At 36.7% G+C, this 60948-nt stretch overlaps 2 protein-coding genes across 2 annotated transcripts; both read left to right on the forward strand.

Moving 5' to 3' along the window:
• The first annotated feature begins 5732 nt into the window (after window positions 1–5732).
• Window positions 5733–51303, forward strand: LOC113239319 (ecdysone 20-monooxygenase). Its single transcript, XM_026476249.1, has 9 exons — window positions 5733–5934; window positions 29071–29263; window positions 29782–29980; window positions 30988–31178; window positions 44424–44619; window positions 44960–45122; window positions 45411–45644; window positions 47036–47233; window positions 50939–51303. The coding sequence occupies exons 1-9, from the start codon at window positions 5884–5886 to the stop codon at window positions 51041–51043; spliced, it is 1530 nt and encodes a 509-aa protein (XP_026332034.1). The 5' UTR covers window positions 5733–5883; the 3' UTR covers window positions 51044–51303.
• A 3642-nt stretch (window positions 51304–54945) lies between these two features.
• On the forward strand, window positions 54946–60428 carry LOC113239441 (putative hydroxypyruvate isomerase). The gene is made up of 4 exons (XM_026476452.1): window positions 54946–55423; window positions 55928–56212; window positions 56824–56954; window positions 59758–60428. The coding sequence occupies exons 1-4, from the start codon at window positions 55234–55236 to the stop codon at window positions 59932–59934; spliced, it is 783 nt and encodes a 260-aa protein (XP_026332237.1). The 5' UTR covers window positions 54946–55233; the 3' UTR covers window positions 59935–60428.
• Window positions 60429–60948: the final 520 nt, after the last annotated feature.

The following is a 60948-nucleotide window of genomic DNA, read 5'->3' on the forward strand; positions in this document are numbered from 1 at the left end:
TTAAACATTCTTAAATACTATTTGCCCTCCATGATTTACTTGCATACATTAAGTCGAGGAGTATGTCACTTTATCGACAACTTACAGACAGTAAGCAAAATCTCGTACGACATACATCATACTTGCGAATATAAATCGTTCATGTATTTTGTGTACCAACGCGTAGCTAGCACGAATTATTAGTGATAATAAATAAAGTATAATCAACACAGACGGAATCATCTTACTTCTTTTATCGAAGACAGCGAAGGAAACGGCGGCTTAGGAAGGAAAAAGGTGTATTATTAAAGAGGAAACAGACAGTAAAGAAAAACAGAAGAAAAAGCAAGCACAGAGTAAAAAAAGGACAGAGACAAAGAGCTAAACATAGACTAATTACTAAAAACTATAAAGAGGGTCTGTCCTTGACATCGCCCTCCTCGTAAGCTAGCAGTTTACCTTAAGTAGCAGGCCGGGACAGACCCTAATACTATGCTACAACTATATAATGCAAAAAAAAACCAAATAACTTAGTCACTAAAATTAACGTCCAGGTTTGCGAGCTTCCTGCCTGGACGTCTTAAAATCCCACCAGTCGTACTCACGTCCGGTACCCTGACAATGTGGTCTCTTCCGGGGTGGACCTTGACAATCCTGCCTTTAGGCCACACTCCTCGCGGTAGGTTACCATCGCATATCACGACGACATCGCCGACCTCTAAATTTTTGAGGGGTGTATTGTGTCCTCTTCTTGGGTTCAACAGCGGTAAATACTCCCGCACCCATCGATTCCAGAAATGATCTGTGAGTCTCACGGCATTTTTCCAATTAGACCGTGTACTAGGTCGTTGTCCGTGAGATCTACTGGTCCGGGGAGTGGAGACGATTGGCCCAAGAGGAAGTGATTAGGCGTTAGTGCTGTAGCATCCCGTGGCTCAACAGACACATGCGTCAGCGGTCGTGAATTTACTACGCCTTCCGCCTCGAGTAGTAGTGTGTACAGGACCTCCTCCCGAGGTGCTCTCTTCTTTAGCGTTGCTGCAAGGGTTCGTTTGACGCATCCGACCAAACGCTCCCAAACTCCACCTATAGAGGGCGCTGACGGAGGTAGGAAGTGCCACTCGATCTGTCTGCCAGCTGCAAAGTCTGCGATAGTCGGGTGATGCGACTTCCACTCCTTCTGAATCTCGTGACTGGCGCCAACAAAGGCGGTCCCATTGTCGGAATAAATCTGCTTCGGACATCCTCGTCTGGACATAAAACGACGTAGAGCCATTATCGCAGAATCTGCTGTCAAACTTCCCACAACCTCCAAATGGACAGCTCTCGTGGAGAAGCAGGTGAATAGGGTGATCCAACGCTTCTCTCCACGACGTCCACAGGGCCGAATTAGTCTAAACCGGAAATGGAAAAGGGACGGATGAATGAGGCGTTCAGCAGGCAAGTCTCCAGTCGGTGAAACGGATGGCTTGGCTTTCCTGTTCTTGCAGATCTGGTAATCTGCGAGCTACTGCTCTGACCGTGGGACGTAGATGAATGACCCAGTAGCGCTGCCGAAGTTCATTGACAATTATCTCGCCAGCCCATACGTGATAGTAGCTCACAATGTGCCGAGCTATGTAATTGCGTCCGTTCAAAACTACGGGTTGCTTCACATCATTCGCGACGTCGCTGACTGTAGAGATTCGACCATCCAGGCGGTACAGGCCATCGTCGTCCAGCTTCACTCGTAAGCGCTCCAAATGGCTCTCGCTTAGACTCTCTAATTGACTTTGGCGCAGCAGGTGCAATTCAGCGTTATTAACGTCTCGGGCGAGCGGACGCGGCCCTCCGTCTTACGCGAGGACGTTTACTAAAACCTTTTTCTCTAATGAGGCGTAAAAACTGGTGGGCTCGGGCTGTGGCACGGAGATGTCGATACCAAGAAACAAAATCCTGAGATTTTGGATATACAATGTTGAAGGGCCTGGAAGGAGCTAACGTTAAAAATGCTTTGACATTGTGATCACTGACTAGAGTACACGGTTCAGCGGCGAACTCTATTTGTCCCGACAATATGATGTCGGGGCCCCGTAGCCATCTGCCTAGCGAATCCATACCACCTGTCACGACTCGAGTGGCATCATCAGCCACATTAAGCTCGGATGGAATCCAAAACCACTCGTGAGGTTGAGTAAGCTCGGAGATTTTGCCAATACGATTTCTCACGAAGGTGTTGGGATCACCAGCAGGTCTCCGGATCCAAGCGAGGACGGTCTGTGAATCGCACCAGAAATATCGCTTAGTGGGCTTAATTCGGTGCTGCTCGCAGATCGTCGTTGCTAACCTAGCCCCTAACATCGCGGCTTGCAATTCAAGTCGAGGCACTGAAATTGGCTTCAATGGCGCGACTCTGGATTTGCTCATAATAAAGGCAACTCTGGCGGAGCCGTCGGCGTAAACGAAGCGCCAGTAAGAAACACAAGCATAAGCTTGATTACTTGCGTCTGTGAAGGAGTGCAACTCTCCATCAACAGGACCAACAAAGTCGGAATAGCAACGTGGTATCGTTACAAACTTTACAGACTCCACGTTGCGGTATCATTCCCCCCAAAACTCGCGTTCAGCAGAGGGTAATACATCGTCCCACTCCTTCACTCGAACTGCGAAGTCTTTTGAAAAATAATTTTTCCCGAAGTAATGACGGGACATAAAAACCCTACAGGATCGAAAACCTTCATCAGATCTCGTAGCGCGATAGGTTCGCAACCTCCTTGGTCTGTTACGCTACGATTAAAAATGTTGTCGTTGACGTTGACATTTTGTAACACTAAAGTACTGTTGACAGCTGACATAGAAAAAAATTTTAACCGACTTCAAAAAAAGGTTGGAAGGAGGAGGTTCTCAATTCGACTATATGTTCTTTTTGTTTGTTTTTTTTTTTTGTATGTATGTTACGCGATAACTCCGGTATTTGTGCCCCGATTTTCATGATTCTTTTTTTGTTGGAAAGAGGGTAATTCCATAGTGGTCCCATTTTATTTTGAAGAAAATCAACCACCTCAAAGGGTGGCTGTTCACGCATGAAAATTCATTTTTATAAATAGCGCCTGACTTTAATTTAGGAGCAATTACTTTTAACAATATTTAGTTGATTTTGCTATTACTCTGATTCAAGGCGTTTTTCTCTCTATATACTTTGAGTAGTGTGGTGTAGTGAGGACCTATTTTTATTATCTCCAGTATCAAGTCCTGTATAGTGGCGAACTAGGGGATATTTCAATAAAACTTAGCAAACAGATGTAATTCCACGTACTTTTGAGGTCGGTTTTTTTAGTACTCTGTACTGAGATTATATGCAGTTGAATTTCCGTGAAATTATTATTGGGATGAGACGAATCTAAATGCAATAAATGGTGATGATTCGAACGACAAATGTTGCATGAATTGGCTTTGCATGTTCGCCAATTGTGCTTGCCTTTGCGAATGCACTTCGGACAGACTTTCGTCTGGCGAACCCACGACAAACGCTCGTCAATGGAGAGTGAAATGAATTTGGGACATGATTTTATTGTGTGGTCGGATGATTAAGACAAGCAAGTTAATTTGTTTGTTGTGGTGTGAGCGTGCACCCAGTGAAACGCCGCCGGCGGCTGCGTCTTCGGCTTGTCGAAGTGAGGAGTAGAGCTGCACAACAAAGGACTGGGGCTAAAACGAGCCCGCTTGCTAGCTTCTTGCTCCAGAAATGTTGCCAACAACTCCAGCATCGGCATCTCAAGGTCGAAGTGATGATCCGCAAAATCCAACCACATGTCCTGTAAATTTAATGTTAATTTAGCCAGAAGTGTGTGTACCAGTTCCGGTGAATAAATATATTCGTGCCTGTTTAATTCTTTCACTATGCACAAACATGTTTGTACTCGAGCTGAAAATGTGAAAATGTCGTAGTTTCGAGTTATCTTAGGCAGGGCGCGTATTGCAGCTATTTCGTAGAGAACGATCTGCTCTGGGCGCGCAAAGTTGAGCTCTAAAGCCCTTATTACCAATTCAGGGTCATCTGTTGTTAGGAGCAAGCATTTGACGGTCTCGCTCGCTGCACCACATAAAGCCTTACGCAGGCGCGCCATATTTTTCCTATTCGAAAACGCAGCCTTGGTACCATCAAAACTCTTTTTGAACAAAGACCAATCCGAAATATTCCCTGAAAAACTGATTCGATCTATAATTACTGATTTAGGTCTATCGCTATTTTGTGCGAGTAAAGTAATAGCGTTAGTCAGACGACAAACTTCGTATCTTGAGATTCGTGACGTGCCTTCGCAGGTGACGCGGCACCTGCCCCGAAAGGTAAGTGGACGGCCATCTCCCGCATGGTGCGTTGCACATCCTCACATAATAAATTAGATCGTGGTACCTTAATAACGCATGGTGACCGTTGTGGTTCGCACAAGGCGTGATGGCGATCTCGCGGTGCTGCGGGTGTCATTTACCCATTGCGCCGTCCGCTTCATGGAAGCTGTCGTTGAGCAACTAGCAGTCTTTTCTGCCTCGATCGCAGCGCTCTCAGCCTCGAACTCTGCACGTGCTGCTTCCTCTTCAGCCTTCGCAACTTGATGCGCGAGCTCGGCAACCTTGCGCTTTAATTTGGCTTCGGCTAAACATGCTTTTTGAAGAGCCCCAAGTCATAGCGCAAAGGAAATACTTCAGGAGGAAGATCATTCACATTTTCCAGATTCGAGGAAGGACAACGAACTACAATGCATCTAAGATGCGTCTAAGATTTGAGGGTGGACTGTACTCCTTTGGCGGGAGGTGTGATGGTAGAAACGAGACGGTGGCACCAGTTCGAAAATTTCCTCAGAGCACTCCCCATTTTTATTTCAACCATAATCAAAATTTAATTAAAATTACTTTGTTTGATATTAAGTCCATTCATGAGACAAGGACAATAAAATGTATAATAAACATATAATAAAATAAACTTTGACAAGAGTTCGATTTCAAAGTGATTTTAATTTTGTTTTTAATAATTTGGCTTTGATGGTGATCTCAATAAAATTATTACAATCTAAGTTGTATCCTGTTTATAAGTATAAAATGCACCTATTTCAATGTTGCGTAGCTTTTACAAAGTCATTATTTGTTTAAACTGATACAACATCACGTTCGCGTGCGTTTAACCCCCGATGGCATTAATTTGTTAGATTTGAAATGCAACGCTTTTGGTATTGATTAACTATATCATATACCTAAGTATAACGAATTAAACGCGTTTATTATATGCACAGACCCTGCATTGATCTGACCATTATAATAAATCCATTGTATTCATACATATGATTTATTATTTCACAATAAGTAATAATTTAATATTGAGCGTAAAAAGCAGTCTTTTTTATTGCAACACGTATAACCCAATTAAGTGATGGTATTTTGTAACTGAGTGCAATTATTCAAATCTTTTATAAATATTGTAATGAGGTCGGATGGCCTTGAACTGATTTCTAATTTTTCATAGCCATACGTTTATCGGCCACATTATTGAGGTCGATCAAAGCCAAGAGCTAAACAGGTCGAGAAGAAAGTCGGGCGCCGCCATCTATTCGTATTCAATACATGATGTACTGCACTAGTTGGTGCTCGACATTCAAGATGCATATTTAATAATTCGTGGCTATAGAGCGTGAAATGAAGCGTTCAGCAAAGCAAGAATTAAACAGGCATATAGGGGCGCAACGTATTGGCAGTTTCGCAGTCGCTAGTGACGAGGGCCTGTGAGGCGCACGGCTCCCTTGTGCGGCGTTACACTTATATCGAGACAGATAAAAGTCACTCCTGTGTGATGTTAGTAAATAAAAAAGTGAATGAATAAAAAGCGCGTCGTGTTCCGTTTGTCAGTCTTGTCGTGAACTTTAGCCGGCAATCATGTCTCTTCCGGGAGTTTTATTGTTTTCACACTACATGGCCAGCTTTTGGGTATGTTTAAAATTGGTTTATTTTTTATTAATTCGGTTTTGTATATTTGGCTATTTATGGAGCGTAAATAATTATGAGTATTTCTTATTTATAAGACTTGCGGCTTTTGTATTTTAAAGTTTTGCTTTGAAGTGTAATTATTATTATTCGAAGCCTTTCGTTGTGTTGAACCGGACTGTGGGGTGTGAAATACGTTTCTTTTTCATTACGTCTCGTTTGGGACAACATTATGCAGATGGTGAATGTTTTTTTCTAATTATCTGTACTGTTTGTCAGAAAAATGTTTCACAAGATATAATGATTTGTACAAGATAAATAAAATACATAATACCCATTTAAGATTCATGTTACATGTTTATTAAACACATACAAAATGAAATTCAGATTTAAAAAATGTAATTGCATCTATTTAAGTGTTTTATATTTTAATTACTTATATGTTTTTGAAAATTTTCTATACTATATAAATCACTCTATTGAAAACCAAGTAAAAGTGTTAAATGAATAAATACAATTATTATAATCAAAATATTAAATTACCAAAAGAGGATGTAAAAGACTTTTTGACCCAAGTATTTTTAGTGACTTTTTTATATGTTTTTGCGAGTAAAGTTATTTATCCACCTCAGCCCAGTGATCGCTTACAGGCGACATAGGGTGGCAGCCAAAAATGTTAGATATTGAATTGTTAGTAGGTTTCATATGAATTTTGAGAACCCAGAGATATGGCATTATCACTAACTTTGTTTCTTAGTCACAGTCAGTATTTATAACGGAAGAAAAAAAAACAATGGAAGTGCCTTATCTTGTCTTACTTTCGGAACCGCTGTCACCAAAACGCACACAAACACGACGAAATCTTTATAATGATTGATTATAGTTTCTAATTTTAAAAAATGTAACAAATTCGAGATTGTCTATTTAATTTAAACTTTACTCAGTCGCTATACCGTTGAAAGTTCAATATTTTTATTGCAAGTTGCGACGTTGATTTTATATTGAATTTTTATTCAATGTGCTGCTTTCTTGCAACCAGTAGTTGGACTACGACGAACGTCGACGACGAATTCGTAATCAGAAAATTGAAAATTTATTAAAATAAGACTAACCGATGTTATGAAATACTACTACGGGTAGGTAATATTTTTGGTGACCCAACCATACCATACAAAGCGAAAATGGCGGACTGAGCTGGAGTAGGACTTTCGGGACCTAATGATGGCATGCGTCACACGCCAACTAACCACTTCTACCGTATTTATTGTTCTCTGGTATTTATTACCTTCCACGTCAGGAAGTTCTTTCGAACGTTGTATTTACTGGAAAATATTTAACCACTAAAAGTTTCTGAGATCAGTTTCAGTATCAGTTTACGAATGACCTAAGCAGCCCACAGTTAATTTTACTAGAAAATTACTGTTCAAAATACCTTTTCATTGATATTTTCGCGAAATTCGCTTTTACGGAAATTAAATTTAAAGAATACATGCAAATGTCTGTCATGTGAAGTGATTTAACATTCGAAACTGCTCAAAGTGCCTCACGATTTTTAGTAATATCAAAATATAAACACATAATTTCTTTGAAATACGTATATGGAGTTTTATGTATTTTTAGTTAGAATGGAATCCACTGTCTCCAGCAGAGAGCAAAGTATTTTTCTGAATATTTGTCAACATTGACCGCAACTTAAAATGTGTTTAAAATTTGATATTATTAATATTGGTGAATTTCTTTGGTGGTCCTAACGAATATTGAGGTCAAAACCTTAGGTCAGCTCTTCTGCACTCTCACCATTGTAAAAGTACTGCGCAATAAATTGGAGAATAAAGCTACATTTAAGTCAATTTACAACATTTGGTGTATACCTAATATAATATTGTAGCTTTTGCTTTTACTTTTAACTTATTGCTAGTATTACAATTTGTACAGTTTTTTTCTCTGGTCCGAATTCAGAAAGAGACGTTGTCTTTTCAAATCGTAGCCATGAAAGGCAAACGGCTCGAAACGATGTAAGACCCTTGGTATGTTATATACCTTCCTACGCTTTTTAATTTCAATTTATTAAGTTGCGTTTCTTTATGGACAATTTGCATTGTAATTTATCTGCCATAAAAATCGAAGCTAAGCATAAAGTGTAACAAGTTATGGCAACAGATGGAAAATATGCATTATTCAGACATTTTTCTTGTGAATTATGAAGCGATACAGCCAGCTTGCGTGTTTCAGACAAGATGTAAACTTTTTGTTTTCGGAATAAAGATTTAATTTATCTTGATGATTAGACACTTAAGGATTTTTCTATTTACAATAGAATTTTATAAACGTCTGAAAATACATATATGACACATACATAAGAAACAACGACATACACATTAATTATGTAGTCACAAGTACAGGGTGGATCACCGGAACCAAGAGATCTTGAAAAAGTCACGAAAAGGAAAGTTTCTACGTAAAGAATATTTAACTATTACTAGAATAACATTATAAGGTATGTCATGCTCATGTACGGAAAAATATATCTGGCATATGCGAGCGATTATCGTTAGCACATTATTTTTACTTAGTGTAAATGTTGCATATTAAGAAACCCTCTTTAGTTAACAAGAAAACCGATTGGGAAGTCTTCAAACGGGATGTAGATGACTTTCTAACACCTGAACAGCTTGTTATGGATGTGGAAAATATTTAATGCTTATTCACGTAGCAACGTCTCGACAGGCATGGAAAAGCTGCAAGGGAAAGGTGTGATTGATGAATATAGGAAGAAATTAAGAGATAGATTCGATAAGTGATGGTGAGTTGTGGCAGTGGGAATGAAGGAATTTTAAGACTTATGGAAGTTGATAAAAGAAAAGCCGACGAATTTGACCATCCAGGTGTCGTGTGTCTAACAACACGAACGTATGGTTTGATAGTGAAGTATGGAAGGCTATGATGTATGATAAGAAAAAACGGGCCAAGTTGGTTATTTCCTAAAGGTAACCACAGGATGTGTGGAACGATCGGTACTAGGGAATTAGAAGCGGAGTATAAAATTTGTAAAATAATAATAATAATAATCGCCTCTCCCATTTAAAAATTCAAAAATAATCTTTTAGGCCTTTGGAGAGGCGAGAATCTAAAATAGGTGTAATAATAATAATAATGATCATGATGACGATGACGATGACGATGACGATGACGATGACGATGACGATGACGATGACGATGACGATGACGATTACGATTACGATAACGATGATGATGATAATAATAATAATAAGCAATGATAATTTTATTGCACACCCACCACATACTCGTAGATACACGCCATACTGCATACTTCGGTCCGTAAATTCGTTTCAAACCAGCTAACAAGCCGAGAAGGATGAAGCAAATAATAATAATAATGTGTGTATGTTTTCTCCACAAACATAACAACTGAATATGAACCAAAGTAAGATAGACAAAAATTGTTTTTATATTATGTTTGCAAAAGACTGATACTTAAACTAAGCAGGAGCTTGTAATATAGGATACCAGGTCTCCCACCACAGACAACTTTCTCTTTCTCTTAATACTATGATTGCAGAGGTTAAAATTAAGTTTAAGGTTAAGGTTATAAAATAATGAAAAAGAAAACAAATTTTAAATGTGAACTAACTAAATTAACAATACAATTTGAATGCTTATAAACCATGCGTGTTTTTTTTTAAATGTATAAGTGTGCATTTGACCTCCATCTCACCTGATGGAAAGTGACGATGAGGTCGACGATGGAGCATGCACACCTAAATAATGCCTATTCACTCTCGCCTTGAAAAGGCAAGTTATATATAACGTCCAGGGAACAAGTCTGCGGGCAGGGAATTCCACTCCATAGCCATTCGCCATATAAATGTGGAAGCATAACGCTTCGTGCCAATCTTTGGAATATCCAGAACACAGGCAAGCCTACGCCTAGTCCCCCGATGATGGAAAGGGGAAGGCGGAATTAAATCGTGTTAATCCATGCCATGCAAACCCATAGATACAATAAAAAAGTGCAAACCATGCAAAGTAATATCGTTGTTTATGAGTGTGTTTACGCGTGTCTGTGTGTGTGGGTGTGTAGGTGGGTGGGTGGGTGTGGGTGTGCGGGTGTGGGTGTGTGTGTGTGTGGGTGTGTGTATGTGTATGTGTGCGTGGGAGTGTGTGTGTGTGTGTGTGTGTGTGTGTGTGTGTGGGTGTGGGTGTGTGTGTGTGTGTGTTGTGTGTGTGTGTGTGTGTGTGTGTGTGTGTGTGGGTGTGTGTGTGTGTGTGTGTGTGTGTGTGTGTGGCAAATGTTTGTTTGTACTAATAACTTAGGCTTTAATTATAAGAAGTTCCTCAACTTCATCGTAACTGCGTCCAACCATTTAGTGATTAACGCTCTTGATTCATGTTTAGTGAGGAGTAAAATGTTTAGTTTATTATTAAAGAAATTATAAAGACAAAAGAGAGTGAAAGAACTAGAAGCTCAAAAGATGATGAACAAAAGGACCCATTGGATAAAAGACTATCTGATAACCTCCAGGCTAACGTAAAACGCCTATCCCAATGGAAGACCGGCGTAGTGATATGTATGTTTGTGTACTCGTATATGATGTTTTTACCACAATGGTATTCATATATTTTTTTGTAAAAATATCCCGCTAGTTTGTTATTATTAGTGACACAAAGATCTTACAACGCAAACAAAATTCTTTATGGAATCGAACCAGCAGCGTCTGTTGTCACACCCGGGGCCACCACCGTTCTTAAGTATATTATACGTACGTACGCTTATTTCATATATTTATTACATGTACATATACATAATAATATGTGTTAAAGTAGCTATCAGCGGTAATCTACTTATTTTTATTATTTAAATAGGTATTAAGACAGGAAGTATGACGTATAATTTTTTTAATTGAAAAAGTGATAGTTCAAATTACGTTCGGTACATTTTAATCAACATCTAGTGTAACGATATAATATGTATAAACTGTCTGTATTAAAACAAAGATACGAGTGCCACGAAGTTTTTATCACTTATCAGTTCTCTCCAAGAAACATCGCCTTTTTTGAAAGTAGATCTCAAGATAATGTTTGCCAGTGCCATGTGGCAGACATTATCTTAGAATCCACTCACAGACATTTTGTTTGGTATTAACGATGCGTCTCTCAGGTTGTTTCTTTTTTAAATTAAATAGGATAATTGTTGATATAATATTCTGATCTAAAAATGTATCAACGCCAAGTAACAGGAAGTTATGTACTAGTCAGCAGTACGCGACAAATTATACGATTCGATGTTGATCATGCCGCTCGCTCTAGCCATATACATAGACTTAGGGTCGTATTCCAGAAGTCTACTCAATGCTCAAGTTAGGATTTGAGCAGATTTGAGTTTGATTTCAAGCACCGAAAATACGACCCTAATGGCAAGGACTTGAGTATGATTTTCAGTGCTCACTGCAATACTCAAGTCCTGACTTGAGTATTGAGTAGAGTTCTGGAATACCACCCTTAGTCCACAACACAGGTGCAATACACGTTGTACATTTTAGTTAACCCTAATTTGATTTGAAGGTTTTAATGTGTTTTCCTTATATATTCTTTGTGGGGAGCTAAACGTATTTTGATCATGGTTAAAGGTAAATTGAAACCAAATAAAGTTAGTTATTCATCCGTAACTGAAGTTTATGGTTGAAGTAGTTTGTTAAAGTTCACTGTTTCTTATCTAGCAGGTAGTTATTTCGTACGCTTGGTTTTAGTCTGAATACACCGGAAACAATAGGATAATCATATTCTTCAGTTTCTAAATAAATTGCGTTGTGTCGTTTGTATCTTCAAGATAATAAATGTTTGGATGTTTTCTGTGAAATTATTTTGCGAAGTCAGATTTTATTTATCTATGTCAAACGACATGCAGATATTTCTCAATGTAGCTTCTTTAACAGTTTATTATAAAAAGAGGATGGTTAATTAACTTTAAGTTCGTTCATGCACAGAACACGCGACGATTGGTCTCATTGCATCTTTTATTTGATGCATTTTAAGATTTATGGCACGTGTATTATCAACAATGCATCTTAGTCGATGCGAGAAGGTGGCAACTGTGCGACTGTCTACCTCTAGTAGCTACTTGACCGCAACGTTGAATATTCAGTAATTGTTCACTCATCGCGATACATTAATATTAAACGGTCGCTAACTCCCACGTCTGATTCAAGGTTTATTTTTTGTTACATGTAAGTAATTAAGAATAATTGCGAAAGGCTGAATATGCGATCCTAAGCAAAAAAGTGCTCTAGAAAATAGTTGATTCTCGTAATTTACAATTCATTCAATAGTTTACCGTGTTACGTCAGTAATCGTAAAACATTTCTTTTATTTATCCTTAGGACGGTGTAAAAACTACATACTAAATTTTCTCCACATGTTAATGTTTCTTCAATAAGTCATTAAGTATGTTTTATCATATCATATATATATACAGCCATTTACAAAAATGCAAATTAATTCAAAAGTAAGTATAAATTTTATACCGCAAATTCTGCTGTGACTGCATATTGCTGTAGGCTTCTAAATATCGATTAGGAATTGTACCGTTGTGTGTATCATAGTATAATAAATCAAGTATAGTAACTTCATACAAACCTAGCAACGTCGTGTACGAACGCACAGTTTCGCATAATCTCGCGGTGTACTCGCGTTGCGTAGCACGAGCCATCGCACGCGCTATTCATTATAGAATTCAGCCGTCTCTCGGTGTTTAAAAAATGATATCAAACAGTAGTTTTCTTGTTGTGTTTATTTGTGGTAGTTTGAATAAAAGTGTCTCAAATTCGGTATTGTTCAGCATTTAATTTCTATTTCATAATCATACTCCATAATCTAGATACCAAATCCGTGATGCTGGTATAAAAATATCGATACGTCTTAGGTACTGCATTTAACAAAGGTTATTAAATTTCAATATAGCACGAGAAATCGAGAACGCTGTGATGAACACCTTAATTTTTTTTTTCAAATTATGTGCAACTAAAATAATAATGTGTTTGCATTGGTATAAAAATATCGAGACGTCTTAGGTACTGCATTTAACAAAGGTTATTAAATTTCAATATTGCACGAGAAATCGAAAACACTGTGATGAACACCTTATTTTTTTCAAATTATGTGCAACTAAAATAATAATGTAAATAACCTTACCAACCCTACGCTCCAAGGGAAGAGTAGGCATCTACGCACAGAACCGCGCCTGCCATTATTTGGCAGCGAAACTTTGTTTGGTATGAAAACTAACTATAAGTCAGTTTATAATAAATTTACTGGACACACTTTGAGAGAGGTACCATATATACTAATTGAATTAATACTTTGTATAAAACGATTTTCTTTGACTACAATAATTTCTTGGTTACGTGATGAACAAAATATAGCTCCTTGGAATGGATTTCATCTTGATGTAACGATCCTCATAAGCCGTTGGAAAGGTAGTAAGTAACAGCCCTATTAGTATGATAATGGGTTACCAAACCGACGATGCGGTAAAGTAAAACCTTTGTGACGATGCGTCGTCGTTGACGATACAAGTTTTGGAGCCATGGCGATTTTTTATTTTGCCTTGAACGTGTATCGAGGACAATTAATATTTTTTATTGTTATAGGAGGCAATTTACGAAACTTACCTTGTGATGTAGGTGCAAATATAAAAACGAAACTAAAAATTGTCGATCAATGATCGGTTAAAATATAAGTAAAACTAAATACTAAAGTACTTTAAGTCAGGTGGTATTGTATATACGTCAATTAATATTAAACATACCGATTAGGTACATTTATTATCTTAATCATTTTCAACAGGTACTAACATGTGTCGCATTTTTGTAAATACCTAGTTAAAAATATAATGAATTATTGAGAATTGTTATCATAAAAAAATAAATTTATCAACACTATGATTGTTCAGAGAATTATCGAAATCATGCACCTACTTTTATATTTACATTACAAAAGGGGTTTATACGCGATGATATAATGTATTACGTATGACTAGAGCTAGTGCATCCTGCCCGAAAAGTCGGGACAATAAGTGTGCAAATACTTGTTTTTGTTTGAAAGTGTATATGTTTATGGGAAATGAAACTATTTTTCCGGATTTAAATCGCGTATATTTATTTTTCAAACAAACCGACGTTTCGGGCACTTTACAGGTTCCACGGTAACGGTTGACGGTTTATTTGAATGAACAAATATACGAGATTTAAATCCGGAAAAATAGTTTCACTTCCTATGTGTAACAATCGCGAAAACCTAACTAAAACCTAACCTAACTCGATATGTATATACTTATTTTATCACGAATAATTATAAAATCCCTGTTCAGGGTACAAAACAACAACAAAGTCACATAAGGTCTTATAACGTGACTATCCCAAACTGTGTTGTTTCGAAAACAAATCACTGTAATTAAATCGTACAAAGACGATTTAATTACAGTGATTTGATAGTAAAATAAAGTATATCTATATGTAGATATACTTTATATTACTATCAAGTAGAAAATAAAATACACACACAAACACACACATGTTATATTTCTCGATTCTTTGGTCGTAATTGAAGTCATCTTCATGTAAGCGGTACGCATTTTTTATAAAATATTTGATTCTCATTGACGACCTCGGTGGACTCTGGTACTCCCAGTACTGGCACTTTCCTGGTTTGAGACTAAGTAATTTGTATTGGTTGGCATTATTATTATTATTCTCATTCAAATGCGCAAATCTGCTTGTAGAATCGATCGAATTACATTACAGAAAACCTTTTGACTTTCGAGAGCGTTTGGAGAAAAGGTAAGAAAGTAGTAGTAGCAAGTGGCGATGTTGTATAGTGCATGTTTAAAGCGACTGCAGGCCGGGCAGGCGGGTAGGATTGAATGTGGGATGGATACGGCCTCTGGCCGCTGCCCAACAATGTTGTATACGTTAGTGCAAGATTTTTTTTATTTACGAACATTTTGGGGATATGAGAATTTATTATGTGATGCTAAGCGACGTTGTGGTCGAAGATATTGTGTATTTATCTAATAAATGCCTATTCACTCTAGCCTTAAATAGCCCTAAACTGTAGTTATGTTTTACTATTTGAGATAATGTCTAAAAAATTCAGGTCACATACAGGCACGCAACAATTTACGATATGGGCGGGTTAAGTGAGCTTAGTATTTGTTTTAGGGAGTGAGCTCCAAAATGTTAGGCTTACGTAACATAATATTATATACTGTTATGGATGAATGTCCTAAATAAAAATTTTTGATTTGATTTGACATTTTTTCAATTTTTTTATCAGTCGTAGAGGTTATTTTGAATTGTAATTTGGCGGTATTCGTTATTATTCATTTTCCAAATTACATCTATCAGATAGCTCGCCGCCCTCCTATCGCTGCTGCATTAGATCGGGCGCTACACGAAGGATTTCATTCGCTATAAATATAATATTTATCAGTTTAAAATCAATTTTGTTTTGATAGAACTTGATAAACAACACGAACGGATTAGTTTAATCTATGGACGTATTGTTAGAGCACGTGAAAAACTTTTTGTAGAAAGGAATTCCACGTGCTAAGCACGTCTAATGCATCATAACTTAAAGGACCAGAAAACGTAACGTAGAAAGCCTGTTAATAGGGTTCAAATAGTAAAGGAGCAATCAGTTAAAGTTGAGTTGAACTTGCTTGAACTGGCCCCGATAAATGCGGAAGAATAGACGTCGTCCGCGTAGCTCTCCACCGTTAATAGAGGGTCCATCATGACAAAGTCCACATATTCGCATGAGAACATAAGTCAAAAGAGTAGGGTAGTAAACAAGATAAGAGTCTATTATGATTTGAGATCTTTGAATAATAACAAATGTCTCACAAAAACCACAACACCTAGTGAAATTCCGTGTCAAAATTAAGAAAGCGTTCGTATAAAGCAAATTTGACATAGAATTTGGCGAATGAAAAGTGACATATAGAAAAAAAAATTTTTGGACAACCATAGGGCTCAATATTGTACTATATTAGAGAGATTGATGACACCGTTTGTAATTAGGTAGGTAATTGTGGTATTGTTACCCTCGTGTCGAATTTATCTCGCTTATTCAGACACACGTTCTCTAAATGTGATGTCATTGAAGTAAAGTTGGTATTATTCATTGTAGAGATGTAATTGGACATGAATACGATCCAAATTGTTATTGTGTAGTATGACTTATTGAGAACTGATTCTAATGACCCTATTCTTCTCTATTAAATTGAACAACGCTTAAATTCTGAAGCGATAAATGTTTTTTAGACAATAATTAAAAAAATAGTTTTTAACTGGGCTGTTTTAAATCGAATAACTTTTGCCATTAAGTATACTATAAAAAATAAAAATAAGCTTATATGTAACTATAAAAATAAAATTCTCACAGGATCTAATAAAAGGTTCTAATAAAGGATCTAATAAAAGATCATTTGAAATTTTCGTTATACTATACCGATTAAACTGTCATCTCAGTCTTCCTTAAGCATGTAGTAGCTTTTTAAGCACGCAACAGCAGCATTTTATTAGAACGAATACAATTTTAAAAAGTATTGAGGTAAATTAGTATGGTTAACTTGGGTAAATTAGATCATGAAAGATAAAGCATCATAAATTGGTCTGGATAATAAAGGTTTCATTAACGGTTAGGTAACACTTATTTTAAGCTGAATCTCTGCAAGGAAGTCTATGGAATTACCTCTATAGTAAAGATCTAGTCTCTATGGTATCTTTTGTCTTCTCAGTTTTCGCTGGTAAAATAACCCATGAGTGCACTTGAGAGGTTTTAAAATTGTTTATTCAGTGCTGTTTATACGAAGTCGTTCATTAACCGATTCAAATAAAACACGATTAACTTCGTGAACTGACTTTGATGACTGTTTATTTTGTTGGAAAGAGGGTACCTCGGTATTGATTTAATTTTTTTTTATTAATGTTGCGATTCGCTACACCACCACCCTTACAGGTCCACCTCTGATGGTGGTGCAGCAAATCACTACAAATATCTTTTATATAGTATTTTTAGGTTTACTTTTGTATTTAAATTCTAAATTTAAATGTGATTGTTTTTGGCGCCTTTTCTTCACTTTTGTTTGCTGTTTTGCTTTGATAGCTTCGTGTTTTCTAATAAATTAATAAGCTGTAAATACGCTTGCTTTGGTCTTGCTCACTGTTAGCACCTACCCTTTAACCCATAGATACAATCCGCTACAGGTGGCAAACTAGGGAACGAATCTTGAAACTTGGCAAATAGATGTAATTCCTTTTTTTTATTTGTGGTTTTAGTACTCTGCACTGAGATTATTTTATAAACCTATTTAATCCCCGACGCAAAAAGTGAGGAGGTATGAATTTGAAGCATCTGTCTGCGTATCTGTGTGGTGTCTCTTTGCGGCGTTGTAGTTTCTGAACGGCTGAACCGATTTTAAAGTGTATTTATTTATTTATTCGGGATGACTCTTAGCTATTTTTGATGAACGTGTGTTCAGGTGTTTAAGGATTAACAGCTTTCTCCCAATTAATGTAGGGATCTCAGTCATGAAATGAATATTTATTTTGTTTCCACTTGTCCGATCGACTTCAAATTCGGAAAACTATGGAAACTCGATGTAATTAAATAAGTCTGCAGAATACTCATCTACTCCCAGCCAGCCACAGCAGAACAATCGTGTTTGAGCTCATAGATATATTCTCATCGAGTAGTTGGCTTACAGACGGTGACTTTTTAGAGTAAGCTGTTTTATTTTTTTAATTAGTTACAATTTTAATTTAATTAGTTATTCATTTGTGCGTAGGTATCTTAAGTAAATGTAAAAAAAAACCATGTGTAGAAATGTCAGTTAATAAATCTGCGGCAATTTGCGAAGAGTAAAAGTAATCCCCGTGTGCCTGTCTTTGAAGTTGCAAAACCACAGATGCAGACGAACCAGTGAGACGAGGACGGCTTCACACGCGTGGTGAAAAGGAAGAGGAAGCCCACCAACCGTAACTTGTGTGGCATAGCACCAACAGGATCGAACTGTGTGCTCTGTCCGGCCATACCGACGACGCTGCTGTACTTGTCGCGTGACTACATTATACTCCACGGGCTTTTAGCCTGATGTACTCATCAGGCGAAATACACCCTGAATGTCGAGCGGTTGGAGTCCCGCCACAACGTAAATTTTAATTCGTTTGTGGTGAGAGTGCCGCCCGCAGTTTATATCGGCGATTCCGTAGCCGGGTAACTGACACCCTGATTGCGCCACGTGTCGCCGCGAAGTGCAATATCTGTAGATTAGTTATTTAGTTTATTGTTATATTATATTGTATGTATGTTAATCCTTAAGGTATTATATATATAAAGCTACAAATCCTGACTCACTTAGAAAAATAGAACGCATACTTTTTCCACCATATCGAGAACGATAAAAGATAATTGAGAGTGGAAAAAGATATTTATACCGTTGTACACGGATAGGCTCCAAGGCAAAGAATCAATTATGAGAAGACCTGAATGTGGCAATTTTTAAAATATGGCCGCCAAACAAGCGTTTGTTGGCAGTAGAAAAAAAATTGTTCTGATCCCTTTGAAAGTTGAAGAGGCACTCTAGGAGTGTTTGATAATAATTTGTGATCAACATTATATAGATTATATTATATATTACATAGAGGTGTTTTTTGGTGGCAGATGAAAATTTCCTCTGATTCGATTGGAAATCGACATGTGGGGTCTCTATGGGTGTTTAATAATAATTTGCGATCAAAATTTATTTTCGCCATTTTTCAATATGGCTGCCGCACAAACTTTTTGGCGGCAGATAGAAATTTGCTCTAATTCAGCTGAAAATCGGCAAGTAGGGGATATCCCCACATAGAGATTATGGCTGTTTAATAATAGTTTGCGGTTAAATTTACTTTTGGTCATTTTTCAATATGGCTGCCATACAAACTTTTTTGGCGGTAGATAAATTTTTTTTCTAATTCGACTGAAAATGGCATGGCTTCAATCATGATTTCCGGTAAAAATTTTGTTTCCACCGTTTTTCGACATAGCCGTAATTATTTATGTAAATGGCTGTTGAAAAACTTGCTTTGCTCGGACTGAAAATTGGCACGAAAAGCTTTCTTCCTGATAATATATAATATAGATAATAGGTATATAATTTATTTTAGAATGCAATAAAATTAAATATGATCTAAAATAAAATAATACCCTATATGAGTAATTACCATTTACGATACGCATCCCGGTGGACAGACATACAGTATTTAAAAATAGAGCTGTCTAAGGACGTGTCACATACTACTCTCAGGATTGCATTGTCAGATGCAAGCATTTTTTTCCAAAATGAGGCCACTCTCGCTCGTAACATAGCGTAAAAGCCCGGAATGCGAGCTTCCGTAATCATGTTTCACGCACTGCAAAATCTAGGCAGCTTCACCAGGATACGGAATGCGTCATTATATCACGTGCAATATGTGATAAACCTCACTGGGACATATTTATTTCTGTTGATAAAGCTATGTTGCCATTATAATTTTTTTTATTGGGAATACTGAATCGATAAGATACAGCACTAGCGTCATTCGTTCTTTTGTTTACTTGGTAATGACCTATTGGTATACAATTTGAACAACAAGGATAACGGTATGAAATTGCGTATATAGCTATCTTTGTCGTTTAATCATCACCGCGAAAACGACGAAACAAAAAGTGCTGGATTTTTGTAGTTTAAGTTTTTACATATTTTACATTATATTAGTTATTACTAATATAATGTAAAATATCACTGGTTATATATTCGATGGTTATTATTTAAGTATATCTAATTGCTCTCATGTGTTGAAAGTGTTCTCCTCGCCTTTTTTCAATAATTCATATACATGGTATAATCGTATTAACTTTTTAAAAATAAAACTAGAAATATCCAAAATTTTAACATTAAACTAAATAAATGAAATTTGACCAACTTCTGTTGTCTCCATTTTTTTCGTCCCATACAATGAAATGATTCTTATATAAAACAGAGTCGATCAGAAGTAAAAAAATGTTTTCAATATTTTTCATTTTTATGGACAACTCACACTTGACCAAATAACTGACAATGCCATTATATTTTTATACAATTAAAAGATAGTTTTATTACTTTATTTATAGCAGTTTTGTTATCTGTTGACTTATTGTTACCTCTAAGGGTCCTATTCTAGAACTCTACTCAATGCTCAAGTCAGGATCTGAGTATGGTTTAAAGCACTCGAAATCATACTCAAGTCCCTGCCATTAGGGTCGCATTTCCAGTGCTTGTATTGCCAGTGCAATCCTGACTTGAGTATTGAATAGAGTTCTAGAATACGACCTTTAGAGTAGGAAAACTAAATCTCTACAAATGTCATTAAATGTATGGGAGCGTTTATGATAAATGGATATTTTAAGTTTTATTTTTAAAAGTTATTGATGTCGATTCACTCATTAGATAACGTAAAAGTTAAAGCTTTCTGATATCTCTTATACTTATGGAATAATCGCCTGGGCACACTTAACGATTACACCCTGTATATCAATTTATTTGATTTTATTATTACTAATTTTCTCGTTTGTCGCCATGTTGTTAAAATTACTGTGCAGAACTGTCAAAATGTTTTAAACTCAGTTGTGATCTCGCGGTACTGCGATATTCTTTTGCAGGTATTAGTCGCGGGGTTAGCGATGCGACAAAAATGTGGCGTCACGGTGCTCGCTATGTTAGCTGTTAAAAAAAAAATAGATGGCGGTTTAATCACTCGAATTTGAAGCTAAATGTGGAAAAAGCTTTATCGCGGCTGGATGCTACGGAGGCATATCTATTTTCAGTGGAGCAATTGTTTTTAATGCACTTAAATGATATCTTTTTAATTAATTAATGTATTTGTGAAAGTATAAGTGACGAATACCCTTTCTTTACAGTGTAACTTTTTAATGCGCACATTGTTGGCCACACACACTTTTTCTTATGGTAACTCATTGGTAATCTTACGTTACGTGGCTCGCTTAAACGACTTTGAAAGTATTATATATACCTATATCACTGTTAATATAATAGTGGATTAACTAAAAAGTGTACTTAATCAGAATCGATGAAAAACGAATTACTTACTCCCCGTGAAAGATTATTAAAATTTATGTTTGGTTATTTTATTACAGACATGTAAACAATTTCCTACTTGTCAAATATACATATACTTATTTAAAAATAAAAGGGAAAATATAGTTTCATAGTTGAGGACTGTTTTTCCATATTCATAAAGTTTGTCTCATTTTGAGTTAGTAGAAGAAAGATGTCTATCTTTTAATTGTTTCTTACAATATTCTAACGACGATTTTATTGACGTGTAGATATTCAAATTTTAGGTTCAACTAGTTACAAGAACACGACACAATTTTTTAGTTACATCATTCAACGGTATGACGATTTTTTTATGAGTGAGGATGAACCTCCGAGTATGGTTCGTCTATCAGTAAATTTTACGAGGTTTTTGACCTAGACAACGTCTTTATATAAACAGCCATTGTTGATAAAAATAACTATAAAAATACTTTATCAACTACAAGCTCGGCAAATATGTATCTACTAAACTCTCTAATGAGAATAGTTCTTAGTAGTTAGTAGCCAGAAAATAGGTACTTAGAAAAGCATTATGAATTGTCATTATTTTTCGTTATCATTGGGTTTTTATGCGAAGAAAATCTTCCAGTGTTTTGCATTGTTTGTTCTTTAACATAAAATTGAGAAGATAATTTTATAATTATCTGCTCAATTAATTCAATTAAATCTCAAGTAGTACATAGATTTTTGAACCAGCGCGCGGCGTGGATATTTTCAGTATAGCAAACTCTACTAATTGTTGAAACCAGTTGTTAAGCATTTTTAAAATAATAGGGGTTTTAATACCAAATCGCCTATTTACCGTACTGGCCAATTTGAATTTAAATTAAACCTTAATGGTGTCAGATTTCAGAGTGAAACTATTTTCACGCGATAACTAAAACATTTTTAATTAAAAAAAAACCATTACATATATTTGATAGTTCGACTCAATTGTTTTTATAAATGGATACAGCGAAAATCAAAGTAATTTTCAAATACGAGTAGGCACATCGTGTTTACGTAGCAGAAACTGCTTGTATTGTCAATGGAGAGGATATGGCTAACGAACGCACCGTGCGTTTTTCGACAATTTCGACTTGAAAAGTGAACCACGAGGAAGACCAGTCACTAAGGTAAATAACGATGAATTGAAGGTAATGATGGAAGCCGATCCGTATCATACGACTCAGGAATTAGGGGCATGGTTTGAAGCCTCATCATTATTGCTCTATGATAACGCAACACCTCATACTGCTCGAGAAACAGTTTTAACACTACAAGACCTGCAGTTACAAACCATACTCGCCGGACCTCGCCCCCAACAGACTACTATTTCTTCCGCGATTTGGACTTTTCTTTTGCACGAAAAAAAATTTCTTCCCTTGAAGCAGTACAAAATGCCTTCACACAGTTTGTGGAGTGCAGGTCCCCAGAGTTAGTGAAAGTGGACCGATCGGGAGAGTAGACCAATTGTAACGAAGAGGTTTAAATGAGGGGTTTAGATGACAGAAATGTATAGACAACGAGGGTAAATACTTTGATTAAACAAATATATTTTACAAAAAAATTGCTAGAATTTTTTTAATTTAGAATTATTCACTACGAAATGGCAATTCCATACTTTAACCCCTAATATGAATTATAAATAAATTCAAATTGCTTTGTTTACAGCAACTAATAATATGTCACTGTTGCTTTGCTCCGTTTTGATATACAGATAATGGGCCTAATAATTTGTTTATCAATTGGTTGTTAAAATAAAAAGTCTGGTAGCTTAATAAACAACAACAATAAAATAACATTATTAAAAACATAATATTACGCGTCAAGTATTTGTTTTATTTTTAACCGATTTCAAAAAAGGTGGAGGTTCTCAATTCGAGTGTTTTTTTTTTGTATGTTACGTGAGAACTCCGGTATTTGTCAACCGATTTTCATGATTCTTTTATTGTTGGAAAGAGGGTACCTCCAGAGTGGTCCCATTTCATTTTGAAGAAAATCATCCACCTCTAAGGGTGGCTGTTCACGCATGAAGATTCATTTTTATAAATAGCGCTTTAAATTTGGCTCTAAGGAGCAATTATTCTAATGGTTGATTTTGCTATTCTCTCTATATACTTTGAGTAATGAGAACCGATTTTTATTATCTCCTGTGTCAAGTCTTGTACAGTGGCGAACTTGGGGATATTTCAATAAAACGACGTAATTCCACGTACTTATGTTTGAGGTCGGTTTTTTTAGTACCTACTCTGTACTGAGATTATTTTATTTACTTGTGTGAAGTTAATTTCATTATAAGCTTTAATGAGCTGTTAGACATGTTTCCATAGTAAGGGAACTTTATTCGAAGCGGATTCGTTCCAACTCCGTTTTTGCATATTGTTTACGTAAACACAAGGAGCGTTTGACAGCACTCCTGAATCGAGTTTTTGGACACGGCCAGTTACGCCGTAAAATATTTGTTTTATTTTTTTATGAGTTTAATTATGAAATAAATTTAAATATACGCTTTCATGAGCAGTAAAACATGTTCCTTTAATAATTGAACTATAGCCGTGTAACCAAACTCGATGTAGAGACGTGCTGTTTTTAAACGCTCATTCCACTCGTGTTGTCTCGTATCTCTAAAACCAGCCAAGTCCGTAATAGGAATTCGCTTACAGATTATTCTACGTTAAAAATTATTTTTCATCAGACTAATGTCAACCAGTTTACTAATCAATGCAAGTGAGGTGCTTGACATACTTTGTCAAACTGCAAGTTGCAAAGTGTGGGTTATATCAATGCAGTTATATTAAACAAGTCCCAGAGTTTATCTATTTGTGATTCGATTTCGGAACATAATTTTTTGAAAGATTTAAAAAGTTACGAATGATAAATAATAATATCTATGAAAGTATTACGTCATATTTCGTCTTATTATTTTAGTGCTTAAATTCTCTTTGATTATTTTAATCTAAATTGTAATTTTATTATTATATTTTGCAATGTGTGAAATAATGCAAGCCTAAAAGTAGCGACTAAGTGACATACCCTACGGGGTGTCATAACAATAAGTACTTACCTAATGGAACGTGTATTGTTGTGACTTGCATTTTAAATAAATAAATAAATGCCTTATAAATCAGCCCATTATCGTATAGTATCATTTGTACATGAAAGGCAGTAAAATTAGGTGATATTTTACCATAAATATTTACAATCGATTATTTAGGTCAGCGTAATTATAGAAAATTATGGATATATTTGTAGGTACTAAGTAGTTAGATTTCAAATATAGTATAACAAATTTTGTCCTTAGTGAAACGAACTACGTCGTCCTTGGGCACTCATCAAATGTAGAGCAGTTTTCAGATACAAAGATAAAGAACAAGGACCCAAGATGTTGTTCGGTACACGATTGTATCTTATTTACTTGCAGCTCTACGACTGTCTCGTGTTTGCGCCCCTTTATTGTATGCCTGAACTGTTTTGTCCTTCAACTTTGCGTTAAGTTCACTGTGCGTTTGATACCTGGCTTCACAACGATAACGCACTAGGCTTCAAAAACACAATAGGTAAATATTTGTCAAAGACGAATTGTTGGTGTTTGGTAGTTCAAAGATTGGCAATCTTAAAAGCCAAACTTGCTTTAAGACACCGATGTTACTAATATAACTCTAAATTTTCAAATATTGTTCTGTAGGGCAGTGGAATGCGTATGAAAGTACTTGACATTTTGCACCGTTCTTATGATAAGCTTTTTACTTAAATTTAATTCTTAAGTGTCATGCTTGACGTGATCTTGACCCTGTAGCAACTTGCATAGAGAACATGGTAACGCCAAGATTGTTGACCGGGTGCAACAGCGTGCTTACACGTAGGTACTCTGTCTGTCCGTCTGTCCCCCAGACTTAAATTTTTTTCATTCTCGCTCGAACTGGTTCAATCGGTTTATCGTGCAGTTTTTTCTATTAAGTAGGGCATGGCGGTGTGAGGATAATGCTATCACATACCTCGTCGCTATGCGATCCAATTACGCACAATTAACTTTGTGTAAAGTGAGGACTAGAATGCGAAGGTATTGAGCAGACGCTGTGATGCTCTTTCCTGAACATTCCAAAGTCATACTTAGATGAACGTTTTTCTATTAAACTGTGATGTTCTTTGTCTGGCAAAATGAAAGCAAAATGTAATCACCGATAGTGATTCCTGCTACAGACAATGTTACAAACATTACCTCTGTCGAGACAGAGTTATCTCTTCTAGGTTAAGGTTAAAAACTCAATTAAGCATGACTCTAAATAAGCATATTATCTTTAGCGAATGATTCACTTTAATTTCAAATTAGGACGTACATTTTTCAGGGACTGTAAACACGATACTCAGTATAAGATCGAGATAACTGAAATTGTATACAAAATTTCACGAGCCTTGCGCTTGTTACTAATGCAGAATGTAAGATGAGTGCGCAATAGAGCATAGATAAGTTTTAAGTAGGTACATTTTTCTAGTCGTATAATTATGGTGTTCATGTTCCAAGGCTTTATAATCACTCATCTGTCTCAAGGACATAAACATAGTCTCCTTAAATTCAGTAAAAAAGGAGCGTATCCTACAACTACCAGTGATATTGCGAATAAAAGTTCATGGCATTGAATTAAGACAATTTTGATTATGTAGCATGAACACCGTTTAAAACAATAAATTGTGTTGACGATTTTTTCTGAAGTTAGCCGACAAGAAACCGTTGTATGCGCCTGTTAATGAAGTTAATGTTACGTAACGTGGACAGTTACGCAAAGCCAATGTCAAGAACGCTACGTCAATATATAGCCGACAAGCACCGGCTGCTCGTTTGCCGGTGTCGGCACCTTACACAGTTGAGACGCGCGCGCGGGTCGACGACCGCGATACCAAACAAAATTTCAACCCATGTACGGCCCGTGTACACATTTAGATTCAAGTATTGATATTGACGGTCATCGCTCTACTAAAAATAACAAATGTAACTACGCAAAAGTCGACTTGAACTTGGTCGTCACAGTATTTCGGTTAATTAAGCAAAACATGTTTGCGACTTCTTTTTCGCTCAATGTTTTGAAACGCACTGGTGAGCGCATAGATATGAGCGCCGCGACGTCGTCGTCGCCGGGGTTTTCCCTCCCGCCGCCGCGCCACTCGCCGCCTGTTCGCGGTCGGCGCGACTTAAGTCTAGACATTAAGATTAATTATATTTATAAGGCTTAAACTAAAATCTTAACTTAAATCTTAAGTTAAATTTGCATATTTGAAAACGTACATTAACGCCCTGTTCACTCAAATATGCGTGTCGTAAACGCTGTCTTGTGGTTATCTGACTGTATTAATACGTATACATATAATAAATATTATACTAAGAATGTTCAATTTAATAATGTTAAAATGTTTACGTATGTGTAAAAAATCGTTTTTTTTATTGATAGAATCGTGGTTGAATCTGTTTCGTAAGGCTGAGTTGCATTAGCTCATTGATTTTTTCCTTGAGAATTTATTAACTTAACATAAATAACATGGTTTATTATTTACCTGTCTCATAATAGGAGCGGTTCATCTTTCTTTCATAATTATGTCACGTCGGTGTTTGGCGTATGTGAACGCTGAACACCCCGCGCGACGTGCATTACCCATAGTAAACGTATAGTAGGAATTACTTGAAATGTCCGAATCTACTCGAAGAGCTTTTATCTTCTAAACAATGAAATTTTATTTATATTAGCCACACGCCAATCACCGTACTACATCTGGGTACTAGAGATTTTATTTTCTTTGGGAGTTTAGTAGCAATACCATTTTAAAAAATGAAATGAAAATAAGTAACAGTACACGCGATATTGGTATATTTTTCAGTGTTTTTTTAGGTTTGCTTGATATTATTTAATATTTAGTCGATTTAATGTTTCCAAGTAGTTAATTTTACGTTGTTCTACTTTTTAAGTTGGACTCTGTATAGAGTCCAAATTACAATCGTATTATAAAAAAATAAGTATTTTTACAAAATACTTTTTTTTTCTCCTTTTTATTCCGACGAAAATGAAGTGGTTGGGCTTAATCATGTATACAATGTCATTATTTAAAAGATAAACGCTCATGTGGATTCGGACATTTCAAATAATTTCTACTATATCCGCGGTGCTCAATCAAATTTTAGGCTGTTAGCAGATTCACTGCATGTTTGCAGTTAATGCGTGAAGTCGTCATCAACTTCATGCAACCGAGACCTCGACTGCATGAAGTTGACAACGACTTCACGCATTAACTGCATGCAGTCTATCTCGGCTGCATGAAGTCGGTTTCGACCGCATGCTGTTAATGCATGAAGTTGTTATTAACTTCATGCAGTCGAGATTTCCGACAACGACTTCACACATTAACCATAAATATGCAGTCAATCTGTAAGCTAGATATGTAGCATACACATGTGCGTCAATCATAAAATTGGCGACGGCGGCGGCGGCGCCGGCGGCACGATCGACAGGATAGGCGCGTCTTATATTTTTCAGATGTTTAAAGCATTGTAAAATATAAAAAATAATGTTTGTAAAAAGCTATGACATCAAAATGAACGCTCATAATTTAGATATATAGTATGAATATAAATTACGTTTCGTAATTTATGTTAATTGTATGGATATAATGTATTGAAATATAGTAAATAAATAACTAACAAAGAAACTGATATTTCATTAAAACAAAACAAGTTTTCGCCACGCCGCCGCGCCGATTTTACGTTGGACAAGCTGTGGTACGGCGGCCCGTGTCTTGTATTTTTTTTATAGTAGAACAGTAGTAGTGTGTATATACTTTTTAACGAAAATCCATTGTCTTTCTTCCTAGAAGACTACTGTTCTAATGTTACACGCATTAAGGAAACCAAACACATAGACATCCACAAATTAAACCCAAACCTACGAGAGAAATAAATGTAGGCCATACAAATATTTCTCCCGGCACGGGAATCGAACCCGGGACCTTTGCGTGGCAGTTCGTCATGGTAACCATTCGGCCATGGAGGCAATCAAGGCAGTTGGGCATTAATGTGGGATTCCTCTTGTGTTAATACGTTGACCCCGGCCCCAGCTTATCCACGAAACGTCTGAACAAAAAATAGGGTGACTCTGAAGTCGAGCTGGCGGATAGATTAAATTTCTTATGACACCACACTTGACCACACAATCTCTCTTCTCCTATTTCACTTCTTTTAACGTTGATTTAAAAACAATGACATATACGAATTTAATTATTTTTAATATAATGTTAACACGTTTACGTTTCTAACTGCCAAAAGAATGGATCCTCTTTCATTGTCTTTTCGCTCACTTAGAGAATGAATTTGGATCTGTCTAAATGCCTTCCTCGGTGCTTAAATGATAAAAGGCACCTAGAGTAAATGGTCATAATTTTAACAGGACTAACTCTTTCATGTACTATTGTAAATTACTTATTACTTGCCTAGTACCGATATACAATGTAGAACAACGACAAAATTACTGTATTGTATTTATCCCAAATTAATAAGCACTTTCTTTCATAAACAGTGACTAATTAATTACTTTCACTACGGTTTTGATATGCCTATATTAACATGAAGTCACCTATCAGAATTATAGTAATAAACTCTCCTCTCCCATTCAAAAATTCTTTTTGGCCATGGTAAAGGCGAAAGTGTAAAATGGATATCCATAATAATTATGTTAAATAATTATAGTAATAATTATATGTAGGTATATCAGACAACCACACTAATTGCCTGATATCAAACTAGGGAATTTCCTGTAGTATGAGTACCAGAGCATTTTGTGAACAGAATGAAATATGAGAATTTCACGCATAAATTTACAAATTCACAAATTTGTATAGCGTCGTTTTTTTTATTTTTTTGTACAAACTTGTACAAACTTGTCGTGTGATTGCAAAATGTAAACTGTATCTTTAACGAACAGGGCCCAGGCTTGCCGACACTTGTACTAGCGGTGACGGCAATGGTGGTGGCGATAACTGCGATGCTGTCCCGTGCGGGCTCAGCGGACGAAAAACGGACGCGGCTGCCAGGTCCACGCGCGCTACCGTTGCTCGGTACTCGCTGGCTCTTCTGGAGCCGTTACCGGATGAATAAGTTACACGAGGCTTATGAAGGTACTATTCCGTCCAATATTCAGCTAAGCGTGAACCTAAAAGGACATCTAGCCTAATATTGCTTCTAAAGCAACAGGAACTTTAAAACAAGAAACTTTGAAACTCATCATCAGCATTCATCATTATTTGCATCACCCTCTTCTTATAGTCTACACCCAGCGTAGACTGTAAGAAGAGGGTTTAGGCCATAGACCGCCACGCTGATCCAATGGGGGTTTTCGAAACCTACGGTTTGCGAGGGGTATTTTTCTACTTGATGTTTACGAAGTGTAGGTACGTAACCTTCAAATTAATTAATTAATTTAATTAATTTGAACACGACATAATTAATAACTTGACATAATTAATTTTAAACCTTACTTTGTATATATTTTCACTGGAGCTGTCTTTGCCCAGTAATAGCACATGAGGTTTAATGGAACCACGAATGTAGAATCTTGTGATAATTTACTACTTTTAGGCTTTTTGCGAATGTGACTAGTTTACCTTGCTATCACAACAAGAAATCTTGCACGCAGATATGTTCAGGCGGTACGGGCCGGTGTTCGCGGAGACGACTCCCAGCGGTGCCAAGGTCGTTTCTATCGCGGAGCGGAGTGCACTTGACGCCGTCTTCCGCACCCGGGCCAAGCAACCTTACCGTCCCCCCACTGAGATCGTCCAAGTATACCGCAAGAGCCGCCCTGACCTCTATGCCACCACCGGTCTGGTCAATGAGTAAGTGAACAATGTCACATCTTCATAAGCAACGGCTGGCATCACAGACGTGAGTGAGCCGTACCATGAACTTGCCATTGCACGAAATTGTGACGGTCACGGTGCTTTGCAGGTGGGTTTCTTTATTTATATTTATGAAAGAGACTTGTTACAGCATTACTAAATTACGGAACATGTACGGTTCTCAATAATGATACGCCCTATATTGTTTCTTGCAGTAAATTGCAGTTGCGTTGATTAAATTCCAATATACGTATAAAGAGTAGTTTAAAAAAAATTAACTAAAGCAATAAAATAAACGAAACTTTCAACCCCAATTACTAAACTATCTTATAATACCAGTTTCCGGTCACGTGCTTGAGGTATGAGAATTTTATTGCTTGGACAGGTTTTTACAAGTGAGTCAGGTTCAAAACAACTTTCTGCCTATGTTTTTATAGGACGTGTCTTCCGTAGGTAGGTAGCTATTTATTTTTGGACTATTATGTCTCATTTACATTACCTGTCCTACAAGCATTTTAAAGCTTTAAGCAACGATAGTTTATAAATATAAATCATTACCGCCGATAATTAATGAAGTAAAAAATAGAGGAATAAAATTTACTTGTAAGAAATGAACCTATTTTTCCAGATTTAAATCGCGTATATTTGTTATTTCAAACAAACCGACGTTTGACCGACACGGTTGACTGACTGTGACCTTGGGGCCTGTAAAGGGCCCGAAACGTCGGTTTTTTTTAAAAAACAAATACATACGATTTAAGTCCGGAAAAATAGTTTCATTTCCTATGTGTAACAATCGCGAAAACCTAAGAACTCGATAAAACTTACTTGTTTTCATTTAGGTAGTTTCGGAAGCTTGTCTATAGAATTATTCTGATCTGTTATTTGAGTAGATCTGTTATAGCCATGCCACATTTAAATTTTATTATAAAAAGGCATTACAATAAACAACATTCATATGCTAACAATTCACAGAGATAGAGTATAAACTTTACATATTACAGGCAAGGCGAGACGTGGTTTCACCTAAGACATCACCTGACTGCAGACCTGACTAGTCCTCAAACCATGAAAAGATTCCTCCCTGAGCTTAACGTGATATGCGATGACTTTGTGGACCTTCTTCAGAGCTGTCGCCGCCCTGACGGCAGCGTTTGCGGTTTCGATTGCCTTACCAACAGAATGGGACTTGAATGTAAGTATTTTCTTATTTTTTTATATACACAGTGTCTGGGTCTCTCTTCACTAATACAGCCTTTTTTTGTAACATCTCTTTAGATACAGGCTGAAAAACTGGAGAAAAATTATTGATTCATTCTGTCCGTTTTCCATCTGTCTGAAATTTTCTCCAAAACCAGCTGGTTATAATTTGGCACGAAGATAGAAATTGGTGGTTCGACAGCCATGTTATTTTAGTTAAGGTGTAGAATAAATTATTTTTTGACGTAATGACGAGGGCAAATATGGAAGCTTGTTAAAGCATGAATAATACACATGTCATGTAATATTGTTGCTTACGTAAATTATTATTTATATTCATTTTATAATAAATAACCACTAACAATCTCGTATGTCTAAAACTAGAACTCGAATATTTCGAAAAATCTGGAATATTTTTCATAATGTGGATGACACACTGGCAAAGGCCTCTTAACGGCCTTTGTGGTCGAGTGGCTTGCACACCGGTTTTCATGGTGTCGTCATCCCTGAGATCCGGATTCGATCCCTGGATGGGTCGAAAACATTCATAAACAAAGGCAAGGCCGGAAACAGCCACGGTACTCAATGTTTCAAATTCATAGACAAAAGCATATTATAAGTCATTCAATTTAGAAACGAATCGTGTTGAATCCTTAGAATAATAACGCATAAAATGATAGTTTCATAAAAAACTAACTGTCACAAGTGAGGCAAAAATCAAATTCATGTAGGCGTAAGCAACTTGTATTTACGCTCGTCGGCACGCACACAAATATACAAATAATGATGCCATGGAATAACATTTCCCTCAAAAGTGGGGAAATTGTATCTTGCTTAACTCATCGTTAAGTTAGAGGTGCCTACAGATTTGCTCGATTTTGTCGATCTTTACTGTCGATCAGGTGACTGTATATGCTCGATTTTGTCTATCGTTACTGTTGATCGACAACGTCAAGTGACAGGAATTTTCAAAAATTTCTTTTTGGTTATCCTTATGGAAACGGCATTTATATCTGAATACACGAAGGCGAACACGACTTTTCTCATTTCTAAATCCAAGATGGCGGACACGTCTTTTCAAATAAATGCAATATGGGAATCGTTTTCGAGGCATTCGAGGTGCTCATCACGAATATGGCATTTATTTCAAAATCCAAGATGGCGGACACGACTTTTGAAATAAATGCAATATGGGGATCGTTTTCGAGGTATTTGGGGTGCTCATTAGGAATATAGCACTTATTTCTAAATCCAAGATGGCGGACATGACTTTTCAAATAATAGCAAGTTGGGTGTCGTTTTCGAGGTATTTGGGGGTGCTCATTAAGAACATGGCACTAATTTCTAAATCCAAGATGGCGGGCATGATTTTTCGAATAATGGCAAGTTGGGTGTCGTTTTCAAGGTATTTGGGGCTGCTCATTCCAAATATAGCACATATTTCTAAATCCAAGATGGCGAAGAATTAGAAGTCTTGTCTGCCATCTTGTATTCAGATATACATGGCATTTTCTTATGGTTTACCAAAAATAAATTTTTGAAAATTGTTGTCAACCATCTTGGATTTAGAAATTAATGCTACATTCGTAATAAGCTCTCTAAAACTCCTCGAAAACGTCTATAATTCTCAATCTTACTGTCGATCGACAATGTCGAGCAAATCTGTACGCACCTCATTAAATACTACCCAATTTTTATTTAACTCATATATGAACAAAAACCTACAAGCGAGTTTAAGTGCGACTATCGAATTTGAATATATAAATAGCCTGATATTATCTGTGGGTATGTTTACATGAAAAGTACACGATAACAATTAAGAACCTGAACCTGAAAGTTATTTATACACGATTTTGGAGAACTGACGATGACTTTTTAGTCAGTGTTAGTTTCCTGAAATAATTTTAGTTAAGAACTTTTGAGTCTGAGCAAGACAATTTTTTTTAATGAGTGTATGATGAACAAGAATAATGATTTTTCACATGAAACTAATGAAGGCAAATACTAAATATATTTCGTAAAAATAGCTAACGTAAATTCCCTACAATGTTATTGCGGCGACGTAAATTTGTAGAAATTTTGCAACTGTCGCGATATTGCCTATTCTCAAAAAAATACGTAATATAATTATTTTGAAACAGAATAGCAAAATGGGGCGAAAAAACCCGTTACTTTGCAACATTTTCGTATTTTGTTGCAACGAAATTAATTTTCTGTTGTGGAATGTGATGTTAGTGTCTATTTTATATTTGTCTGATCTATTTTTAAACTCAATTACCATACATTTCGTCATTTTTAGCAAAAATTTTTGAGCTGCTCGCGGTGCAACTTGACCTTGAGCACTGACAGCCCGTTCGCTCGTGTAGGCCCATAGGGCGCCCTACAATTTGCCTCACTTAGCGTGTGCGGGCTAGATTTCTATGCGTTATTATTTTAAGGTTGAATCCTTAGAGGATGGAAAAAAGGTTGAATCGGTGACTTAGAGAAGATCGGTGATCACTGGTGTGATTTTCGTGGGCAGGAACTGTCATAGATACAAATCTAAAGTTCAAAGAACTGGTGACGTCACTAGGCAGATAAGAGCTGCAATGTGAGTCAGATAGTATGTCCTAGAAACATTGCCCTACACTTGCTTGTTAGAAGAAATGCATTATCTTAATGGTCCACATTAACAACAATTGTATACTTACATAAGCATTCTTTTTGTTTAGATAATATTTGTAATACGTAAACATTGACTTACAAATACATGGACGACGGGTCTAATACAAAAACCACGAAAAAATGTCCCAAGTCAACCTATTCAAACGTGTAAAGTGACATGTAAAAGAATATGAAAAAGCTAAAACGTTGAATTTAAATTGTAATGTCATCGCAGTACTGTCTAATTTTGCTTGCTTCGCTGTCAGTCGAACAAACGAAAACTAAAGCGTGAATGACGCTCTGTATACGATTTTAACGCCCTATAAGTTCGGACACTTTTTAGCGCGGACCCGACGTCCATATAATTGTAAGTCAATGTACGTAAACAAAAAAATGTGGTTAATTCAAAAACAAGACAGAGTACTAAAAAACCGATTTCGAAAAGTCATTCATCCCCTAGTTTACCTCCCTTAGAGGTGAAATATTTTCTTCAAATTTAAATGAGACCACGTCTGAGGTACGCAACAAGAAAAGAATCATCAAAATCGGTTCACAAATTGAGTTATTGCGTAACATACATATAAAAAAAAACAAAAACATACCGTCGAATTGAGGACCTCCTCCTTTTTTTTGAAGTCGGTTAAGAATTGCAGTAGTTGACTACTTAGTAGCTGTAGAGCTCCTTTCTGCCACCAAGCAGTAATGTAAGCTTTCCGGTTTGAAGGGTAAGATCTCAAGGTTATCTGTACCCTGACTTTCAATCTAGGCTAACTCTGGCTTCGTTTATCCACACCTTTTTTTTTTTTTTTATTATGTTAACCAGTAGGCAAACGAGCAGACAAGCCACTTGATGGGAGGTGGTCATTGTCGCCCATGGACACGAGCAATACCAGAGGCATCACCCATGCGTTGCCGACTCCGGAGAACCTTGTTTACACGTCTTTTGAAGAACTCCATGTTATAGCGCAAGGGGAACACTTCAGGAGGAAGGCCATTCCACATCTTACTGGTTCGGGGAAGGAACGAACGAGATGCTCGAGTGGTCGTGACGTGCCAAGCATCGAGGAAGTGGGGATGGAGTCTTCTCCTTCGGCGGGTCGTGCAGTGGTAAAAGAGTGACGGAGGCACCAACTCAAAGAGTTCGTCTGAGCACTCCCCGTTATACAGACGGTAGAACACACATAGAGAGCCAACATCTCTCCGCAGACTAAGGGGCTCTAAACCGTCTGTAAGCATAGGGTCGTCGACAATTCGAACAGCCCGAGGTTGGATGGAGTCAAGTGGATCAAGCTGATACTTGGGTGCTCCAGCCCAGAGGTGCGAGCAGTATTCCATATGGGACCGAACCTGAGCTTTGTATAGCAAAAGCCGGTGCCCCGATGTGAAACACCGCTTCGCTCTGTTGAGCACACCAATCTTTTTAGAAGCCATTTTGGCTTTATTCTCCAAATGACCCCGAAACTGGACTTCGTTCGAGATGTCGACGCCAAGGATGCCTATACTATTAGAGGTGACGAGGGGAGTGCCTTGGAACTTAGGCGCTATAACAAATGGAGTTTTCTTAGCGGAGAACGCGCAAACTTGTGTTTTTGTGGGGTTAAAGCGGACAAGATTTTGTCGGCCCCATACGGAGACTTGCTCCAGTGAGGTCTCGATTTCAGACACAAGTTGTGCTCTTCCTTCTACCACTTCCTGTTGGGTCATATTTGCACGGCCAGTATAAAAGGTATCACCAGTACTGTCATCCGCATAGCAATGAATGTTACTTGTCAGTAACATATCATTGATATGCAGGATAAACAGGGCTGGTGATAGCACTGACCCCTGGGGAACCTATAAGCGATATTATGGTAAAGCATAGACATAGTAACAAAATAAATTTACATTAAAAAAATAAAGTGATCCTGATAGTATGCATTCGAGTGCAAGTGTGTCATCGCGCATTTACTATTGAATACGATGAAGGTTAAAATAATTAATCTACATCAATATCTCTTCAGTCAAGTCCTTATTCTGGTTTTACATTCGAATTTATTAAATTTAAATAACATTTAAGTAGATTGTAGGACATAGGTAATGTTTTGTTTATTTTTTTCAAAGGAGTACGCTCTTGTTAACGTAATGAGATGATGTAAAGAGCGTTTCACATTTAGAGGATGAAAAAATAAATAAAAGAAAGGTGCTGCCCTAACTACGGAATGAACATTCACACCTAAACAAAAATTGAACCAACAAATGGCGGATTTCCGTAGTGTCGTACCATAATCTATCGATAAGTCATTATCGACATGCGGACATTTAATTAAAGTAGATCAATATTCCATTTGGGAATATTTTAGGTTATTATGGGAATATTCGGGAATGTCACATGAAATTTTGAATTTATTGTTTTGCGTTTACAAATACTCAAATATTACGGAAAGTGAATTTGCACAGAAAAAAACAATATTTGTAATTTGAGAGTATATAAAAAAGAGCGACCTTTGAAATATAAATCCTATACATTTCCAACCTCAAAATTCATTTTTTCATAGAGAAATTTTTAAACATATTCCAAATAGTGTAAGCTTTTTTGTATTTATGCATTGGTATAAAATTAATATCAGTGACATATTTAAGTGAATCTTTAATACTTCCATTTAATTTTGGAAATAAATGATAGTAGTAATATTATCAATAATAGTATTATTATCATATGTTTATTTGCTTAAGACATGGTATAACAGGAGATGTAACAAGAGACAGTGTTAGTATAAACATGTTTCGCATATATAAAATGGCATGCAAATGTCTGATTATACAATATCAATTTACTGCTAATGGCCGAGTGCCTTTGATTTGTGGAGAAAAATCGACACTTCTCCGAAGTGAGACAAGTAGTCACGAGCGACTGCGAGTTATGACAAGCCACGTCAAATGAGGTCTATACACGTTAGCGCTCGCCTTCACTCGGTCAGCTAAGCGAGTGACACCGAACGATTCCAAGGCAAGGCAAATAGGCTGTCTATACGTTGGTATTGGCCTTCACCCGGCAATGTTAGACCAACATGGTCTTTGTATTGCTAGCTTTATAAAATAAGAATTTTTAGTAGTCAGAGTTGTCAGTGGGAAAAAATCGGAAACGACTGGATAATTTTGTTTTCAGGAACTGAGAATGCCTAGTACATGAGTCGTGTTTAATCTAAATTAATATAAAATTATGTACGTACCAGTAAACCTAATGATGGAATTGCATTATCATGTAATCTAGTTACATTCAAAGTTATGTTAAAATTTGACTCTTCAAAACGAAGCGAATAAATGAAGAAGGTCTTTGATGATTTCCAACCATTCTATTTTCTTTTTTGATTAGTAGGTAAACTTGAAATAGTAAAAATAATATAAACCTCGCAGTGAATTATTTTAATAACAGAATATAGATAATATGTACGCTTCCAAGAACAACACTATCTCAAAATAATCGTTAACAGCAATCATCAAAATATACAAACAAACAGGCAATCTGAAGATACCAAAGCAAAATTTGGCAAGATTTATTAACGAACTACTTAAATATGTTTAATTACATGAGACATGCCTTTTGAGTGATTTGTAGACAGAAAAATAACACGTGCCTGCACAATGTCACATTCGGTCGATCTTCGCTTTTTCAAACACCACATCCCGTAATGCTGCAGTGACGAATTTTTATTAATACTTAATTGTTCTCACTGTCAATATTTTTGTCCATTTTATTACAATACATGCGAATAATTCAATAAAACACTTGGAAAAACATTTGATTTGACATTTGATGTACTTCCCTTTGACAACCCTATCATGTACTTCGAAATGGACACAGTTGGCATTTAAGATGACGTTACTTATTTTCGATTCCCGTGTTTGATACAGATCAATGTAATGCTATCTCTTTTGACTTAAGGCACGCACAATGCATTTAGACGTTGAAGACATAAACATTTTATTGTCTTTGTTTAACCATTGCGTGCCGTCGTAAGCCAAAAGAGATAGCACTACATTGATTTATGTCAAACACGGGAATCGAAAATACGTAACGTCATCTTAAATGCCAACTGTCCTCATTTTACCATTTTTGTATTACCTTTTGACGTCCGTATCCGGTTGTCCAACCGGAAGTACATCAAATGTCAAAACCAATGTTTGGTCAAATGTTTTAGTGACTTATTCGCATGAATTGTAATAAATTTGGCCAAAAATATTGACAGTGAGAACAATTAAGTATTGATTAAAATGTGTCGCTGCGTCATTAAGGGGTGCGGCAGTAGAAAAAGCGGAAATCAAGCGAATGTTACATTACACCGGTATGTGTCATTTTTTGTCTATAAATCATACAGTAGCCCAAATATCGCATGTAATTAGGCTCATTTAAGTAGTTTATTCATAAGACTTGCCGAATTTGGCTTTGGTTGCTTTAAGTTGCCTGTTTGTTAGTATATTTTGAAGATTGTTGATAAAGCAGACATATTATCGATATTCTGTTATTAAAACAATTCACTACAAGTTTTTGCTTAGCTGGAAACCGTGTTCAAAAGTGGACGGTTAGTTGGTTTTTTCGGTTACTCGAGTTACCGATTTGCATTTGTGATAATTGTTTTTCACAATTTTGATTAATTGATTTTGTTTAAGAAAATCAGTAAAGTCTATACTAGAGCCAGCAGAAACCCGAACTGACTTGTACTTGACAATATTCCTATGGCTGCTATACACAGCAAAAGTTATTATTAATACAAAGATCGAACGCTTAGAAAAAATTGCTATGATCCGGCTGGATTCGAACCAATGTCTTGCAGCAAACCGTGTCAGAAGCTATGTCAACTAAGCCACGGAACGAACTAGCGGACCTTACGAATTTTCCTCACTTTATGAATGAAGAAATAGATTTCTGAGAGATGGCGCTACGGCAAAAAAGTGTGAAAAACTAAAAACAAAGATCTGCAACAAGCACTTAGAAAAATTTATAAGGCCCACTGGTTCGTTCCGTAGCCTAGTTGGCATAATGTCTCTCACGGTTGACTGGAAGACGTTGGTTCGGATCCAGCCGGGTCGTAGCAATTTTTCATAACTGTTCGATCTTTAAGTAACTAGTCAGTCATTTCACAAAATTAATTGAATATCATGGTGGTCAAACATCGTCATATTCAATCGTAACTTAAAAATTACAGACAAAGTAAATTAAAAATGTGTGTTAATATGTATAATAAAATACCACTCAAGATTAAATTATTAGACTCAAGTTTGTTTATAACGAAGTTATGTAAGTGATTAAATAATAATAGATGTAACATTTTATCTTGATTTTAATAATTCTTGGCAAATTTGATTTGTAATGTGACCATTTGTTGTTACATTTTATTGTTGGGGTAGTTTAATATATGGTTAGAAAGAAAGAAAGAAAGAAAAATAGTTTATTTGGTAACCATAATACACATAGAACGTGAAAACAAAAATTAAAATAACCTTATTTAATATAACATGTTTGTACTGACACTGTCTCTTGCTACATCTTCTGTTATACCACGTTTCAGGCAAATAAACTTACCTATTATTAATATTATATCTGATTTTATGATTATCGATAATGTTATTACAATTATATAAGTAATTTTATTTATTTTAAAAATTAAGTGGAAGTTTAGATTCACCTAAATCAAAATCACTGATATTAATTCTATACCAATACATTAATACATAACAACTTAAACTATTTGGAAACCTTTTAAAAAAATCTAATATCAATACCTATTGAGATTGGTAATGCATAGTAATGTTCTGTTTTATATTATTTTTCGTTATATGTGAGCATTTATAAATGCAAAATAATAAATTCGAAATCTGATATCTGTCATCCCGGATATTCCCATATAACAATGAATATTAATCTTCTTTAATTAAACATTTTAATCATATATTGATTACAGAAAACTATGTAAATTACAAACAACAAAAAAAAACAAACCGTTTCAACATTCAAGGCATACATTTGCATGTCGATATTGACTTATCGATGATTATGGTACAACACTAAAGAAATCCGCCATTTGTGGTGGACATTAATGTTTAGGTAGGGACGTTTATTTCGTAGATAGGGCAGCTCCTTTCCTTTATTTTTTTCCATCCTCTAAGGTTTCACGTCTTTCACAGTTACATTCCCAGACTGGGATACAGTACGATAGTCTCCAATATATATTTTTACGTGCGCGGAGGGCAGTTTTTTAGTATTTAAAATGTTCCTTCAAATTGCAAATGTATGTAATGATTAGCATTAAAATGGAGTATACGTTGATTTTAAAAGTACAAATTCAAACTCAAATAATATTTGTTTAATAGCAAATTACACTTGAACCCAAGGGCCGGCAGCTACCTTGCCCAACGCATTAGTATAGCTCAATACAAAGGGGGAACGCTGCCAGCATCTTGGGCACCTTGCCGCACGGACCCAATTTTATACATATTATTTAAAAGTCCGACTTTTACTTTTTAGTATTTAAGCTTTTTATTGTCTTTTTACCTTACCTGTATATTATCAAAATAAAAATACTTTAAATCTTCTCATTGATTGAACTCCACTACTCACTCATAAAGTAGATACTCCTGAGAAGAATGGCTAAGAAATTTGTACAGATTTCATCATTTCATTTATTTCAAATATCATAGATCGACACAACCTGCGAGAGCTAAACGGGTCAATAATGTGGATTTTTGTCATCTAAGTACGCCGAAGTGTATAATACTATAAACGATATAACCTTTTACTTTAAAGTGTAAAGTATTTGTTTCTCTATTCGGTTTTAAACTTCGTAAATGGTGGTAAATTTTCAATATCGATTTGTCGAGAATACAGTTTATTATAAGTATTAATACAAAAATGGAATATTATGGATGGATGATGGATATTATTATATTAATACAAAGATGGAATAATTAGAAAAAACCCTTCGATCCGGCTGGATTCGAGCCAACATCTTCTAGGAAACCGTGGCAGACGCTATGCCAAGCCACGGAACGAACCAGTGGGCCTTACGAATTTTTCTTTGTGCTTGTTGCAGATTTTTGCTTTGGTTTTTTAACGACTTTTTGCCATAGCGTCATCTGTGAGAAATCTAGAAGACGTTGGTTCGAATCCAGCCGGGTCTAAGTCCTTTTTTCTGAGTATTCGATCTTTGTATTAATAATTATAACAAACTAGTGGAATAATTTTACAAAAAAATTTACATCGTGGTGGTGAGACATCGTCTGTACTACTGCATGCACCATTTATCCCTAAAATTAGAGCAACTGGAAACAAACAAAGGTTTGTTACGCTTATTTACAGTATCGGAACATTACGATATATGTATATATGAACAAACCTTACCTTAGTTGCTATTTATTGAAAGTTTCAGTTTTCATATATCTTGCTTTGCTCATTGCCGGCAACAAGTTTTCCATCGCTAATATTGCCTCGTTTTAAATTAGGAGGAGTACAATCCATTACTGTATTTTCGTTACCGCTCGTCTCACTTATTTTCACGGCAAAAATACAAAAATGACGAAAAAACAGAAAAGAATACCAAAGCACTTTATTTTATTTTACCGCCTTTTCCTTTTTTTTTAAGTAAGCGGTACTTATAAGTAGGCATTTTTAATTCTCGCAATTTCTAACACTGGGCAATTGGCTGTATGAGTTTTTCCTTTGCCTGTTTACATAGCTCAAAGTTTAGAAAGGACTATCCACACACATCAGGGGCCGTGCCCGAGACGTGGACGGAACGTGCTAGTTTGTATGAATTGCGGGCTCGTCCCGGCGTCGGCCCGGACACGGACATGTGTGAACGAGTTCATACAACACATACGCAACGATATTTTTTTAAGCCCCTGACAGAGTACGACCCGTCCATGTCCCAGCCACGTCCCGTCAGCCATTTTTATACTTACCGGGAAGAAGTCTCACACTCCATAAATGACTAACTTCCCGTGTTCGTTTTTTGAAAGTAATGCAAACATTTCCGAGCATGTTTGAGAAAATTACTATTTCTTCTTGACATAAATTATTTTTAAATAGATGTATTGTGACGCTACTGTAAGAATGTTAATTTCTTTAAAACTCTCTCTCGAAGACACTCTTGTGCCCAGATTGTAAATTGCCGTAACCGCACGTTCATTTGGTATCCCACGCAGTCACGAATACTTCTTACAATATTTCCAAGTTCATGTTCAGTCACTTCCAGCAAGGCTATTGAGTTAAGTTTTTGTAGCAGTAGAGGTGGAGCTCCTTATGAAAGAGTTCGTCCAGGGAAGTACTGCCACCTTACCTATTTTAGCCGTCAAGCAGTAATATCAGCATTACTGTGTTCCCGTTTTGAAGGGTAAGGGTGCTGGTGGAATTACAGGTACATGAAACTTGTCAACTTATGTCTCAGGGTAACTGGCGCAATGGCGGTCCCTCAGATCGAGACCTACCAATCTTCGCGATTTAGAGCTCTGAGTGGCACTTCAACTGTTATGGACGGACTTGTCGGTCCTGTTGAAGTTAATTACGTACAAGGTCAAGACTACGTCTCGGGCACTTAAGATTTAAATTTAATTGTGCCGCTTACGATAACAACGGACCAAAGTCCAAAGTGTTAAGGTGCGTCTACGCTAAATGAGCCGAGCACGAGCGGAGCCGCTCTGCTCGTCGTCGTTCGCAGCATCGTCCACATTTTAGGACGTACGATGAGCCTCCAACGATCACTGTCCTCGAACGTAGCTTTCCGCAGTGTGCTCGCGACTCGTGGCACACATGGACGCTTAAACTATTGCGGCTGCTGCGATTATTATAGACGAAATCAGTGAAAAAGCTAGAAGGCCAATTGGAGTATTCTGATACAATTCATTAATTGCAAACAAACTTCATCTGACCACGTTTCCATGATGCTCGGCTCGAGCGAAGTATCTGTCACAAAACAAGTCACGCGCACTGCGAGTGCGATGCGAATGCCTTTGAGATGTCAAAAAACCGACAATTGGCGGAACACAGTCGAGCACTAGACGAACGCTCGGCCCGCGTTCGTTCGAGGCTCGTAAGTCAGTCCACACTACACGAATTCGTGCTCGGCACGTGCTGGCTCGTAAGCGTAGACGCACCTTTAAGCTTAATGTTCTGACTGTGTTAACTGATCTTACAATAGTACTTTCTAGGGCATTGATTGCTAAATTAAAATTGAAACAATATTTGGAATATTAACAATGTGTCATCATGCGAGATGATCAAACCCTCGTGTTTAATGCACCTAAATAGCTAACGTGCTGCAATTGTTAGGTAAGGTTGCAAGGTGTTCTTACCTATTCAGTTTTATTTACTATCTTTGCCTGTGTTTGCGTAGAGAACTTTAAGTGTTTAGAGTTTGATTACGTAGTTGATTTTCTAGTTTTCAACGATAAATTGTATCCTCATTTTTATAAACCCTCGGCGCTGAAAGAACCAGTGACTATTCTTTACTACGAGAACAGCTCCCATTCTAGTAACATTTCAAACATACAAGAAATAATATTAAATACTTGCTGGTTTTCTTTTTCTAGTCCCAAATGGTGTCCTCAATATTTATTCCTATTTCATCGTAATATAATGCCTTCACACCAACAAAGCAACCAACTAGACATAATATTAGCAAATTCATCGTATAGACTTGATATGGGTGTGAGTGTGTTCTTTCAATTAAACTAAGCATTTTTACATAGCACTCATTCATAGCGAAGCTCATGTACATTTTCAAGAATCATCAAGATATCGCCAATCACCTTCAAAAATGCATGTTGTGATAAATAAAACGTCATAATAATCTCAGTACATAGTATTAAAAAAGCCGACCTGAAAAGGTCGTGTAATTACATCTATTAGCCGAGTTTTATTGAAATCGGTCACCGGAAAGTACGCGAAAAAGGATTCATCACCTAGTTTGCCACCCTTAGAGGTGGAATATTTTCATCAAATTTAAATGGGAGCAATGCTTGCAATTGTTACCTCAGTAACCTCTTTCTAAAAAAAAAAGAATCATCAAAATCGATTCACAAATTATCGCGTAACATACATACAAAAAAAAATATATAATACAGTCGAATTGAGAACAGCCTTTTTTGAAGTGGGTTAATGAATCAGGATAATATTTTAGGAAACAAGTAAATATTGAGATGTAAATATGTATTATCATAGAAATTGTCTACGGCATAAGGAAAATACATTATATATGTGTAAGACGGTAATAGTAACAATGATTATGATGGCATCACAATGACGTCATTATTTGTTATACAAAATTAGGTGTTCCTGATATCACTTATAGTTCAAGACTGTGTCAAAAACGATACGGTAGACGAACGTTATTTGAATTAGAATCTGCTCTAAAGAGACAAGATTATGACCAAATGTTAAACGCACATTATATGGTCGTTTATTGTGCGAACTCTATACTTAATGTCTGTTTACTTTGTACGTACGGTAAATAAATGCGGCATTATCGCAGTCCCGGTAATACAAATTTTGTTTTCCTTTTCTAGCGGTAAATAAATGCGGCATTATCGCAGTCCCGGTAATACAAATTTTGTTTTCCTTTTCTAGCGGTGTGCGGATTGATGTTAGGTACGCGGTTAGGATTCCTGGAGCGCTGGATGTCAGGCCGCGCCACCGCTCTGGCTTCGGCGGTCAAGACCCATTTCAGGGCCCAACGCGACTCTCATTTCGGAGCCCCTCTCTGGAAGTTTGCGCCTACTAAGCTTTATAAAGCCTTTGTGAAAAGTGAGGAGACAATACACACGTAAGTAAAACCAGACCATGTTCATGACCATGTCAAAAACGAAAATTGGTGCTTTATAGTATACCGAGTCTTTAGACTTTCGCGACTTGTAAAAGGCTCGAAACAATGTTTAATTACTAAAAACAAATATACGCGATTTGGATTTATATACTATATAATAGGTTATATTTATATACTTACTTAAACTATTTAGTTAATAAGGCCATCCAGGGCCCGATCGGTTCGATCCGACCCGGTAGCCCATCAGCAATATTATACGCCTCGACTCGGAAAAGACGCAATTTTCGATCAGGAGAGGCAATCAAAATAAGTTGCTTATCTATCCATCATTGTTCTTTAGAGTTGTATCTGAGTTGATGGAGGAAGCGAGAAGCCGGAAGCGGAACGTGGCTCAGGACGACGGCATGCAGGAGATATTCATTAAGATCCTCGAAAATCCTGCTCTTGATGTGCGCGACAAGAAAGCAGCCATCATCGACTTCATTACAGCTGGTATCGAAACGGTAACAATTGATTCTTGACCTATTTTCACTTAGCACGCCATTGAATGGCGGCTGGTCAGATCGTAGTATTCTGACATGTAGTAGTTCGATTTTGTTTACAAAGTACTTCTTACATTTTATGTGACCGTAAATTTTCTCTCAAAAAGCTATGTAGTAATTACACAACGAACGTTTACTTGCTTAATTTTATTATGTTTGTGTATAAGATGTTGACTGCACAGGCTCTGAATGAAGCCATCATTAATAAGCACTGGCATTTTTTAACAAAATATTTGATTCGTGTTACAGTTAGCCAACAGCCTAGTGTTTCTGTTATACTTGCTAAGCGGGCGGCCAGACTGGCAGGAACGGATCCGCAGCGAGCTGCCGACGGGCGGCGAACTGCGCGCCGAGCAGATCGCCGCCGCTCCCTCTGTTCGTGCCGCCTGCAAGGAAGCTTTTCGCCTGTTGCCCACTGCGCCCTTCCTTGCTAGATTACTCGACTCACCTCTGAACGTTAATGGGCATCGATTGCCTGCAGGGGTGAGCATTTTCATAAATATCGGGTCCACGACTAAATGCAGTCGTGACAATAACTGCATGTAGTCGAGGCTTCAACTGCGCGCAGTCGGATTTCAACTGCGATGGTCGGCTGCCAGTCGATGTGAGCGACTGATAGTCCGAGAATCAAAAGCAGTAATTGGCGAAAGGTAACAACTCCCAGAGGGTTTATTTAAAAACAAAATCACGGTTGATTTTTCTGAAACAGATTTAATGTTAAATCTCCGAACCTAAAATGTTAATTAAAATGATGTTTTACGATTTGTCGCTTACATTTATGTTTCTGAGACGTTGCGCTGGAAAGCTTCGTTTATTCGTTCCGTTTGGAAATAGTTCCACAAGATCATTGTTTCCACCATTCAAGTATCTAATTAGAATAGAATAAAAGACATTTATTCCAACACCACGACACATAGAGATACAAAAAAGAGATTAATAATACTTACACAAACAAAATTAACGCTACCACTTTTTGCACTTCCGGCCCGTCGACCGTTACATTCTTTGATGTCTGAGTGTGCGCTCAGTCCCGAATTACAAACAATAATTTGTTTTACGTATTTATTTGTTTTCACGTAAGGTTTACATACTAGAGATATATTTTTCACATAGCGCAATAATTACTTCATTATCATCTTAATCTTGGGTACAGTATATCGAAATCGTCTTCTATTTGTCAGTACCTATCACAATAATGTCCTTCTCGGTGACCCAATGGTTTGCACTATGGGCACTGGACGAGGTCTCGGGTTCGTTTCGAAAAAAGTAACAGTTTGATAATTATTTGTTTATACAAGCACATAATTTAAGTACGGACAACGGCACATCAGGCTACACATTTTTGTTCGAAAATCGCCTCCATTGCAACGGAACAAGATACGTCAATGTGTAGCTTGATGTGCTGGCGTGTGTACAATATAAATAATATGCATTTCTTTTGCATCTTTTCATATTTACACAATTCTTAAAATATTGTTTTTTGTAATGGCACCTTTGCATTTGTTTATATTTTTTTATCTCAAATACCACGGATTACCTATGGACGTGAATTTGTTGACAAATTAAAATGAAGGATTTCGATAATGATATGTTTATTTCTATAACGAAAAGTAAAAGAATTTGGAATCATAAACGTTCAGAATACAGTGACATCAACAAGTAACGTCTGTGCTTGTGCTTCTATTTCGACCTAAACTTTAACACTGAGCTCCTGAGCCAGACGTGCGACTATTTCAGTTTCGAAAGCATTTGTATAATACGTATATTGAATTCGCGAATGCAGTCCGTCTGGTAGGTCTCACTCACTTATGCACATGAGACACATGTTATTAAATTAGTTTAAATATAGTCTTAAAGGATTTCAAATTTTACAGACATTCGTCCTAGTTCACACAATGGCCGCATGCCGGCGTGAGGAGAACTTTTGGCGCGCTAACGAGTACCTTCCCGAGCGCTGGATGGAAGTGCGAGAACCACACGCCACGTCACTGGTAGCTCCCTTCGGCCGTGGCCGCCGCATGTGCCCTGGCAAACGGTTTGTCGAGCTGCAGCTGCATTTAATGCTGGTTAAGGTGACCTATAAAATTTTATTAGTAATTAGTTATTAATTTGTTGCTATAGTGTTGAAGAAAAACCATGAGGAAATATGTGTGTCGGAGATGTCGTTAAATCGTATTGGGTAAATAATAAACGCGCACACACTCATAGACCCGCACTAGGGAAACCCTGTATCGCGGGTGCCATGGACATACACATAAACAACCATAAATTACACCCAAAATCACGAGAGAAATAAATGTAGGCCATAAAAATATTTCTCCCGACACGGGAACCGAACCCGGGACCTCTTGCGTGGCAGTCCAGTATGGTAGCGGTACGGCCACGGAGACAGTTGAATATACAAAAGACTAAGCGAAAAATAACTCTTCAAGCCCCCGTAGCATGGCTATGCATGATAGTCGCGACACGCGCGATAAAATTGGAGTAAGCGAGCGCTATTGGCTGCTCAATCAGGTCTAATTTAGATAGCCAATAGCGCTTATTTCAATTCTATCGCGTGTGTCGAGACTATCATGCATAGCCATGCTACGGAAGCTGGTCTGCCCTTCTTATCTAGTGGGTGTAGCGTTGATTTCTGCTGCCCGGTAATTCATTGCCCTCTCTATTTTCACGATTGTAATATAAAAGCAGTTCTATTGGGTTACATTGCTCTGAAGCGCTCCATCATTACCCCTGTGTACAAGAGTGGGGCCAGCGATGATATTAATAACTACAGACCTATATCTGTACTGCCGAGTATTTCCAAAATTATAGAAAAACTGCTTAACATTAGATTCTCAACAAATTTAAGTTACTTTCGAACTCCCAATTTGGCTTTAGGAAGGGCTTGTCGACTCAGGACTTTTAGCGTTAACTTCTGTGATTTCAGAGGAGGTCGATAAAAAAAAAACAAATGCGTCACGATCTTTCTCTCGATCTTATATATTATATTCTCATATATATTCTCGAGATCTTAAGAAAGCTTTTGACACAGTCTCAGTTACCATTCTTGTACGTAGGCTTGAAACCATTGGCATAAGAGGCTCTGCTCTCTCACTTTTTGAAAACTATCTTTTGGATAGATCACAAACTGTTGAAATTGACAAATTTTGTAGTGGTGAAGAAAAGATCTCGGATGGGGTAGTGCACTCGGTCCGACTCTGTTCTTGATTTATATAAATCAACTATGTGAGTTAGAGATCGGAGGCGGAAGGATATTCTCCTATGCGGACGACACTGCCGTGGTTTTCACTGGGAAGACATGAGACGCAGTTAAGCGCACTGCTGAAACAGGTCTAGCGAAAATGGCTAATTGGCTAAATTCTAATCTCCTCACCCTGAACGTAACAAAAACCAACTATATTTGCTCCCTACATAAACTCTCAGCCAGCGATTGACTTTGTAATAAAGATCCACACCTGTGGTGACTGTCCCAACCAAATCTGCAACTGTTCACCTATTACAAAGGTCAGCTATGCCTAATATCTGGGAATTATAATTGACCAAAGACTTTCGTGGCATTCCCATCTGGAACTGATTATGGGTAGAGTAAGGAAACTTGCATGGATTTTTAAAACTTTAAGACACGTAATGGATAGAGAGCTATTAACCAAAATCTATGTAGCTCTTGTTCAGTCAGTTATTGTTTACTGTATACCAGTATGGGGGGGAGCTACCAGGCTGAAGCTTATTGACTTGGAGAGAGCTCAAAGAGCCCTTTTGAAGGTCATGTATTTCAAAGCTTTTAGAGTTTCCACAGATGTTCTATATAGGATCGGCAACCTCTTGAGTATCAGAAAGCTGTACATTCTGAACATGACCCTAACACTACAGAAATCGTTGCCGTTTGACCAAAATAAACGAAGAAATGATATCGTAGCATATTCACGCACTGTCCGAACAGCATTTGCCAGTCGACAGTACAACTCGCAAGCTTGTTATGTTTACAACTCCATCAACAAAACGTTACGAATTTATCCCATGAAACAATATGACTGTAGGAAGGCGTTAAGTGAATGGTTGAAAACCCTTTCTTATGAGGAAGTGGAAAATATCTTAGAACGCATACCTTAATTAACAACACTACAAATCATTTGAATACATAACATGCATACGCGCGCAGGTACGCACACACGCTCACACACACACACACACACACACTCTCTCTCTCTCTCTCTCTATCTCTTCAAACACACATACACACACACACACGCGCGCGCACGCACGCACGCACGCACGCACGCACGCACGCACGCACGCACGCACGCACGCACGCGCGCGCTCTCACACTCACACACATTCTCTCTCTCTCTCACACACACACACACACACAAGTTTATACACATTACATACTGAAAATTTTTCATTTTATTTTTAATTTTTATTTTTCATTTTTAATTTTTCCATTTCAAATATCATTATATCTTAAAACTAACCCACTGATGTAACTTTTTGTAAATTCTCAGTTTTAAGCTTAGTTACAAGGCTTTCCTAACACAAGCATACATTTGCTTAAAGGGTGGACCTGATCTACCTTTGTAGAACCAAATTGAGAAATAAATAAATTCTTAATTTTATAATTTTAATTTATAATTTTTTGGGTAGGTTCGGCTCGATAGTGTTTCTGTTTTAGCAAACCATCGCCATCTCTGTGTTGTTGAGAATATCGTTTTCTCAAATAGTGGAATTAATTTTCTAATTTTAAGTAAAAAAATAATAATTTTGTGTTAGGGTTCGCCGCCGCCTCCATTGTAATGCCATCCGGGGCCATAGCCCCCTTTCTGTACCTCCATGCTGTTACTTCCGTGGTCATCTCCTTAACATAACTAATATCGACATTTTTAATGGAATTGAGTTATTAACATATCTGGGTACTGCTAAACGAGATATACAACCTCTTCCAATCAGTTTTTTATATCATAAGTAGTTAGTCGACGCTCGCATTAGTGCGCCCGGATCACGATCTGGTCGGCGCCTCGCTGCGCCCAAGTAACGCCGGACGACGCGCGTCGACACGCGAAGCCGCTCGAGCTCAACCTAGCGTCGATGCGCGTCGACGCGCGACTCTATATTTGCATAACACAAATGTGTATCTTAATAATGGGAGAAAAGAGATGAATATGCTATAGGCGAACATGACAGGTCACGACGCTTCGATTCTGCGCCAGTGTGACTTGAGCCTTAGAGTTTTTCAAACTACCCAGTCTCCGTCTTCATGACTAAACCGTTTGGAACTTTGTGATTTCGATGGCTTCTCAAACCAAACATAGTGATGATCCATCGACAAGACTTAGGGTTTATGCAGCTCGATTTTAACAGTTAGACGGCCCATTTCAATCCGGAGTACAACTGTGTTGCTTTACATTAGAAATCGGTAGGGCAGCGGTGCAAGATTTTTTTATAATATCAAGTGACGGAACGAACTAGTCGTACGCCTAATGGCAAGTTACACTATATAATCGTTGCAGTGTCACTCAGCTACTGCGCCCATCTCCCTGAGACAGAAGTTGACAAGTTCCATGTGCCTGTAATTTCACCAGCGCCCTTACCCTTCAAAACTGGAACACTGTAATGCTGACATGACTGCTTGGCGGCAGAAATAAGTAAGGTGGCAGTACTTTCCTGGACTTTCACAAGGAGGTCTACTGCTACTAAAAAAACTGCGAGTGCGTCCTGCTCAGATCCTTACCACCAGTAATCTCTATATTTAATTAAATATTTTCCTAACTGTTTTACAGATCCTGCAACGGTGGCGAGTGGAATTTGACGGCGAGTTGGACATCGACTTCGATTTTTTGCTGTCGCCCAAATCACCGGTCTCCCTGCGCCTTGTGGATTTGTAGATCATTATTATAGTTATTTGCGTTGTATGCCAGAGTCATTGATCCCTTTAGCAGGCAAATCCTTATGAGTAACAGTCTGAAAACTTAGTTTAAAATTATATTGAGTCTTACAGTTAAGAGCATAAGTTCCATTGCACAACTAGCGATACTAATACAAGTGTCTAGTTAGGTGTGCCCTTGACTGTTCCTAGCTAATCAAATATTAAATATAAATTTAAAGTAGAAAATGAAGACTGCAATACTCGTCTTTGCATTTAAAAAAAAAGATTAGTTATAAATACAAACCATATACGAACTATATTGAAGTTATAATTTCAAGAAAAAGATTTTTTCGAGAGATTTCAGGAAAAAGAAGTTTCATACTTCTTTTTCCTGAAATCTATCTCAAATAATCTACAAATAAATGTAGATTTGTGTGTCTGAGAACATGTGGAATTGTGGACTGAACTGTATTGCGAGCACAGAATGTAAAGTGACCTCTTCCAAATAAAACCTCTAAAGGGGTACATGCGTTCAGTTTTATAATTGTTTAAAATCTCGCTTAAGCTTTTATAGAAACTCAATATTGACATTCCTGAATGTATTTGCTTTATGTTCCTGTAAGACTTATTTTAATGGAGTTATTTTATGGGAGAATTTTGAAATTAATTCAGAATATTACAAAAGAACTTCATCTTCAATTAATAAAGTGTTTAATATTATTATTATGCTATCGTTATAGTTTCCTTAGGATGTTTAAACAAGAACTTTTTAACATTTAAGTATCTACTTTGTTCAATATTTGTCATTGTTTAAATTAGCCGAAGGTGTTACACAGGGTATACAAATCGCTAAATGCTCAATCTAAATGTCGTTAGTAAGTAAATAAGTTTTCCTTTTCATAAGCCTGATTTTTTTAATTTCATATAACGTACTTAACTTATTTTTTTATACATAAAACATTTACATGTTATAATGCTAAACTAGTAACTGAAAAAGGTATGAACTGAATACGCATATCAGCGTGTGCATAATAGAATACAAAGTGCATACAGATAAAATACAGTTCACAATTAATACAACAACGAAATTTATACCTTTGTATAATGTACATTGTAAATTCGGTCTTATTTGCCTACAGCTTGTGTTCAACTCTGCACCTCGCTGAAATGCTTGTAAGTAAAGGTTACCTCATTCGGCCCTTGTGCTAAATTAGCATTAGTATATAAAAAGTGGCTGTGTTAATATCAAAAAGCATATTTATGTAATTTAAACCGTAAATACCTCTTGTTATACCATAAATGTTAGACCTTATTTGCCAATACTGCATTTCTCAGAATTATAATATAAATAGTAGTTATTAGATACTGCAAGGGTATTTAGTACAACATTCGGCATTGAAAAATATGTGTTATCTGCGGACACTTAGTACAGTGGCTTGCCTAATCACTTATGTGTATGTTAATACGTCTTATTATTGTCGAAAGTCGTTGTGTTTAATTAAATTTATTCATTGGAATAAAATACTTTAAACATTTCATGGCATCGCACACTCGACTGTATAAATGACATTAATTATTCCATCCTTAGCGTTTATTGTAAAAATATAACACTAACTTTTTTGCATGCTTATTGAAATAATAATATAAAAAAATAAGAAATATTTTGTCTTGCTTTATTTTTACGGATTTAAGACGACTCTACGGATGCGAAGCGGGATAGACTTTCTTGCTAGATTATGCTAATAAAAAGTCTTATAAAAAATGTACGATAAGGATATGTTTATGTGCTAATTCGTTACACGATGGTATGTATTATTGTAGGTCATATAAAAATGAATTATTTAAGATTAAAAAATGTAACTTTAAACATAATTTTTATATGTAAATATTGATCTTTAAATAGTACAGAGGACCTGCTTAATTTTCGTTTTCAACTGAACCCCTTTAGTAATTATTAAACTTACATTTACCTATACCAAAACATGAAAATGACCCAGCGGCTTAATGACACACTGCGCCGCCTGCTGCCCCAACAGACGCCATCAGACGCTTGTCAAAGTCGGATCTCATACCTCGCCTAAAATCTAGACTCGCTTTCAAACACCTCGCCTTAATGTGGTTTATTCGTGCATGATTAGATATATTTTTCAATGTGGAGCTGGAGTTTATACAAACTCAAATGGCTTTGGTTGATTAAACACAACAGTGACAGTGTTGAATTTTGTTTCAACATTGGAAAAAATATATAGTATAATTGAGAATATACACAGGTTTACTATATGGTGTGAAAACACAATTCCTAAAAATTTTCACGATAGAAATAAAATACAAACTTACATCGAAATTTTACAAGACTACCGCTGTATTAAATAGGTACTTTACATACAGTGATTATATCAACTGAACTAAATAGAACATGTATACTTGCGATATACTGACCTACATTCTTCAAATGACTTTAATTTTGTTTGTAAAAAAATAAATTTTCAAATAAAGCCAGTGTCCCTGCCGCTCCAAGCAAAGTGAACCGTATTAGTACGAGAAAAACTTAAAATATAGATGGTATATCGAGTTCTTAGGTTTTCGCGATTGTTACACATAGGAAATGAAACTATTTTTCCGGATTTAAATCGCGTATATTTGTTTTTTCAAACAAACCGACGTTTCGGGCCCGTTACAGATCCCATGTCAACCGTATCAACCGTGACCATGGGACCTATAAAGGGTCCGAAACGTCGGTTTGTTTGAAAAACCAAATATACGAGATTTAAATCCGGAAAAATAGTTTCATTTCCTATACAGATGGTATATCATTAAAATCAAATTTTATTTTATTCCCTTTCGAAGACGGCTATGAACAAATGTTAGTTGGGATTTTTATTCCATTTGTTACCACTGGCAACTATTGGGATGTTTTAAATTCCATTTGTCGCCAGTGGCAACAACATATCTTTTTATCCCATTTGTCACCACCCCCCGTAGCATGGCTACGCATGATAGTCGCGTCGCGCGCGATAAAATTGAAATAACCGCGCGCTATTGGCAGTCTCAATCATATCTAATTTAGATAGCCAATAGCGCGCGCTTATTACAATTTTATCGCGCGTGTCGCGACTATCACGCGTAGCCATGCTACGGGGGCTGATGTGTATTTATTTCCCATTTGTCACCAGTGAAAATCCCTTCTGGCGACAAATGTGACAAAACATTGTATTTTGCATAACACAGGGTTTACTTAGTTTGAGCACCAGTCTTCTATAATAAAAATGGTGGACTGTATTTTATTTACGTACATACTTAAATTTAAGTTTCACTGTGGAAAGGACTATACTATACATTATTAAATACTATAATTTAATTAGGGTGACAATGTGAGAATATGCCTTATCCAATCAAATGTACGCGAATACAACTCCAAAAAGTTTTCGACGATTATCGTTTAAAAAGTCATTGAATGACACATACAAAATTAGAACAAAATATTATTACTCTTGTACGCTGGCGATGAATTTTTATATTATTTTTATGAAACTGACTGACACTGGCACAAGGCTAGTTGCCGCCATGAAAGGAAATAATAATACTTGTAGTGTCTTGTGCGTGGTTAACTTGCGTGATAGATAAGAAATTACCACACCGAGCCACAGTTTCGATAATCTGGACTAATTTACCAGTCCCAGTTAGACGACATAAATCACGCAAAAAAACAAAATCTAATATTAACGTTGTTGTAAACCGGGGGGTCTACTCCCGAACTCCGTCCGAAACAATTACTGCCAAATAAGCAATACTTGACTAAATGAAAACACGCGTGATGCGAATGATGCTCATACTTGATACTTGTCTTTTAATTTTGTCGAATATTAGTTATTTGACAGTAATTGTTTCGGACGGATGTTGGACGGAGATCGAGAGTAGACCCCCAAATATCGTTTAAAGAAATAACAACCAATAACTTTGAAAATACACTCGAATTTTACGAATTACAACGTGTACATAATAATAATACCTTGGAGTTCTTTAAACGCCAATCCGAATAACCAAGGTTCGCGCTTGTCCGTACAATTGAATTTGATGCTCAACCTGCTCAACTCTATTGGTAACATTATCGGTCTTGAACATGAACTGTACATAGGCTGGGTTGTTAGTACGTTATAATAGTAGGTACCTATTGGTATCTATTTATTCATATTGCATATATCGACGAAGATGAAGTTCTGTGCAAACCTTTCGTTTATGTTTCCGGAAGGCGTAACCGTCCTAGAGAGATATGCCTTAGCGAAAGAAGCTGGTTTTAAGGCTGTGGAATCAGGCTTCCCATTTGGACACACTTTAGAACAAGTGAGGCAAGCAAAAGAGAGTTGCGGCATCGAGCAAGTGTTGATTAATCTGAAAACTGGTAGGTAGTAGTTATTGTTATTTTAGCATGACCTAATTGTGTGTAATATACCTCTTACTTTTGTCGATATTATATTCTTTCTCACACTGTATTTCATTGTGTATTAGTTTTTCATATTGTTAAATTTTTTGAGTGTATTGATAGTCTATGAAAACTTTGTAGCAGTAGAGCTCCTTGTGAAAGAGTTCATCCAGGGTAGTACTGCAACCTTACATATTTCTGCTGCCAAGCAGTAATGCCAGCATTACTGTGTTCCTGTTTTGAAGGGTAATAAAAATAAATTAAAATTACAGACACATGGGACATGTCAAGTTATGTCTCTGGGTGATGGGCGAGGTGGCAGTGAGACTTGATTAGTCAAGTCTTTGTGATTTAAAGCTCTGAGTGGCACTGCAACTGTTATGGATAGGTGTGTAGCTTACCATTAGGCGCACAACTTGTTCCTCCCATCCCTTAATATAATAAAAAAAAATTTGGTGTGTAATTACTGGAAAAACATTGCAGGTGATGTTGCTAAAGGTGAATTGGGCACGACGGCAATACCAGGCAAGGAACAAGACTTTGTGTCGAATCTCAATGTGACTATAGACTATGCAAAGGCCTTGAATGCTAAGAAAATCCACATAATGGCTGGTAAGATTGATGACATATCTACAGCCAACTGGAAGACGTATGAGAACAATTTGAAGTATGCTGCAAACAAACTAAAGGAAGAAAATATAATAGGAGTGATTGAACCTATTAATCAACATTCTGTGCCAAAGTATTTCTTGAGTGATTATGGAAAAGGTAATGCAAATCACTTTACTATGTACCTATTCTTACACCTTAAGATACGTTATGTTAACCAGTGCATCTACATAAATTAAGATTTTGCCATGAAGCAGTCTAGAATAAGAAGCTTTGACCCAGAGTTGTAATTAGTAGTGATCACAGACCCAGAAGAAGTCTCCCTAATAATAATAAAAAAAAGGTTGCCTGTGGTGATGCATTTGTTTCTTTGTCTGCGAGTGGTTATCTTATGAAATTGTTTGTATCAGATGCCAGCTAACCAGGTGAAACCCACCACCACCACCACCACCAATATCAACACCCACCCACCCACCAGTGGGTGTTGATATTCTATATCTCCAGTTTGGTATTGTAATTGAAATTACTATTTTAGAGAAGTTCAAAACTTCTCTATTGGTGCTTTTTTATTTTTTTATTTGTTTGACACACAAATGGTAGTAGTGGTTTAAACGGCATCATTGAACTTGAAATACAGAGTATTATTGCCACAGGGCCCTTTTCCTCCTTGTGCGGCTACAGTAAACTAAAATCAAACATAGAGCTCTTATAGGAACATTGTCTCTCAAAAATACCAAATATCATTAAACAATAAGCTTTAATTTTTTCAGCGGTGGACATAATTAAGCATATAAACAGTCCAAACCTCAAGCTACTGCTGGACATATTCCACCTGCAGCACATCTGTGGGAATCTCACTCACAATATTAAGGATCTGATGCCTTATGTTGGACATGTACAGGTAATACAATTTCTTGGAATGGGATGTTATGGTAATTAGGATTGGCTGACTATAAAACATAAGATATTTAAAAATAATATCATAAAGTAGTTCTCAGTGGAGGTTATGTTAGAATATACCTTGAGATTTTAAAATTTATTGTTTGTGTCTAACTTGCCTGAGTAGGTGCCAACCATTGCACTACTTCATTTACTGCATAGCAGTATTGTTATTTTCCAGATTAAAGGGTTATGAAAGCCAGCACCATCTCGGGCACTTCAGGCTTAAGATTTTACGTCGTATTTGTGATATACTTCTTTTGTGTCGCAGATAATAAGTATAGGAACTCCATTTAACCGAAGCAATGAGGCTTGTATGGGTGCACTCCAGCTGGACACTGTGTACAGACGCACACATTCGCATAGCCTCGCGATGAACTCACATTGTTCAGTGGTAGTTTGACGAGAGTGTCTGAAATTCAGAATTGTTGAAGATGTCTATTTCATAATCATGCACCATAATCGAGATACCAATCCGCGATGCTGGTATAAAAATATCATTATGTTAGTACCTACTGTTGCTTTTAACAAAGGTTATTTCCATATAGCAGTAGATTGTGTGTGATGATGAACTATGATGAACACCTTAACTTGAAAGTTTACACTACAACTAAAATAATAATGTAACAACCCTACTCTGAGGGAATTGTTAGTAATAGGGGTTAAAGTATGAAATTGCCGATTTGTACTGAAAATCTAAATTGTTTATTTTTTAAATTTTTAACAAATTTATTTAATCAAAATAGTTGCCACTATTATACATTGCTGCCATCTAATGGGAAGGTTATTAACGCCTTTGCGATAGAACTCCGACGATCTAGATTGCACAAACTGTGTGAAAGCATTTTGTACTACCTCCTGGGAAGAAAACTTCTTGTCACGTAGATAATTGTCCAAATCACGAAAAAAATGGTAGTCCGTTGGAGCAAGGTCTGGTGAATACGGAGGATGACGAATGGTTTCTAACTGCAGTTCCTGAAGGGTCAAAATGGTTTCTCGTGCTGTGTGAGGTCTCGCGTTGTCGTGGAGCAATAATGGTGAAGATCGATTCATGAGTCGGGGCTGTTTTACTGCTAGTTTTGTCAACATGGTTCGGAATTCGGCACAATCGACATCTGCCGTTATTGCTTGACAAGATCGGAGAAAACTATAGTGAATAACACCATGCTGAGACCACCAAACAGTTACCATTACCTTTTTATTGGTACGTTTTGCTTTAGGACACTGTTGTGGCATTTGACCTGGGGTCAGCCATTGCAATTTTCTTTTCCGGTTATCATAAAGAATCCACTTTTCATCACATGTTACGTTATTCACCTGTGTGGGCGGTCTTCCTCGTGGCTCGTTCTTTAAGTCGAAATTTCCATTACGAAAGCGTTTAAACCAAAATCGCACGGTGCGTTCATTAGTAGACCCCTCTCCAAACGCAGCATTGATATTGCGGGCTGTTTCTGCCGCGTTAGTTCCGCGTCGGAACTCGTATTCAAAAATCACTCGAATTTTCGCAGTATCCATCTTTCTTGTCTAAATTGAATAACAAAAACAATTGAAAGTCGATATTCAAATGTTTCAAATTAAAAAAAAAAAAAAATCACAGAAACCATTTGAAAAAAGTTTCATTCGAAAACCTCAAACCATGAAGATTCTATGAAAATTCAAAGAACCTATTGCAATAAAACGGCAATTTCATACTTTAACCCCTAATATTTACGCAACGAACAGACGGGAGTTGCCCTACTTGCTCTTATTATGCTATGATGCTACTGTTCTTTTTTCTTCTTGACTTTACCAGTTTCAATAATACAAATAAAACACTCATGGAAAGAGTGTAGCTGGCAATGATTTGTACCAATCGTAGGTATCTATTTATTGTATATATTTAATGCTTTTAACGTAAATTTAATGTGTTTACATACCCTGTGCGTGAAGTGGCAGGGCTACCCATCACTTTCTCAACGCGTTACGTGCTCAGAGCGGCAACATAGCGAAAATTCTAACGCGACTCTGTTATCTATAATTCTATTAATAGAATCCTAATAATTACACATGTTCATTAGGTATTTATGTTGATATAATATATTTTTCATCAATTCACTATCTAAAATAATATTGAAGATTTATTTAATAAAATATATTGAAAGCACTTAAAATTTTATTTTTGGTCAGGTACTTTTAAATAAAGTAACCAAGGTATTGGAAATTGCGTGTCCAAGTTTATCATTACCTAGTTAATAATATTAATATTCACTACATAATATTTATCAGCAATACAAATTGAAAATTCAAGAACCCTTGTCTACTAGCTTACGAATTTATGGCGTCTCATTATATTGATTTAGTAAATCTGTATTATATATTACTCTGCACTAAATAAATGAAGAAAATAATAACTGAATGAGTCTCAGACTTAAGTTCTTTTTATGTATTTCGTTTCATCTTCCGAAAAACGAAAGAAATTCCTCTTTATTCCGTTCAGATGATGATAAACAGCAGTATACAACACAATTCACCACCATTATAAATAGTAACGCACAATGATGTTTTAAATTAACGTACAAGTTTCGTAATGAATAAATAAAAACTACATTCAAATATCAAAGCCTTCTTAGCGCGAAATGGGTCGCCGACAGCCTTTGTGCCGATCAGTCAATATGACCGTCAATGTGCGGGGCGCGATGCGGTATCTAAAGCTAGGCAGGGGCGGAGAGTGTCCTTTACTTGTTTGTTCTCTGACATCACATAATAGAGATTGTGACATATTCCAGATAGCTCAAGTCCCGGGTCGCAACGAGCCCAACATTTCTGGCGAGATCAACTACGAATACATACTACCGCAGTTAGAAGCCCACGGGTATAGTGACTGGATAGGTCTAGAGTACAAACCGATAGCTGGTACCCAGGATGGACTTGGGTGGATCAGGCAATATGGGTATAGCGTTTAATATTTTGTTTTACACGCAATAAGTACATATTGTTATTTATATCTTCCATACGGCTGACAGCAAAAATTGGCACACATTACAAAATCTCTTATTGCAACCTTCAATGTCACCATAGATATGTTTACTCTAATAAGACATTGACTTTTATAGACATTGTTGTATGACCCCATACATGCAGAAATTCAGAGTAGTAATCAGAGAAAGAATGACGGCTTGGAAATTCTGCCTCTGAATTTTCGGCAAGTGTGGCGCTAGACTTGGGTTGGATGTGTACTATGGTTGTTTGTAGTTTGTATGTATAGTTATAACATTAAGAACATGTAATATGACTTTGTACATGATAAACATCGTATCTGTAACGTGTGTACATATTATACAAAAATCCTTAGTCGTAAATATATATAATGTGAATAGTATATATATATGTGAATAGTAGTTCAGTATGAATTATTATGTACATGCTTATAAATCGTAGTGTTAAATAAGGTATTAAATTTTCTACATAAATAATGTGGAAACTGAATATACGTATTGCGTCATGTTCATATCTGTTTGATTTCATGAATAGCAAAAATGAACACAAATCACTTTCATTTAATATTATTATACCTAATGCTGAGTAAAAATTGTGAAGTTGTTTTTGGACTCTGCTGTGGATTCCTCCTCCCTGGTAAATTAGTGTTCGCGTAAAAGAAAAATTCTATATACACAAATTGGCCAGGATAGTAACGCAGCATGTATGTTAGCGTTTAGATTCGGTTGCAGCATTTCTGAAGCATCATTCAAATTTTGGGCAAATTCTTTGATTAGTGGATATTCAGTTGGTTACCTGGTAATTATTAAGGTTTATAGATGACAAATAAAGGTTCCGAAAAATAAATTAAATTGCAGTGCAGCAGTTACTGAAATCTACCGACAGAATTATTCATATTTAGCAAACAACCAAGAGCTTGTTCAAATTACAATTCCCAAAAAAAAAACTATTCTTCTGAATAAAAACTTCCGAAAGAAAAC

The sequence above is a fragment of the Hyposmocoma kahamanoa genome, unplaced genomic scaffold (assembly GCF_003589595.1).
Source record: "Hyposmocoma kahamanoa isolate Upper Pololo Valley unplaced genomic scaffold, ASM358959v1 99879, whole genome shotgun sequence".
Classification (NCBI taxonomy): domain Eukaryota; kingdom Metazoa; phylum Arthropoda; class Insecta; order Lepidoptera; family Cosmopterigidae; genus Hyposmocoma; species Hyposmocoma kahamanoa.

What these genes read in the sequence shown, in the direction of transcription:
- LOC113239319 (XM_026476249.1), top strand. Translation starts at nt 5,884, where the DNA reads ATGTCTCTTCCGGGAGTTTTATTGTTTTCACACTACATGGCCAGCTTT. An exon ending in TTACAGCTGGTATCGAAACG is followed by an intron (nt 45,123 to 45,410) that starts GTAACAATTGAT and finishes TTCGTGTTACAG; the next exon opens with TTAGCCAACAGCCTAGTGTT. An exon ending in TGCATTTAATGCTGGTTAAG is followed by an intron (nt 47,234 to 50,938) that starts GTGACCTATAAA and finishes ACTGTTTTACAG; the next exon opens with ATCCTGCAACGGTGGCGAGT.
- LOC113239441 (XM_026476452.1), top strand. Translation starts at nt 55,234, where the DNA reads ATGAAGTTCTGTGCAAACCTTTCGTTTATGTTTCCGGAAGGCGTAACC. An exon ending in GTTGATTAATCTGAAAACTG is followed by an intron (nt 55,424 to 55,927) that starts GTAGGTAGTAGT and finishes AAAACATTGCAG; the next exon opens with GTGATGTTGCTAAAGGTGAA. An exon ending in CTTATGTTGGACATGTACAG is followed by an intron (nt 56,955 to 59,757) that starts GTAATACAATTT and finishes GACATATTCCAG; the next exon opens with ATAGCTCAAGTCCCGGGTCG.